Source organism: Paramormyrops kingsleyae, chromosome 21 (genome assembly GCF_048594095.1).
Source record: "Paramormyrops kingsleyae isolate MSU_618 chromosome 21, PKINGS_0.4, whole genome shotgun sequence".
In the NCBI taxonomy this organism is placed as follows: domain Eukaryota; kingdom Metazoa; phylum Chordata; class Actinopteri; order Osteoglossiformes; family Mormyridae; genus Paramormyrops; species Paramormyrops kingsleyae.
Window position 1 is genome coordinate 638,692 of NC_132817.1, and position 72,089 is coordinate 710,780.

The 72,089-nt window shown below is 43.4% G+C and overlaps 1 protein-coding gene across 5 annotated transcripts; it reads left to right on the forward strand.

Moving 5' to 3' along the window:
* Positions 1-18,295: 18,295 nt before the first annotated feature.
* klhl20 (kelch-like family member 20) lies at positions 18,296-38,817 on the forward strand. Of its 5 annotated transcripts, XR_002837138.2 has the most exons (14): positions 18,298-18,579; positions 21,070-21,134; positions 26,627-27,200; positions 29,901-30,059; positions 31,711-31,805; positions 32,672-32,787; positions 32,925-33,108; positions 33,735-33,878; positions 34,085-34,218; positions 34,799-36,900; positions 37,089-37,181; positions 37,326-37,375; positions 38,080-38,186; positions 38,415-38,433. XR_002837138.2 is itself a non-coding variant. In XM_023803711.2 (12 exons), the coding sequence occupies exons 2-12, from the start codon at positions 21,112-21,114 to the stop codon at positions 38,497-38,499; spliced, it is 1,830 nt and encodes a 609-aa protein (XP_023659479.1). In that variant the 5' UTR covers positions 18,300-18,579; positions 21,070-21,111; the 3' UTR covers positions 38,500-38,817. The 5 variants fall into 5 exon arrangements, 2 of the variants coding, with proteins under 2 accessions (XP_023659480.1, XP_023659479.1); XR_002837139.2 differs by lacking the exons at positions 37,326-37,375; positions 38,080-38,186; positions 38,415-38,433 and having other exon boundaries at positions 34,799-36,510; positions 36,838-36,900; positions 37,089-37,279; XM_023803711.2 differs by lacking the exons at positions 37,089-37,181; positions 37,326-37,375 and having other exon boundaries at positions 18,300-18,579; positions 34,799-35,007; positions 38,415-38,817.
* Positions 38,818-72,089: the final 33,272 nt, after the last annotated feature.

A 72,089-nucleotide genomic window follows, 5' to 3' on the forward strand; every position in this document is an offset into this window, starting at 1 on the left:
TAAAGATACTGAGCTGCTTTGACTCAAGTGATGTGTGGCTTCCACTGACTGGTTAAATTATGGTGTTACCCTTTAGTTCGGTCTAGAGGTGGGCGATAAATTGATTTTATCAATTAATCGAATTTACAGTTCAGGACTATTTGTTTTTATGAAAATCGATTTCATTACTTATTTTACACGCGAGCGCCAAAAGCGAAACTAATGCGACGCACCGTTCTTCACGGGTAAATTAGCACGGCGCACCCAAACAGCAGATTAACAAACAACATGGCAATGTTTCGGTTTTGCGCCGTCGAACACAGACTTTGCAACGAGGACTTTTTTGGTCTGTGTAAAAGCTGTTGCAACCAAAGGAAGCAGCACGACAAATTTATTCCAGCACCTAAAGCAGAGGCACACAGCGGAGTGGGAGAAGTATAGCTCCCAGTGAAATGAAAATACCCGCAGCACCAGCACAACATCCAAAGCAAGCAACCGTCCCTGACACGTTTTCGAACTGTCAGAATGTTTGATTTTGAGTAGGGCTGCACGATTTATCGATTTCAAGTAGCAAGTCGCAAAAATCGCGATTTAGGATATACATTATACAGCACGTCGGACCCAGGGTTTAAAACTGCTGTGAGAATAGTTTTACAAATTCATGCCGTTCTCCCTGTGTGACAGTCATTCTCACCAATCACAAGCGCTGTGCTTCTCGTGTGCCAGTCATGCTCACCAATCAGAAGTAGCCCAAGAAGGCGTAAAGGCCCACAAACAGCAAACACGTGAAACCCAAGGAAAATGTTACATTCGCGGTGCGGAAAAATACTGATTCTGCTACTGAGCTGTAAGTGAATTGCCTTCCTATTTCATGGTCCGTGATTGTTTCAGGAAGGTCCTATCATCAATAGAACCGGCGAGCTCCTTTTAAACACCAGCTACAATATACTTCAGCGTATCATACCTTTGGTTTTTGTTAACAGGCAATAGCATTAGTATACCGCTAACCCATCAAAACAACAATGAGACAAGTCAGTAATTTGGAGTCGGTGACCTCCAAAAAAGCCGTAAAACCAACAATACATTCGTGTTTATGTCATATGTTTTTGTGCTTAAAGTGTTTCCGAAGATTAATCCCACAACAGTAATAAAATAAAAGTCTTGCTTTAACATAAATACTAAAAGAATAGATCGCTTTAATCGCTATTACAGTTGGGTATGGGCACGCGGTCTTATTTAGAAAACATACAAAAAGAGACACGTGTAATGTTTAATCATTCATTTTGTATTTGTCCGAGTAACAAAGCAAAGGAATGATAAGCTGCTTCAGTCGAAAACTGCATTTTACTTCTCATTTAAAATAAAATGCAGGGTTGGCAGCTTTGTATGTAAATTTTATTACCTTGTAAATAGTCTGTAGGGTTTGCAAATTGCCGTAACGTTTTTGATGCAGCTAATTTTAAGTTCAGAATGGAATATAGATTTGCTGTAAGATTTCTTGTTTGAGAGTCTGAAAGAGTTTGCAACCATGAACACATACATTTTTTGTTTCACCTGAATTGATTTGTATAGAAAATAACCGTATACAGTTGTTAAAAAGCGGAAACTTCGACCGACATGAAATCACCAATAAACGACTTCTATTTATTCAACATTTTATAAAATGCATACTACTTTTAAAAATTTCCAGCTTTACGGTTTCAGGACAGAACAGCCACTCTGCTATGAACATTATGGTTTTTTGAGTGTTATTAGTGTTAATAACAGCAGCTAACCGCACAATAGCACAAACAAAAGGGCTGCATACACCGAAGTAGTTCTTGCTTGTTCATTGGCGTGGGAAAAGGCGGTTCTAGTGTTATTAGGACGGTAATAAGCGTTACCTGCAAGATCGCTATTTTTCTTTTTGCTGCAGTTGTTTTCATTATTACTTTATTTAACTTGACACATCACATCTTTAAATTCTCATCCTTGCATTAGAATATAGACCAGTTAATACTGATGGTATCTCATGCTGCGTCATATGTTTTAAAATTACTACACACTGAATATTAAACTGAAGCTTGACATAAAAAAATTAAATTGCAAATCAAATCGTAATCGCAATTTCTGTCAGAAAAATCGCGATTCGATATTTTCCCCAAATCGTGCAGCCCTAATTTTGAGTAGGGGAGGGGAAAATCGATTAAAATCAAAAATCGGATTTATTGTGAAAAAATCTTTTTTTCTTAGGCCATATCGCCCAGCTCTAGTTTGGTCTAATTATATATGGAATTTATAACTGTATTAGATGCTTGACTGTAAGCATGCTTGACTGTAAGGGTACATTCTGAATGTGATATGATTTGTTTTCCTCTGCTCCCCTAAAACATTTCACAAACCTTTGCATGGTTTTTTGCTACTTGCCATTGAAAATGAGTTTGAGGTAAACTTTTGAGGGTGAGTTGTTATGTAGTGAATGTATCATACTTTCACTGAAATTTTAAATGATGAAATCAAGGGAGCTAACAATATTGTTAAAATTGAAATTGCAAAGGTAGCTAATAATAGAACTATTGTCCCCTCACTGACGAGCTTCTACACTCACCTAAAGGATTATTAGGAACACCATACTAATACGGTGTTTGACCCCCTTTCACCTTCAGAACTGCCTTAATTCTACGTGGCATTGATTCAACAAGGTGCTGAAAGCATTCTTTAGAAATGTTGGCCCATATTGATAGGATAGCATCTTGCAGTTGATGGAGATTTGTGGGATGCACATCCAGGGCACGAAGCTCCCGTTCCACCACATCCCAAAGATGCTCTATTGGGTTGAGATCTGGTGACTGTGGGGGCCATTTTAGTACAGTGAACTCATTGTCATGTTCAAGAAACCAATTTGAAATGATTCGAGCTTTGTGACATGGTGCATTATCCTGCTGGAAGTAGCCATCAGAGGATGGGTACATGGTGGTCATAAAGGGATGGACATGGTCAGAAACAATGCTCTGGTAGGCCGTGGCATTTAAATGATGCCCAATTGGCACTAAGGGGCCTAAAGTGTGCCAAGAAAACATCCCCCACACCATTACACCACCACCACCAGCCTGCACAGTGGTAACAAGGCATGATGGATCCATGTTCTCATTCTGTTTACGCCAAATTCTGACTCTACCATTTGAATGTCTCAATAGAAATCGAGACTCATCAGACAAGGCAACATTTTTCCAGTCTTCAACTGTCCAATTTTGGTGAGCTTGTGCAAATTGTAGCCTCTTTTTCCTATTTGTAGTGGAGATGAGTGGTACCCGGTGAGGTCTTCTGCTGTTGTAGCCCATCCGCCTCAAGGTTGTGCATGTTGTGGCTTCACAAATGCTTTGCTGCATACCTCGGTTGTAACGAGTGGTTATTTCAGTCAAAGTTGCTCTTCTATCAGCTTGAATCAGTCGGCCCATTCTCCTCTGACCTCTAGCATCAACAAGGCATTTTCGCCCACAGGACTGCCGCATACTGGATGTTTTTCCCTTTGCACACCATTCTTTGTAAACCCTAGAAATGGTTGTGCGTGAAAATCCCAGTAACTGAGCAGCTTGTGAAATACTCAGACTGGCCCGTCTGGCACCAACAACCATGCCACGCTCAAAATTTCTTAAATCACCTTTCTTTCCCATTCTGACATTCAGTTTGGAGTTCAGGAGATTGTCTTGACCAGGACCACACCCCTAAATGCATTGAAGCAACTGCCATGTGATTGGTTGATTAGATAATTGCATTAATGAGAAATTGAACAGGTGTTCCTAATAATCCTTTAGGTGAGTGTATATAGTGATCCCCCGCCTATTGCGGAAGTTATGTTCCAGACCCATCAGCGATAGGTGAAAATCCACAATATAGAAAGACCATATAAATAAACTTTTGTAGTTTGAGCCTTAAAATACCCCTCCCACATGCTTTAAACACATGTAAACTTATTAAAACGCACTTTGTAAACACATATGATATGTGGATGTTTGACTAAGGATATGAGTGACATAAAATATGAGAATTTCTGGTATAATTCGAATGTTTCTAGTAATGCATCGTGTTGGTCTTAAATTTTACTCATAATGGTCTTAAAAGGTCTTAAATTTTACTTACTGAAACCTGCAAGAACCCTGGTAAAAGGGATAAATGTTTTTTAGATAGGTGAAATATTTTAAAATGTCAAGGCATGTCAGACTACCCCTAAGGTGGCTGGGAGGCCTCAGACTCCGGAGGGTTAATGAGGATGGATATTATGAACTACCTTTGCCATTTAAAGAAGATAGGCCAAGCCTTCCAGACAATAAGAGACGTGGTGTTCACTGCCTCAAGTGTTTGTAAAGGAAACTCAGTAAGGATAAGAAATATTGCAAGAATTACATAGGCTTTATGAGTGACGTGATAGCTCGTGAAGAAGCCGAAAAAGTACCAGAACAGGATATCGATAAGTATTTTGCTTGGTACATACCTCATCACGGTGTGTATCACCCAAAGAAACCGGAGAAGATACGGGCTGTGTTTGATTGTTCATCCAAGTCTCAAAATGTTTCACTGAATGATCTCTTGTTGACCAGACCAGAGTTGACAAATGCCTTGGCAGAGAATTGAAATAACGTTTTCTCACAAACCCTAGTTAACAGTAACATTAATACAAAAAAGAATACAAGTAAGAAAAATATGAATAAATAAATACAATATATAAGGGCACGTGGCAGAGAGTGCAGATCAGACATAAAGTGCAATAGAGCTCGTAAGAGGTCATAAGTAATAACGAGCAGCCTTGGACAGACAGTCATTTATGAGGTAGGCTGAGCAGCAGACTAATGCTACACAAAGTGACTGGTGCAGGTGAGTGAGTGTGTGTGTGTGGGTGTTAGTGTGTGTATAACAGAGATTCAGAAAGTTTCAGAAAGTCCGTGGGGCAGAAGGGGGGAGTGAGGGGAGTGGGGGCAGAGCCGGGAGAGACCTGAGCTTCCTGACAGCCTGATGGATGAAGCTGTCCTTCAGTCCGCTGGTCTGAGGTGGCGGAGTATGAGGCGCTCAAAGGACTTCATAACTACAGGCGTCAAAGCAATGGGTCTGTAGTCATTTAGTCCTGTTATCTTAGGTTTTTTTGGCACAGGGATGATGGTAGAGGTCTTAAAGCATGCTGGCACATGGCATGACTCCAGTGAGGTGTTGAAGATTTCTGTGAACACAGGAGTCAGCTGGTCAGCACAGTGTTTTAAGGTGAACGGGGAGATTGAGTCTGGACCTGCAGCTTTGCAGGGGTTCAGCTTCTTGAAGACCTTGTTAACGTCCCCCTCTTGAATATGAAGAGGTGGGGTGTGGGGCTTCAAAGATGCCACACCAGCAGTAGGTGTGGGGGAGGTGGTCAGTGGTCGGTGTGAGGAGCTGCGGGGGATGGTGAAGTGTGAACTGTCCAGTTGTCTTTCAAAGCAGCAGTAGAAGTCATTCAGTTGATTTGCAAGGCACAGGTCATTGACAGAGTGGGGGGCTGTGGGTTTGTAGTTAGTAATCTGTCTGAGCCCCTTCCATACAGACGCGGGGTCGTTGGCTGAGAACTGGTGTTGGAGTTTCTCAGAGTACAGTTGTTTAGCATTTCTCACCGCCTTGCTAAACCTGTTCCTCAACTTCTTGAACTTGTTATTGTTCCCACTTGTGAATGTGTCTTCCTTCTGCAACCTTAGCTGTCTGAGCTTAGCTGTGAACCAGGGCTTGTCATTGTTATAACTCACCCTGGTGTGTGTTGGTACACAGCAGTCCTCACAGAAGCTGATGTGGGATGTTACAGCCTCTGTGTACTCATCCAGGCTATTGGTAGCAGTCCTGAACACATCGCAGTCAGTACAGTCCAAGCACGTCTGAAGGCTCTCTGCAGTCATGTTGTTCCACACCTTTGTAGTCCTTGCTGCAGGTTTCTTCAGCTTAAGTTTCTGCCAGTATGAGGGGATAAGGTGCACCATGGCATGGTCGGATTGGCCCAAAGCAGCACGGGGTATGGCGTGATAAACATTGGGGACTGTGGTGTAGCAGTGATCCAAGGTATTTTCCTCTCTGGTTGGGCATTTAATAAACTGTTGTTGGAGTCTGAGCTCCGCCGGGTCCGTTGATGAGAAGAGATTCACTGCACAGTCAAGGAGTAGTTGCAAGTCACCAGTTTATTCTCTGACAGATTGCAATCTGGGAGCAACCATCTGACATACATTCAGCATGTACAGGAAGAAGCTCAATCCATAAGTATCGGGTCTGTCCCTTTATAGGCCTTCTGGGGTGTCGCCCCCCCGTCTCGGTAATTTTCCCTTCGCCTGACTACAACACATCTTGACATTTGCTCTAGTTAGCCAGTGAGTACATGTTCCTAATTAATCAGTAAGTACGTGTTTCCTTCTTTTGTTAAGCATAAGTAAAAAATAAGTATCCGTTCTATGGTGGGTTCCTGTTTTCCTCGTGTCTCGGGCCAGGTCGTCCTGACCTGCTGGCGCACCGTCAGTTCCCAATTTCTCCAAACTGGGTGGGGTGAGATCACCCCGTCCTACCGGGCTAGTATCAGTTCCCAAATCTGATGTCTACATTATGTTAGACATATTATTAGAATTAGTAAGTAAATTATGATATGATTAACCCCTCACTGTTTACATTTTAGAAGTTTGTTGCTGACGTTTCCTTTGTTAAAGTCACTGAGGACAATAACTAGAGAATCCGGGTTGGTCCGCTCCACACTCTGTATCTGGTCAGCCAGCATGCGCTGCGTGTTTTTTACGTCCGCTTGTGGTGGAATGTAAACTCCGACTAGAATGAATGACGCGAATTCGCGAGGGGAGTTGAAGGGTTTGCAATTTATGAAAAATGATTCCAGGTCGGAGGAGCAGTGCTGAAGAATCACAGACACATCAGTACACCAACCGTTGTTTATAAAAAAGCATATTCCACCGCCCTTTGATTTGCTGTTGAGTTCCACGTCGTGGTCTGTGCGTAGAAGTTGGAAGCCCGCGTGCTGCAGTGCGAAGTCCGGTATGAGTCCACACAGCCACATCTCAGTGAAGCACAGGATGGAAGATGCGGAAAAGTCACGGTTTCTCACTACCAGTAGCTGCAGTTTGTCCAGTTTGTTGCACAGTGATCGTACATTGGAGAGGAATATCGCGGGGAGCGGTGTGCGGAGCCCCCGTCGGCGAAGGCGCACGAGCGCACCGGCGCGTTTGCCTCTCCTCCGGCGTCTCGCTGCGTGTGATAAGGTAAGAGCACCTTTAACCAGAATGTCCAAGATTTCAACTGGAGATACCAGAAAAGTTGGTAATAAATCCTCTGAGGTAGTTTTTCTGATGTTCAAGAGCTCTTCTCTTGTGAAAGTGCAGCAGGAGACTGAATTAACAAACAAAATAAAGCAAAACAGTGTGCACCAACACACCGAGGCAACCATCTGCGGCGCCATCTTGAAGTAGAGAGTTGGCCTTCTTCATGCTCTTCCAGAATATCTGGAGCCACTAACACTGAATCAATAAAAACTCTCATTCTCCTGAATGTCCCGTAACGTCCGGATACGTCCCTCTAACACTTCAATCTTCTCCGTCAGCCTAGGGACTAACTGACACTTCACACATGCAAACGTACCGCTAATGACTGGAGAAGAATAACTAAACATATTGCACTCAGAACACGGAACATGAGACATGGCGTTGTACTTATGTGAAACGGGAAGACAGATTACCCACGATGCTTTGCGAAGATGACACACCAACACTGAGAATTCCAACTCAGATGTTTAGATCCCTCCCCTTCCTTTGCTCCCAGGGAGCCATTATAGTGTATTTGATTATTTCAGTCCGAGTTGGAACTCGGATGAAAATGTCATGAAACGCCAAGAAAAATGTAACTTCCTATCGGAAACAGGCCTCTTTTATGACGTTCATGTCGGACAAAATTTTCTTGTCCGAGTTTCCCCTGTGACGTAATTTCAATATGGCGGATTACACACTCAACAGTAATTGTATTTTATAAATCTTTAAAAACGTTTATTTTGTTAAATGTATTAATAGTTATAAATGTAATTGCACGTGTTTGATTTAGAGAATGACCGTAAACAGTAACCTAGCATGCAGTATCAGATTTTTACCAGACTTGCTAGTGTCTTTGGTTTGTTTGTAGTTTGTTTGCCTTTCGAAAAAAGAATATCGCTATCAATGTACTAAAATATTTTATAAAGCTTTTAATGTGGTTCAACTAGTTTGTGTTTCTTGTTTGTTTGTCTCTTGGAAAAAATAATCTCACTCCAAATCTGCTAAAATATAAAGCAACAACACACAGCAGCGTGTTCATGGAGGCAGCCATGTTTGTTCCGAGATGTGGGAGCTCGAAAGGGAGATTGTCAGACATGATGTCACTCATCTTTGAATTTCCGAGTTCCAAGAGAAAAACAAATGCACCATTATACAGTGGTACCTCAGAACTCGAAATTAATCTGTTCAGAACTCCAGACCGAATCCTAAAAAGTTCGAGTTCTGATCGAGTTTTCCCCATAAGAAATAATGGAAAACCAATTAATTGGTTCCCGGCCCCAAAAAATTACACTGAAAAATGTTTGTTTTTTTTAGCATTTAAACGCAGAATGAACCGGACAAAACAAGAAAAGCATATACTGTACTAAACACATCTAAGCACATTTATCAAAACAGTAATTTATAAAGTAAGAAAATAAATGTATCCAAACAATGGGTAAGGTAAAAAAAAAAACAATGTGTCATGCCCTGATTGTCCGCTCCTTCCGTGTGCCACACCCCCTCGTTAACCCCGTGTGATCAACTGTTTCTGGTTGTTGTCATTAGTCCTTTGTATTTCGTCCGTTTTCAGTTTGTTTCCCCAGTCCGGTAAATTTATTGTCCATCTGATTTTTGCCTGCCTTACCTGTAATTAAACCCCGTATTCCCCGATACCCTGACGTCTGCGCCTTTGTCTCCATTCTGTCCCCGCTGGGCACAACAATATTATTATAATTAAATGTATTAATGGTTTATTATTAATATTAAAATAACAAGAAATCTATTTTTAAATGTATTTTATTATATAATAATTACTGTTACTATGGGAGGTATTTTCTGCATAAAATGAAAATGATAAAAAGAAAATACAATCTCCACTTTTACTTCCCAAAGTCTGTGCGTAAAAATCCTGCACAAATTAAAATTAAAATGAAATAGCACTATTTGCATTTAAATTTTCCACTCATGTATGAGTCAGATGTGAAAAATTGAAAAATAAAATTAAAAACCCTTTTTGTCTTTTCATTGTCCAATTTGACTTTTCATTTCCTACTTTGGCTTTTCATTTTCAAGTTCACTACATGCAAATATATGTTAATCGGAGCGGGGCGGTGGGCGGAGCTACTGATCACTGCTGAGCTTCTCAGTGCGTTTGCCGATTCCTTTCTCCTTGTGTTTCTTTCCCATGTGGCCCGTGTCGCCCAAACTAATGGCAAAGTCACACGCGGCTTAAAGGGACGGCGCATACGCGCTCAGCACCCCTCCTGCCTGCTCCGGACCTGTCCGATCCGGACCTGCCTGCCACGCCGCCTGCTGCTGTCGCCGATCTGCCCGCGGCACCGCCTGCTGCAGCCGCCGCCTCTCTGCCCGTCCAGCCCTGCTCGTCGGTCCTGCCTGTTCTCCCTGCTGCAGCTACCGCCGCTCTGCCCGCGGCATCGCCTGCTGCAGCTTCCGCCGCTTTGCCAGCGGCACCGCCTGTCCCGCCTGAACTGCCTGTCTCGCCTGTCCTGCCGGCGCCTGAACTGCCTGTCTCGCCTGTCCTGCCGGCGCCTGCACTGCCTGTCTGGCCTGTCCTGCAGGCGCCTGAGCTGCCTGAGGTGGCCGCGGTAGTTCATAATATCCATCCTCATTAACCCTCCGGAGTCTGAGGCCTCTCAGCCACCTTAGGGGTAGTCTGACATGCCTTGACATTTTAAAATATTTCACTACTTCATCTAAAAAACATTTATCCCAAAGTGCTTTTACATGTGATTTTATTCTGCACAAACTCAGCACCAATAATCTGAGACCACTTAGAATGTTATAATTCTATTTCTTGTTAAAATTTTATGTGGTTTGATTGCTAAAGTGTTAGAAAAAAAGAGTGACACTCCTTTTCTCAAAGTCAGTGGCCTGCACAATGAATGTTGATGAGATAGGTGTCCCCACACCTGTAGTAGTTTGCATACTGTCAATGGCCCATCAGTCTGGAATGTCACTGCACCCCACACCCATCACTTTGGAAAGGCAGTTTGAAACGCAAGAAAAGTTTATTGTTAGATGGATTAAAAAATTAACACTCTGGGGACGAGAGCATCGTCGACCGCGTATCTTTTGTCACGCCCCGCTCCGTCCGCTCCTGATGTGTGCCACGCCCACCTCATTACCTCGTGTTCAGCCCTAATTGTGATTGCCTGTGTCCTGTTAAGTCTAGCTTGTCTTGTGTATTTAGTCCTCGTCTGAGTCAGTCTTCCCCAGACTTGTCATTGTATTGTCCTTCGATGTCCGTACCTGTCCGTCTGCCTCCAAATAAACCCCGTTTCCCTGACGACCTGGCTGCTCTCGCCTGCTTCCCTTCTCGCCTCCCCGACGATCGTGACAGAATGACAAGTCTCCCGAACAACGCAACGCAGCAGGGCGAGGACCTCTGGCTCGTCCTGCTGCATGAAGTCGCGTTTTGGGGTGAGCAGCCGGAGATCAAGGAAGACCCCACGCTTTTCGGCTTGGTCCAACGAAGCCAGGAGCTCCTCCAGGGAGTAAACCCTAGGACAGAGGAGCGCAACATGGCGGAAGTACGCTCCCTCCTGAAGCAGCTCGTCCGCCGGGTTAGGGAGAAGCGGCTCCAGCCGCTTGTTAGCACAGAGGTAACTCCGCCCCCACCTACCGGTCCCGGAAGGAAGAAGAAGAAGAGGCGCAGGGGAAAAGGGGAAGAAGCCGCCCCAACTCTCTTCTTGGGGGCTTGCTCGCTGCACCCCGCCTGGGAGGACACCGCTGCTATCCGCCTGGCGAGCTTCCACGTGGAGAAACCACCTCCGCTGGAGGCTTATTTTTATCGGCCGGAGCGCCTGGGTCTAGGCGGGATACGTGCTGTGCGGGATGGCATTCCACGGGTCCCGAGAGCCCTTAAAGGGGCAGCGCTTAGTCGCTCGGCGCCCCTCCTGCCGCCCGTGCCGGACCCGCCTGCTGCTGCTGCCGCCGCTCTGCCCGCGACACCGCCTGTTGCTGCTGCTGCCGCCGCTCTGCCCGCGGCACCGCCTGTTGCTGCGGATGCCGCCGCTCTGCCCGCGGCACCGCCTGCTGCTGCTGCTGCCACGCTGCCAGCAGCTCTGCTTGACCCGCCTGTCCTGCCTGCTGCAGCTGCCGCCGCTCTGCCCGCGGCACCGCCTGCTGCAGCTTCCGCCGCTTTGCCAGCGGACCCGCCTGTCCTGCCTGTCCTGCCTGCAGTCCCTGCAGCTGCCACCACTCTGGCTGCAGCACCCGCCGCGGCGCCCCCTGCTGGCCGCGTGATGGCGGCGCCCCCTGCTGGCCGCGTGATGGCGGCGCCCCCTGCTGGCCGCGTGATGGCGGCGCCCCCTGCTGGCCGCGTGATGGCGGCGCCCCCTGCTGGCCACGTGATGGTGGCGCCTGCTGCGACGCCCCCTGCTGGCCGCGTGCTGGCGGCGCCCGCTGCTGGCCAAGTGACTGCGGCGCCCGCCGAGGTGCCCCCTGCTGGCCGCACACCCAAGCTGCCCTTCGAGGTGCCCCTTGCTGGCCATGTGACGGCGGCGCCTGTCCTGCCGGCACCTGACCTGCCCGTCTCGCCTGTCCTGCCGGCTCCTGAACTGCCTGTTTTGCCTGTCCTGCCGGCACCTGAACTGCCTGTTTTGCCGGTCCTGCCTGCACCTGAACTGCCTGTCCTGCCCACGGCCCTGCTTGAGGCCGCCTCTCCGGTCCTGCCCGCGGCCCTGGCTGCCCCGCCTGCGGCCACGCCCGCGGCCCTGGCTGCCCCGCCTGCGGCCACGCCCGCGGCCCTGGCTGCCCCGCCTGCGGCCACGCCCGCGGCCCTGGCTGCCCCGCCTGCGGCCACGCCCGCGGCCCTGGCTGCCCCGCCTGCGGCCACGCCCGCGGCTCTGGCTGCCCCGCCCGCGGCTCCAGCTGCATCACCTACGGCCACGCCCCCTGCTCTGCCCGAGTCTACACCCTCGGGCACCTCCTTCCTGACTCCCTCGCCCTTGCCCCGACAAGGCCAACACCACCCAGGACCCCGCCTTTCAGTGTCCCGTAAGGGCAGAGGACACAGGCGTCGGGTCCGGGTCCCGCCCTCCCTGCCCCCTGGCTCGCCCGTTCGGCCCCTGGCTGTAGCTCGGTGGCTGCCTGCGGGTCCTCCGGCTCGGCGTCGGCGGTCGCCGCCGGGTCCCCCCCTGGATCCTCGGTGCCGGTCCTCGGTCCCTCCTCCGGCTCCATGTCGGTCGCCTCCGGGCCCCCCTGCTCCGGCTGGGCGTCGGACGGCGCCTTCGCCGGCTCCGGCTGCGCCTCCGCCTGCCGCAGCTTCCCCCTCCTGCCTGCCTTCACTGGTGTTCCCTCCTGCTCCCTCCGTGTCCCCTCCGTCACTCCCTCGTCCCGTTCCCTTGGCCCCTGGGTGGTCCCCTCCTGCTCCCTCCTCCCTCTCCCCTGCGGCCCCTCCGGCCGCTGCCCGTCGCCCGCCTGGGTTCCCTCGTGCTCCCCTTGCTCCTCCTCCCTTTCCCTTTCTGCCTCCTGTCTCTGCTCCTCTGCCCTCTGTGTCTCCTCTGTTCACTCCTGGCCCCTCCGTGTCGCCTGTGGGTGTTCCCTCCGTGTCGCCCTTTTCTGTCTGTCTGTCCGCTTTTCCTGTTCTTTGTCGGGTTCTGTCCTTCGTCTCGTCCCTGTTCCTGTTTTGTGTCTCTGTCTTGTTCCCTGTTTTTGGTTGATGTTTTGCTTTGTCTGCAAAGGTCCTGTTCCCCGGTTCCGTCTCGTCCGTCGCCTCCTCTCGGGCGCGCCCGGTGTGCGCGCCTTTGGGGGGGGGGTTATGTCACGCCCCGCTCCGTTCGCTCCCGATGTGTGCCACGCCCACCTCGTTACCTCGTGTTCAGCCCTAATTGTGATTGCCTGTGTCCTGTTAAGTCTAGCTTGTCTTGTGTATTTAGTCCTCGTCTGAGTCAGTCTTCCCCAGACTTGTCATTGTATTGTCCTTCGATGTCCGTACCTGTCCGTCTGCCTCCAAATAAACCCCGTTTCCCTGACGACCTGGCTGCTCTCGCCTGCTTCCCTTCTCGCCTCCCCGACGATCGTGACATCTTTCTCATGTATTTCAGTTTATATCTTGCTGAAATCATTATGTAGAATCATGAAAAAAACACTGACTAAATCCCTAATCTGTCTTCTTTTCAAAACTTCCATTGTCGGAAGTATTAAAGTTTTTAGAATTAGGTTAATTAGGCAAAGAAGTAAACCATCTCACCTTTCTTTGTTTTACCTGCATCAGGAGCGTATAGTACTGCTCTCAGCTGAAGATCACTATTCACATTGTAAACAGGCTGGGTTTGACCAGGTGCACTTGTGATTACAGGTACACAGGCCTAACCCCCTGAGCCATGAACACAGGTATGAGATTCGTATCAGCAGATACTCACAACTGTGATATTGGTATCGAGATCAGACCAGACCAGAAAAAAATTATGTTGTGCCATCCCAAGCTATAGAACTGCTCCACCCGATATTGTTTATATACATATGGACAATATGTTTGATATCTTTCTTGTTCAGGGGGGTATTCCATGAAAGTAGCTAAAAAAAGGCAGACTTTCCCAATAAAGTCAGACTCAACCTACCTCCATCTCTAAACATAGCCTCACGTCGTTCCACGAATGCAGTTCAGTTTTAATCAAGGTTCATTCAAGACAGACTTGCATAGTCTCACTTAGTGCGCACACCCGCGATATTTAAGAAACCCAAATAAATGGATGAACGATAGATCGACCAAATGAGTCGGAAAGCCTGTGAAACGAGAGCGGTGTTTCTTTCCACCGCAGAATGAACGCTGCTGATGGAGCTGTATGAAAAATACAATGATGTAATAGTTTAAAAAAGCTAATACTGTGGCCATAAACACAAACAGGGAGCTGGTTTGGTAATGAACTGCAGACAGAATAAATGCATAAGTTACGTAAATGTTACAAGTGCTTGGTAGAGTATCATGGTGGCACAGTAGTTTATGCTGTCGCCTTATAATGCGAAAGTCCCTGGTTCGATCCCCATAGCCAACAGGAACCTGGGTTGATTTCTCACCTGTCATTATTACTGTATAATATTATTTGATCTCCGTAAAATACTTTAAATCACATCCGTGTGAAATGTTCTGCACAAATAACTGTATGTCTTTGCTATTTTAGTAGTAAACTTTCAAAGTAGACAGTGACTAAAATATAAATATATCTTCCTGTTCATATTATTTTAACGGATTTTTTTTACAATTACAGTAATTGCTTTTCATGTTTCACCTTTGTAATATGTGTACGCTTTTATTTTACAGTAAAATACCGTTATAACGGACTTCAAGGGACCTGGCAAAACAGTCCGTTACATCCAGAGTTGCTGTATGCCCTGAACACAACTACAGGATACCATTTACTCATGCCACACCTCAGCAGACACACTTGTGGTATAGATTGTTATATTGTACATGTAGTAATCCAACTTTACCTGACCAGATGCGTGACTATTAATAATCCCGATTACATATTTGCGCTGGATATCACCAGCACGCCACGCGCCTTGTAGGCGGAACTGCTTGTCCGTTACAGCCGAACAGAACTACAGCTAAAAGCGGCCCTGGGGACCAAATTATTTGTCCATTATAAGCGAAATTACGTATATGCGAGTCCGTTATATCCGATGCTTTTTCTGCATGTTCTTAAAGGCGCACGGCCGGGACCAGCTGACCTCGTCCGTTATAGACGATATTCCGCTATAAGCGAGTCCACTTTAATGGGATTTTACAGTAATTATTTTGGAATTAATTGGAATGCTAAGACGTGATTTTATATGCTTTATTATATTGATTATGTAGCAATCTCAGCTCTGTTCTCCATATTATGGAAGTATCACGCAGAGCTTTACTTCAGAAAAGATGGTTTTTATTCTCTGCTTTCTCGTCTTGCTTTCACTCACAGCACTGACTACACAGGGTTCCATTTTTTATATACGTATATACAAGACTCATTCTCCCGCTAAAATCATGTCATTTTGGTACACTTTACAGATTAACAAAAAAATTCAATCAGATAATGTAAAATATAATGTCAGATGAGGACATATAATTCAACAGATTACATGACATGAATAGTAAGATCGCGGAATTTCGTCCGACGGAACGATCTATTGGGAATCTGTTCCCACACGTCGGACGTTCTTTGAGACAACGCTAAACTAAGCGAGACAGTTAGCCTGGTCCGGACCAGGCTTGTTTGCAGGCCTAAATTACCATGGTATTTCAGCGGGGATTCATTTAAGACACGTTGATGGAACGGAACTCTCACTTAAGTAAGACTGACTTGTCGAAATGTCAGACTTTCCCTTAAGCCTGCTTCATGGAATACCCCCCAGGAGGCAAAACATTTGGGTTGGCCTGAGGAACACATTTATTCACAGTTGAGGGAACCAGATATTGTCATGGTTTGGACATTGTAATGAATGTTATTGTGTATAGTAAATACAACTCTAACTCAACTGAGCAAAGAATGAAAAAGTTGCTCATTATTATTTTAGCAGATATGTTTGTCCAAAACAATGTACCAGTGACGATTAGAGAGCAGAGTCAGAGAGTGTCCCTTGAGCAATACTAAAGCCCTTGCTCAAGGGCCCAAAGGGCTCTACTGATCACAGGACTTGAAATGGTGACCTTCCAGGAACAGGCACAGAGTTCTAACCCACAGAACTGCACATCACTTCCCAGTCCACTTTAGACCAATAAATATGTAATTACACTTCAACCAAGATTGCAAAAGGCTATATCATGGTGTTTTTGTAACTTTCATAAGTATATAAGTTTTCATATGTAGCATGAACATCAAGTTAATCTGTTGTGAAATTCATAAACCAAAGAACATTGCTCTACTCATTCGACATTCTGGTAATGTTAGGAGGGGGTGCCTTCACTGAAAAAACTGAAGAACAGAATTCATGTTAAAGAACATAGCCATATAGGATTTCTGCAAGTCCTTCACATGTAGTAAGTGATGTAGTAAAGATGCTGATTCGATATTTTGGGAATTCTGCAACAGGAAAATACATGCCCGTGTAACTTGTCATCCATGTCACTACATTTTCTTGTGGATGGATTATGTTGTAATTAGAAAATGATGTTTTCATTTCTTCACTGTCACACCCAGCTCCGTCCGATCCTCGTGTGTGCCACGCCCACCTCGTTACCTCCTGTTTCTGCCTGATTGTTCTCACCTGTTGCTCGTTACCCTCAGCTTGTCTTGTGTATTTAGTCCACGTCTCGGTTAGTTTCCCCCAGATTTGTCATTGACGTTTGTAGATGTGCTTCCCCCGGTCCTGTCTTCGGAATAAAACCCTGTTTTGTTGACTTCCTGGCTTGGCTTGCCTCCTTCCCCGCTCGCTTGCAGTGCTTTATGTGACATTCAATTAATCTAAATGTTTTAATATGTGTATTATCATGCAAAATGGCTTAAGTGATTATATTTATTAAATTCCTGCTTAAGAATTCATTGAATCAAATGAATTTATATAAATGTATGTAAAATTGCAGCCATCTGGGATAATGTTTTAAAAATCTATTTTATTATTATTACTGTTTTGTTTTAAAGTATTGATGACTTAAGTTATAGGACATAGCCCTGCTTGAGGTTTTTAGGAGAATAATGACTAGAGGCAGGGTCTGCTGGGCTTAAAGGGGACAGCATCTACTTGTTACCGATGTTATTGTTTTTTCTAAGAGGATATATTCCCCCTTGCTCTCAGATTCCCATATTGTTTACTAGTATCACATCACATTACTTTAGTTTTCCTGTTATTTAGTCATAAAATAAAGAAATAAAGCTGGTAGCGTGATAACCAAGATAACCCTGATTACATCAGTACCGCTGATAATTGTGTTGTTACTTAACATCATGACTCAAGATTGTTATGGAAAAAAATAGCTTGTAAAAATATCACAGAATGCTGCTGTGGTTGCATAAGAACATAAGAAATTTACAAACGAGAGGAGGCCATTCGGCCCATCAAGCTCGTTTGGGGAGAACTTAGCTAATAGCTCAGAGTTGTTAAAATCTTATCTAGCTCTGATTTAAAGGAACCCATGGTTTTAGCTTCCGCTACAATAGCAGGAAGACTATTCCATACTCTGACTACACGCTGTGTAAAGAAGTGCTTCCTCAAATTTGTTTTAAAATGTTCTCCCGCTAATTTCCACTTTTGGCCACGAGTTCTAGTATTTAGACTAATATTGAAATAGTCATTTGGCTGAACAGCATCCAGACCCGTTAGAATCTTATAGACCTGAATCATATCCCCCCTTAGTCTCCTTTGCTCAAGGCTGAACAGATTCAGTTCCGTTAACCTCTCCTCGTAAGACATTCCTCTAAGACCAGGAATCATTCTCGTAGCTCTTCGTTGCACCTTTTCTAAGGCAGCAATGTCCTTCTTGAGGTATGGTGACCAAACCTGCACACAGTATTCTAGGTGGGGTCTTACCAAGGAATTATATAAGTGTAACATCACCTCCCTTGATTTAAACTCCACACATCTAGAGATATAACCCAACATTCTGTTCGCCTTTTTTATTGCTTCCCCACATTGGCGAGAGTGGGACATGGAAGCATCAACATACATACCGAGATCTTTCTCGTAATCAGCTACCTTTATTTCAGTGGAACCCATAAAATATCTGTACTGTATATTTCTGCTCCCTGCATGGATTACCTTACATTTATCTGTGTTAAATTCAAAAGAGATTCTAATCCAGAATAAAATTTCGTCCTGCACGGGAATTGTATCCAACTGTTCTTTAAAAAAAATAAAAAATCTCGCTTTGTACCAAGAGCTAATACAGGAATTTATCGTCCTTTTATATTCTATGGGAATTCAGTCGTATTTTATACCAAATTCCAAAAAGTTTCAGTTCAAATCGTTTGCACGTTCAACCCATTTACTTAGGAGTCATGCGTTTCCTGACAGAAAAGTTTCAGTACGGACTGAGGGTAAGGTAACACGCTATTGTCACGTGATACATTTTAGACCACAGTTTATTAACTTTCGTTACGTTTACGTAACGAAAGAATCGTTTACGTCAGCTGAGAATAAGTATATATAGATAAAATAATTTTATTCTTATTAATCACAAATTTCTTTTTATTATCCATTTGCATTTGTAGGGCGTATTAGTGGAACCATGTGCTTTCGATGTATCGATTGCTAGGGGACCGTATATTGTGTGCACATTTCCCGTTTGTGGGAGTTAGTGGATTAAGGTTTTTTAGAATTCCATTTTGCTGAATATTTTGTCGTGTAACTGGGTATTGTATAGTCTGCTGGTTTGCAAATATTTAAATGAAAGTGTAAGGTAGGTTTCTAAATATTTATACGTTTTGACGACGTTTGGTCAAACATTTCTTTGCGGCAAGAGATTTTCAGTTGTTTTAAACGCAACAAGATAATTAGCAGCAAAATACTTATGATACAACTTAGCTAACTTATTTTGGCACAGTGATTTGTATTAATATTCTGTTGTCATTCTCTTTACACCAGAAGTTAGTCGCAGTTTAGGTGGTTTGGCTAATTGGTGCGTGCTAACACATTAAACGGATATGTGTCAGGAATTGCAGTTAATTTCTGAATTTAAGAACGCCCCTTTTAAAATGTCACTAAGTACTTAACAATGGTCCTTGTTATTCAAAGAAACGGAATTGTTAGTTACGTTGTATTTCAGTTTTCGGGTCATTTTCGCATACTACCATATTTGTTGAAACTTTATATATTACGTATCCTTTCCGTAGTTTTCGAAGCATTAGTCACACAACAATTATATATATATATATATATATATATATATATATATATATATATATATATATATATATATATATATATATATATATATATATTATTATTATTTCCTTTGTTTTGTCTTTAATCTCACGTTATTGATTAAGATGAAAATTTTATTAAGGAAAACACGGGGACGCTTTGATTTTCCTTTCAAGTGTCTCGGTATATGTAATGTTTCATGTAATTGATAATACAGACAACACTGCTAAAATACATCCCGTTACCCATTTTGCGAATTTGATCTTTTCCGGCGTCTTGGTCTAAATGTTTAGCTGCTTTCATCTGACCATTTCATTCCTCCTATGGCTAATTAGGCAGTACGCTTTCTTGTTAAGACCATAACTAAAAAAAAATATTTGATGGATCACTTTCAAACTTTGCAGAGGCTTTGTATCCGCGGCAAACTGGAACTAGCCCCAAAACAGATGCAGTACCGCATACTGATGACAAAAAAAGTCAGTTTTGACATTTGATTCTGCTAAAATCTGTACCCCAATTTTGAGACAAATCACACCAAAACTGTTGCAACAGTGTTTAATAACAGCAAAGGGAAGGATGAGATGAGTTTTATTATTGTGAACAGGACAATCCTATTTCTATATTATTCTATTTATTTATTTTTTTGATGGATTTCACTATCACTTACAAGATGGATGAAAATGTACTAGAGATGGACCGATTATATTGGCCAACTATTGGTATCGGCTGATACAGCAACAATTGGCCATCGGCCAATGGTTAAAAGTGAACCGATATTATTGCTGATTTCTTTTAAAATGGTGATCATTATTGCTTTGCATATCTGTGTACTAAAGTTAAAAAAATGTCTGCTGTGTGGAATTATTTTAATGTTAGCGAAAACAACATTAGAAATGCATTTTGCAAGCATTGCTCAGCTAAAATTTCATGAGAAGGATCTACTAAAAACATTTAAACAAATCAAATTTGATTGCTCACTTTAAAGTGAGACAGTGAAGAGTTTTAAGAGTTTCCGAAATACAAATCTGTTCCAATAACGAAGGCTGCAGTACTGCTGAAGAATGGTAGTCTGTCAGCAATGCAAGCATTTGATAGAAAAAGGAATTTCAATGCAGACAGTGCGAAATCAAAAGATATTGCTTGGAAAATTATAGAGTTCATCACACTTGATGATCAGCCCTTTGTTATAAATGTTATATAAGATGTTTGGAGTTTATATATAGAGTTCATATATATATAGTGGTCTATGCGTGTTGTTGTATGCCAGAGTTTTCTTCTTACCAAAAAATACATACTTTCATATTTGTGGAATGAAATTTATTAATTAATTTGGGTAGATTGTCCCTTTAAACTTATTTAAGCAGAACCTCCCAGACAATCATTATTGGTGTCGGTGGAATGTTTTCGAAATAATCAACTATCAGTGTCGGTTAGAAATTTCAATAAAATCTACATCTGAAAGTCTGACCAAAAATGAACCCAAAATTGGAACTGCATGGAGGCTGCTCCCACCATCTTGTAAATCATCTGCTATCTAACCTTATTCCATGGATCTTGTTCAAACTTCCCAGAAACATTATATAGCTCAGTGGTTCTCACACTGTGAGGCGTGAGGTAATATTCTGAATATTGTGTATTGAAGTTTATACTAATTTTTTTGGTGCTACCCTCCCCTTTCGGCAAATTTTATTGGTAGTAGTCCAGTAACCAGCTGGCAAAATGTGTTGTGGGGAACTCTGCAAAATATATTATGGAATTTTTAATTGTCACATTTTTTTGGAGAGGTGGGGAGTGTGTTTAAGGTAGGCTTGTAATAATATTATTTTCATTATACATCGGTATTTTCATTCGCAAAATCACTTTCAGTTGAAACCCAGGATGCATCCTACTGTTTTACCAAAAAAAACTGCTGTGTGATGAAATAAAGTTGCTTAGTAATTTTAATTATGCATTTTAGTTATGCAAGAATAAAATGTATTCCAGGAACGACAGTGTCCTCATGTTGTCTAACCTTTCGTCTTTGTAGGTAATTTGACGGGTTACACACCCAAGATTGTACTTTCTGTGCATGGACAGAAAGCCAATGCGCAGGTAAGACATCCTGTCAGATTTGCATTATGCTGATCCCTGTTCTGTCTCTTCTTAGTGTTGTTGAAATATCCAAGCTGTGTGGTGGCTGACTTTATGATCAAAACTGAATCTCCAAACACATACATGACTGATCATTGGTATTGGGCTTTTTGCCATTATATATTTCACCCATTCTGGTAGTAGCAAAACTTGATTCTGACTTGTACCGAATACCATCCCCCCAATATCCGATACAGCTGTTTTTTTTTTTTTTGCTGGTATCGGCCCAATTCTGATAGAAGGTATCAGATTGGTGCTATCTCTAATAGCAACCATTGCATACCCCATGGTTTTCTTCAGTCGACTTTTAATTATTTTAATGTTTGCATATGCACTTCACAATCAATAACTGTCGCTCACATACAGTCACTGGAAGTGAATGGACACTGCAATTTTTAAGATGAATAGAAATACGTAATCTGAAAATCAAGTGGTGTGCATTGTCCCCTATAGTCCATTGCTTAAACCACACGTTACTTAACATGTCCGTCTCATTTAGTTTCATTAGTAGTCCATTTATTCTACCATTTACCAACACAATGACTTATGAATCTTAGGGCGCTTTTCCACTGCACCAGGTACAGTACTTTTGGTACTCTCAGTACTAGGGTTGCAAAATTCTAGGAATATTCTTGTTAATTCCCATACTTTCCCGTTAATTCCCATGGAAAGTTTCTAATGTGGAATATTTCCAAAATTCCCCAGCTTAACTTCCCATGGAACGGAAAGTTTCAGGAAAATTTCCAAAAATTTTCCAGCCCTTTGCAACCCTACTCAGTACTTCCATAAAGTACGAAAAGTATGGTATTTCTTTTATGTCAGTTTTCCTCTGCCGTAAAAACTGGTACTGGCGCCAAATGACATCATCACAAAGCGTGGCGTGGTATTTCTTTTGCTGAATTCAAACATGTTATTATGATCCTTCACTTTCCTGTAGTCCTGCTTAAGTTTTTCGATTTTCAACCGGCATTGTTCGGTGATTCGCTTGTGCCCCATTTCTTCCAAGCAGCTTGCTATCACCACAAATACTTTTTTATTTCGAGTCGTGCCATCCAAATCCAGCTGGATATGTTCATCCGACCATATGGCGATTAAAGCCTGTATTTCCTTGTTTGTCCATCCTTCCATTTTCCTTTTTTATATTTTTGTTTGTACTGCTTTTTATTTCGTTTCTTGCTGTTCACTGTGTGTTTCAAAAGATGGTGGTTGTATTTTGTGTTTCAGCAGCAGGCTATTTGCATAACCATTCGACAGCGAATACGTTTGCAAGTCCCACCCCAAAGTACCGAAGTACCAAAGAAGTACCCCAGCTGGTTTGGCACTTTCGGTACTGGAACTTTCGGTACTGGTACTCGTCCGGAAGTCAATGGAAAAGCGAAAGTACCGTACCGAAAGTACCGTACTTTGTGCGGTGGAAAAGCACCCTTAGGTAGAGCTGGGTACCAAACTTTGGTACTTTTGTGGTACTGACCGAAATACTTCAATCCTGTTGAGGATTGAAAAATTAATTTCCTTTTGGTGCTTAATTCTGATACCCGAACAGTAAATCTCAGCTTCTATGAACTAATAAGCAGGCAGCATACTTGTGCAAAAACCTAAAGTTGCTGGTGATTGACTGTCTAACATAACATTACACAGCCACAACACAGAGGCCGGAAGGAAAAAAAATGTATGCCCAGAGGGAAGCATGTGGCTCGTGTGTGTGTTGTTTTTGTCGTGTAGTGTAAAAAAGTGTAGCAGTTTCCAGACTGCAACCATTCAGACTGCGACTAAATTTAATAATTGCAAATATGCCCCTCATTTTTGCCTAAATATGCCCCCATATAATGGCTGACCACATCATCGTATATCACGTGAAACACCCAGAGAGAGCAAAAATTGCTGTGTGCATGCATGTGTGTGAGCAAGATTATTAAAACTTGGTCCAATTCAGTTCCTCAGAGGCACTGAATACGCTTACAGTGATAACTTGCTGATTGCTTGACCACAGCCACCAGCGCTAACATGGAAGTTATGTAGAAGTGCAGAAAAAGAGACAGAGCTGATGAAATCATTTTTGGACCTCAAAAAGATTGAATACCTTTTTGCTTTTGTCTCCATATATTTCCGACGTCGGTGATGAAACATGCCAGTGCTTATTAGCAGGATAACAATACATTGTTTTTTATTCTGTGAAAAATGAAGGTTCGATCTGCTGGCCAGGTCGTATAAGGAAAATCAGGGCTCTTAAGTCTCACGCATTGACCATGAGACATGCATTTAATCCAGTTCACATGCTTACACCTTCTGTTTCTCGGGCTAAGGAAGGGATAATGCCTTATTCATTAATTCATTATATTGAATTAATGGACAAGGTGCAGGACGAAAATAATTACGATTGTCTCGGAGAACACATGCAGCGCTCATGCAAAAGCAGCCGAGGTAAACGGATTTTTCAACATGCAAGAATCTATAAAATAATAATTACTTAAAATTGCAAAGCTTGCTAAGTTTTTTTTTTTTCTTCTATGAGAGTAAAAATATTTCAGCGAAACACCCACGCTAAAAGGTCCGTACAGAATTGAAAGTAAGAAAAAGCCTTATTTTGATATAGCTGATTAGCGATGTAAGAATTGCATGTGTATAACATGCTATGTATTGCACATCGTCCTGCCCTATAATATACTACAGCCATTTCACAAATTCAGTATAAAATACAAACCACAACAAACAAATTTATTTTTGTATAGCGCATTATCACAACATTACATAGTCTCAAAGCGCTTTACAGCATCCCCACCCAAAGCCCCCAGTGAGTAAGCCATAGGCGACAGTGGCAAGGAAAAACTCCCGAGAAGGAAGAAACCTTGGGAGGGACCAGACTCAAAGGGGGGGAGCCCATCCTCCAGGGGCCGGCAGGGAGAGTCAAATACAGTAAAATTTCAGACACAAACGGTGAGCAGGGGGGAGATGACAGCCGGTGCCAACACTCCCTCCAATCGCCAGGCAACCAGAAGGCAGGCAGCGGGTCATACATGGAAGATGACACAGGCAGAACGGCGAGCTGGATGCACGGACGTCATTGGTAGTGGCGACGTCACATGTTGCAGGGTGTGCTGGACATCTTGATAGTTTGAGGTCTCCAGGCAGCACCCCCCAGGAGGAGTAGGGGAAATAAAATATGCAATTAGTCAAAGTAGGGGAGACTATAGGCAGTGCTAAAAGTTAGATGAGTGCAATATGGAGTGCAATGTGCAAGCTCCGGTAGATATGGCTATGGCAGCATAAGTAGGAGAGAGAGGCAAGTGGGAATGCAGGCATGGGGAGTCCCTGAAATGTCAGCACTCCAATCCCACAAGCGATTGTGAAGCTAGAGTGACAGCACTGTCAATTCAGTTTATCCAAAGCCAATGGCACCTATCCCCACCCAGCTCTACACCTCACACTATTGGTCTAACTGGGAGTGAGGAATTAGCTAGAGCTAGAACTAGTGTCCCTATAAGCTAAACTAAACAGGTGTGTTTTTAGTCTAGACTTGAATATTGAGAGTGAGCCTGAAACCCGCACTACCGGTGGAAGACCATTCCACAGCTGAGGAGCTCTATAGGAGAAAGCTCTGCAGCCTGCCGTAGCTCTTTCTACCCTAGGTACTAACAGACATCCCGCGCCTTGAGAACGAAGCAAGCGCAGGGGGTTGTATGATGTCAGCAGATCACTAAGGTATTCTGGTGCAAGGCCATTCAGTGCTTTATAGGTTAATAGCAGTATTTTATAGTCAATCCAAGACTTAACTGGTAACCAATGAAGGGAGGATAAGACTGGTGTAATGTGATCAAATTGTTTTGTGTTTGTGAGAACTCTGGCTGCTGCGTTCTGTACCAGCTGAAGTTTATGTAAGGATCCAGATGGGCAACCAGACAGGAGGGCATTACAGTAGTCCAGTCTGGAAGTTACAAAGGCATGTATTAATTTTTCTGCATCATGAAGTGAGAGCATCTTACGAAGCTTGCCTATGTTCCGTAGATGATAAAACGTTGTTCTAGTAATACTTCTAATGTGAGCATCAAAACATAGATCTGAATCAACTAGAAGACCAAGATTTCTAACCACCGTGTTAGGTTGTGTCGGAAGGCCACTAATGCTGAGGTGGTGAAACTTATTTCTTGCAGCCTTGGGACCAATTACCAGTACTTCTTTTTTTTCTTTGTTTAACATTAGGAAATTTTTTGCCATCCAGCACCGGATATCTAACAGACAATCTTCTAACCGAGATAGGAATGGTGTATCATCAGGGTTAACAGATATATATAACTGTGTATCATCTGCATAACAATGAAACCCAACATCATGATTTCTAATAATGTTACCAAGAGGTAGCATGTGTAGGGTAAACAGTGGTGGGCCCAGTACTGATCCCTGTGGGACACCATATGTGACTTTGGTGGCCTTGGATGATTCATTGTTCACATGGGCATACTGATAGCGATCAGTTAAATATGAGCGGAACCAAGGGAGTGCTGTCCCCATAATGCCAACTACACCTTCTAACCGGTCCAAGAGGATATTATGGTCCACAGTATCGAATGCTGCTGTTAAATCTAGTAATACCAACAGTGATATACAGTACAGCCACGGTCAGAAGCCATAAGTAAATCATTCATTACTTTGACTAGAGCAGTTTCTGTGCTACAGTTTGGTCTAAAGCCAGACTGATATAATTCATTAGTATTATTTTTTTGTAGGAAAGAAGACAACTGACGAACTACAACCTTTTCCATGATCTTTGAAATGAAAAGAAGATTTGAGATATGTCTATAATTTCCTAAAACACTAGGTTCAATACCCCTCCTCGAGTTGTAATATCATTCGTGTGGGTACCAGTTTTTACGCAAGTGGAAAAACGGACACCTTGAAATACCATACTTTCAGTACTTTCTCGTAGTACCAAAAGTTTGATACCAATAGCCGATGGCTAGGATGCCTCATGTACAGCTCCCTAGGGAGGTGTTTTGGGCATGTGCAACTGGGAGCAAACCATGGGGCAGACCCAACACATGCTGGAGAGTTTATATCTCTCAGCTGGTCTGGGAATGCCTTGATATTCCCCTGGTGGAGGTGGCTGGTGAGAGGGAGGTCTGGGAATCCCTGCTTAGACTGCTGCACTCGCGAACCAACCCCAGATATGTGGTGGATGATGGATGGATGGACTGTAAACAGAGAGTATTGTTTTTATTCTACTGTTTCTGTGCTTTTACCACCATCTAATCTAAATATGCCTGTTTTTTAAATGAATTAGCAGAATTCCATTCCATAAAAAATCAGTAGTTTTTTTTTTTCTTTGAATTAACTTCCTTTCTTGTTTCTCTGGACTGGAAATTCTCTTCATTAATAAATGAAGATTTTAAGACTTTCTTAAATATTTAACCTTGTTTTGTACACTAATGTTGAGTGACTTTTTATTCCACACTCCCAAGAGGTACCAGTACACGCCCAGACACCACCGGGATGGACATCACCAGCCGCTGCACTCTGGGAGATCCAAACAAGCTCCCTGAAGGAGTCCCACAGCCAGCTCGGATGCCTTATGTGTCGGACAAGCACCCACGTCAGACACTGGAGGTCATTAACCTCCTTCGTAAACACAGAGAGCTGTGCGACGTGGTGCTGGTGGTAGGCACGAAGAAGATCTACGCCCATAGGGTCATCCTGTCTGCCTGCAGCCCCTATTTCCGAGCCATGTTCACAGGCGAATTAGCTGAGAGCCGCCAGACAGAGGTGGTGATCAGGGACATCGATGAGCGTGCCATGGAGCTGCTTATTGACTTTGCATACACATCACAGGTCACAGTGGAGGAGGGTAATGTACAGACACTTTTGCCAGCTGCCTGCCTGTTGCAGCTGGCTGAGATCCAGGAGGCTTGTTGCGAGTTCCTCAAACGCCAGCTCGACCCCTCCAACTGTCTGGGAATCCGTGCCTTCGCGGACACTCATTCCTGCCGAGAACTGCTGCGCATAGCTGACAAGTTTACCCAGCACAACTTCCAAGAAGTAAGACCTGGTAGCTTGTGTTTATAGCCTCTGTGACAGAACTGTGCCTCTTAAGTTCAAGAGAAGTTTGAATGCCTGATTTTTGGAGAGATTTTCCTCTGTTGCTATCATGCATTTTATATTTCTTAACTTTGCGTCTCATAATACTGCTGAAATATTTAGTGTAGATTATCATAAATGTTGAATGAACCTACTTCCTTTTCAGATGCCATAAAATGCGTTTTTCAGGATTTTAAATTGTGCTTTGGTATCTACGTAGGAGTTATGTGCTCAGAAGCATCGCATGCTGCATAATAACGTTTTGGTGAGCCATGGACCGCATTTAGTACGGTAGTCCCATAAGATTATAACAGAGCTGAAAATTTGCTATCGCCCAGTGATGTCATAGCGCAGTGCATTACTCACAGGTTTGTGGTGATGCTCATGTATACAGATGTACTGTGCAAGTCATGTAAAAGTATAGTATATGCAGTTATGTATAGTGCATAATACTTGATAGAGAAACTGTTACAGGTTTATTTACTGTACTTTTCATTTTTTTACTTTCTTTGCCACGCATAATTATTATTCTCCACTTCAGACTAGGCACAAGTCATAACATTGTTTTTAGCATTGTAATAATAACATGGTAATTTTTTTTTGCATCTGAGTCAAGTAATTTTACGATGCTAACTTTGTCATGCAGTTTTTAACAAGAACTGAGTTTCTAACAAGCTGAGCAGCTCGTGGTGTTTAATGAATTTTGAATTCTACTTTAATTTTTTTTCCTTTAAACTTAAGTATCGATTAGGTATTTGTTTAGCTACAAAAATAGGCTACAGGCAGTACGGGAGCCTCTTGTAGGTGTCAGTATCACAGACTTAGTTATTTGCTACCCCCCTGCTAATCTGAATAGGACTTACCTTCTTAGCCTACTAGTAATAAATAACCTTACATCAATGGCTTTCAGTATATATCTTTTTTTCTTTTCCAGGTGTACTTGTGGAATCTTAGCATGCATACCCTTGATAGAGAAAGTATATGTTGCAGGTTGTGCAGGGCATTTGGGCTTGAAATTGGGCCTGTGTATGTTAAGTTTGGGGACATAGTTAAGACTGTTATGTAACATTCTGTGATTTTTGGAAAAAGCCTGCTTTGCCACCTTCTTTTACATATGCAGGATTTATGCAACTATGCTCAGGTAGTCAGATTTTCATTTGTGGACCTTTGGTGGTAGATTTCTTTGCATGCATTTTGCTCCTAGAACCAAAAGTAGGATGTGAGGAAGTACACTCAGTGACAAAAACAAGCACCCAGACGGAGTGGTGAAAATGAATGTGCACATGATGAAAGGTCATGTGACTATTGCAATCGTTATAATATCAGATCAAACAGAGAGACTTGGCAGTATGGGCACATTGCTGGTCCCACATCAGTAGAGTGTGGCACCCCCTGGGCCTGGATACATGTGGTGATACCGTGCGGAAATGAGTCGTACAGCCATCGTATTCTCTCCTGCGGCAAATCGGCCCACAGCTGTTGCAACTGATCCTCAAGATCCTGATGATTGGCACTGGGTCTGAGTTGACGCCGGAGCTGATCTCACACATGTTCGATTTGGGAAAGATCAGGGGACCTGGCTGGCCACGGGAGGACCTGAACATGACGTAGGCAGTCCATAGACTGTGGACGGGCATTGTCTTGTTGAAAGACTAGCAGGGTACTGTCTCAGGAGGGGTAAGGCATGCTGATGCAGGATGTCACTGACATAGTGCTGTGCTGAACCCCCAAATCTCTACCACAGATGACCTGAATACGCACACATAACTGTCATCTGTCCAATGCAGATTCGTTACTGAACATGGTATGACACCACTTGTCATCAGTCCATGCCTCTCGTTTACGGCACCACTCCAAACGCAACCATCTCTGCGAAGGTGTTAACAGCAGCCTATGCATAGGACGGTGATCCCGTCTAGATGGTGTGAGATAACACAGGGTGTTGTAGAGAGTTCAGTACCTGTGTCCGGATGGCGGGCACAGATGTAATGGGGTTCTGTGATGCTTGCTGCACAATACAACGATCCTCCCTCACATGCCCATTGGTTCCAACATCGAGCGACTGTGACATCTGCATGCCCCACATGCTGGGCAATTCCACGATATGACCACCCGGCATCCTGCAACCCCACAATGTGACCCCTGTCAAACTCTGTGAAGTGCTGGTAATGCTGTCAAATGCGTCTCCAAGGCTTCCTCTGAAGTGGTGACTAGATTTGCCAACTCCTTGCAAATCTAATCATTTACATACCCATTGCTAGTCTGCACGTGTACCAATTGCTTCTGGGTGCTTAAGTTTTTTGTCACGGAGTATATATTAGATTGGTCTGAGCATATACCGATAGTGACCAAGTTGTATACTTGGTGATTTTGGGAAGTGATGCTATGAGAAGGAGTCCTGGTAATTCCATTGCACAGTTTTGTTGGGAAAGTTCTACACCGCCTTGGTGTGAGAAGCATAGAACCTGCTTGTTTGGTCTTGATCTTAATTACATCAAGTTGGTTGTTATGACAGCATCTAGTCTCAGTGTAACTGCAGTTAATTCTGCATCCATTGGGAGTAGATATACACTTATATTTCTGAAGTGCGTTACTTTTGGTAACTGAATGCTACATTGTTACCCATCCAGCTGAGTAATATACTACATCTGTTGTGCATAGGTAATGGAAAGTGAGGAGTTCATGCTCCTTCCAGCTAACCAACTGATCGATATCATCTCAAGCGATGAGCTGAATGTACGGAGCGAAGAGCAGGTGTTTAATGCTGTTATGGCCTGGGTTAAGTACAGTATCCAGGAACGCCGACCACAGTTGCCCCAGGTAAGATGCTTAGCCCACTGGCATACAAGCAGGCTCCTGGAAACTTCTATGTCAGGAAAATGAAGCGAACTAATAGGATGCTTGATTGAAATGAAGCAGTGAAATAGTTCATATAAAAACAGTATCATTGCAATATTCAGAGGTGAAGTGGAAGGACATTTTTTTTGGGGGGGGGTGGGTGGGTGGCTGGGAGTTTGAGTGTGTAGTGACCTATTTTGTTAGTTGAGTTGATTATTGTAGACCCTGGATGGAGAATACTTATGGTTTTGGGGCTAGTCCGCCACTGCCAGACACTTGCTAGCGTGATGACTGAAGTTCGCTTAGCATCAAAGTGAAGGGTGATTGCAGAAGACACCTGACCCTATGAATATTATCATTCAATGTATTAGATCTTATAACTATTTTATTTCAAAACAATTTGCGGCAAAATTAAAGCTGCAAGTGCTTGATGGCAGCAAAGGAAGGAACGGGCAGCTACAGAAGTCGCTTGTGAACACAGTAACCTAAAAGTGTTTTTTTAAATAGATCTTTTTCATACTTCATAGGTACATTGTATAGATCATGATCTGGGGCCTATTATGTTTTGAGACAAATCGCACTAAAATTTAAACCGTATCACTTAGTGGTGGCACCTCAAAGGACAGCCTCAGATGCAAATCTGGTCAACCTGATTACACTGAGACAAATGGCACAAAGTTGTGCTTTTAGTAAAGATGTACTGGAGAGGTGGGGGGGTCTAAATATTATTGAGCAGGGGTGTCTATACCAGTCACTGAAAGGGCCATATTAAAAATCCACTAATGACTTTGCGGGTCAGCTGATGCTTTTTTATTCAGTTAACAAACATTTAAGTTATTTGTTTAAAATACATGTAAATAAAATACATGTAAATAATATTTACAAATATGAACTACAGGCAGTATAGAAGCCTCTTGTCAGTGTCAATATCACAGACTTCGTAATGTTGTCTACCACTTCCCTGCTAACCTGAATAGGACCTACTAGTAATAAATAACCTTGCATCAATGGCTGTCAGTATGTGGTTTTTTCCTTGCCAGATGCAGCTGTGGAAACTGTGCATGCTTGCCCCTTGAGAGAGAGAATATGTCACATGTTGTGCAGATCCATTGAGCTTGAGAGTGGGCTGGTTTGGGGGCATAGTTAAGACTGTACATACACTTATCTCATCTGAGTTATCCATGTTAGATATGTTTCCAGCTACATATCCATGGTCAATATAACAGAACCGACAGCCAGTCCAGGTCTTATCAGCTACTCACTCTCCAATGTTGTGATTTTTTGGGAAAGTGAAATGTTCCCAAACTGCTGATTATGATTGACTGTAACCTGCATTAGCCCTAACCAACTTATAGCCACAAATAGCATAATAGAATAGTGATACTTTATTAATCCCCATGAGTAAATTCTCTTTACCCTTTCTTGCTCTCCAACAGACATGCATACAAGTGAGAGCAAGTTCCAGGGAATACATTTTTGTTGTTCAGGCAGCATCTATTTCTTGGGTGGTTCATCCATCTCTGTTCCTTTGACTTTCTAAGAGAAGCTCTAAATGCGCTCATTTTGAATCTCAATTTTAAAAATCATGTATGTAGTCAAAGAAGAGAATGAGTAACTCCCATGCCTTATCTAGGTTCTCCAGCATGTCCGGCTGCCATTGCTGAGCCCCAAGTTCCTAGTGGGGACTGTGGGGTCGGATCCCCTTATCAAAAGTGATGAGGAATGCCGGTGAGTCAAGCAGAGAAAATTAGGACTGAATTCTCTCAAGTATCATTCTGAAGACTTGTGTTGCATATGAAAAATGACAAAAATATGAAAATGGTAGCTTGGTCAAAAAAGTCCCCCCTTGTGTGGCCGGGATGGAAGCTACTTCACTACATGTCTGTTAAACACAAAGCAGTTATATTGCATGTTTAAAAGCACTTGGTAAATGATTTTAATGAGCTACTTTTATTGAAGTTCAGAACTACACAAATGCAGTTTCTGGCCTTTTTTTAAGGCAGTTTATGCTCAATTTACAGATACGATAAAGCACATAGTTTCCAAAAAGACTGTATAAGTAGGGAAGACCTACACTACCAGTCAAAAGTTTTTGCACACCGCAGTTTACCATTTTTCCCTTTTTTTCATAAACTGCAGATTTTTTGTTCTTGTTAAGCATTGGAAACAATTTTCCTTAATGGCATGGAAAAAGTATGTTAGTGCATATTTGACATCCTATTAACTGGTTGTGTGGTGATGGCATAGTCAAATTCTAGGTTATCCTTTAACTTTAAATGCCCTAGTCAACTGTTTCATGCCACAAAACAGACAGTACATTTTTAGTAAATATTAAATGAGTAACAAGTAAATGTAGAAAATCTCAGTGTGCGCAAAAACTTTTGACTTGTAGTGTACATGAAAGAGCCCCATCTCGGCATATGACCTAAATTGATTTTTATGTTTAACTCTTAAGCATCAAACCTATTGTTTCTTCAAGTAAATTTACCATATTTATCTTCTAAGGTCCAGAGGTCCAAATTTCTGATGGACAGCTAGATTAACTTCATGAACTGAACTGTATACTGTAATTGTCCTTTTTCCCCCAAATACAGAGACCTTGTTGATGAAGCAAAGAACTATCTGCTGTTACCTCAGGAGCGACCCTTAATGCAGGGCCCGCGAACACGGCCTCGGAAGCCGATTCGATGTGGGGAAGTCCTGTTTGCAGGTGGGAGGGAGGATGGTTAGAGCCACAGCCTAACCTTGTGTGTTAGATGAAAATCTGAGACATTTTCATGTGATGTGAAGCAACACACAGTCACAAGGAGTGTGTTGTGTGTGTGTGTGTGTGTCTGTGAGAGACAGTGGGGGGCTGGTGCAGCGGTGATGCCATCTCCAGTGTGGAGCGCTATGACCCCCAGACCAACGAGTGGCGCATGGTGGCCTCTATGAGCAAACGCCGGTGTGGAGTGGGTGTGAGCGTCCTGGATGATCTTCTCTATGCAGTTGGCGGTCATGATGGCTCCTCTTATCTAAACAGTGTGGAGAGGTAATTTAGTTTGGTTTTAAATGCTCATTGTTATAAAAAATTCCTTCTCATTTCTCTTTAGTTCTTAGCATAGCGTGGCTTATCAAAACATAGCTTGAAGTTCTACATTTTGTTGAGACTTTTTAAATGAGACATTTTTCACTTCCATCAGACCATCCACTATGTAACCTGGAAAAATATTCAATATTCTTTTGAGTATAATATTCCATTTTATTTGAATTCTTAAATTGGCATATTAAACAGTAAGAAGGGTAAGTTGTCATTTTAGTAAATAAGTTATAACACTAACATTAATTTCCTTCACATCTCTACATATTGAGTTCTTACATTCATTGAAAGTCATATAAGCATGTCTGTGTGCAGTATGATTTTGATTTCCCAGTTAAATTCCACTGTTGTAAAAATGCCTTTATGTAAATTCTGTTTGTTATAGTTATGTAGGATTTGCTGTTAATTCGAACACTACTTGAATTATTTTCAACAGTTAAAATCTTTTGACAGTTTCCAACCAAGATTCTGTAAAGATCTGCCATAATTTGCTGTTAGTTTAAACTAGTAATGAAGAACAGTTGTGGCGAATAAAAGAAAATATCGGGCTATGTTCTTTTGTGCTCTTATTTCATCAGATATGACCCCAAGACGAATCAGTGGAGCAGTGATGTGGCCCCTACAAGTACCTGTAGAACCAGTGTGGGGGTAGCTGTATTAGGGGGCTATTTGTATGCAGTTGGTGGCCAAGATGGAGTGTCCTGCCTCAACATCGTAGAAAGGTCATGAGACTTGCATTAATACTCAGTTGTGCTTGCTAACAGCTTGTTGAAGAGTTGTGTCCAGCAATTTCCAAATATGTAAATAGTCTAGATTCCAGTTTATTTTTTGTGTTCAATCCCCACAGGAACAACAATGCTGAAACTTAATCTTCTCTTTACCAACAATATCGAGGATATTCATTTTTATGTTCTGTACCATCTTCCAGATATGATCCAAAAGAGAACAAGTGGACACGAGTTGCTTCCATGAGCACCAGGAGGCTGGGTGTTGCTGTGGCAGTTCTGGGTGGGTTTCTCTATGCTGTGGGAGGGTCGGATGGAACATCCCCTCTCAACACAGGTACAGTGAATGTTTAACAATGGAAGTGATCAGTATTAAATATTAAATTAATTTGAGACCCTCTACTATTTATTTTTTAACTTTAAATATGATTTATTTGAAACTAGCACTGAAAATATTTATAATGTAAGCAGAAGTGCTGTTTTAAATCTAAATGCTTAGATGTTTAAAAGATTATATTTCCAAGTTACTGTACACCTGAGTACTCAAGCAGGCAGTATTTCTATGTTGCATTGTTTCTATATTTTTAGATTTTGTTGTTTTTGCAATCTACAAAACGTTGAAAAAGAGAACAATGAATTTTGAAACCCACGTCATCCAAACTAAGATCAACAAAGCATAATCACCGAAAAGAATAATCAGCATCTGCTGGTGTCAAAAACTCATACAGCTGCATTTTGTCTCATTGTCCTTTCCACTGGGCCTTCTTTTTGTCATGCAGTGATAGAAATGTAATGTTTTAAAACAGTTATGCTAGGAAATGGTGTGTGAAAGTTATTCAACAGTGAATCGGAATTAGGTTTACATTCATAAAAAATTTGTTTTTGTTTAACCTAGTATGTTTTTACGTTTCATTCAGTGGAGAGGTATAATCCACAAGAAAACCGATGGCACACAGTGGCTCCCATGGGGACGCGCAGAAAGCACCTAGGCTGTGCTGTCTACCAGGACATGATCTACTCTGTTGGGGGTCGAGATGACACCACTGAGCTTAGCAGCGCTGAACGCTACAACCCTAGGACAAACCAGTGGTCTCCTGTGGTTGCCATGACATCTCGGCGAAGTGGTGTAAGCTCTGCCTTTTTTCCCCCCCACTGATTTTTCTGTGGGGTTCAAATTGGAGTCCAAGATGGTGTGACTTAGACAATGTTTTAATACAAAATTTGCTGTAATGAAAAGCTGTGGGGGACAAAAAGGTCTTTGTGTCACGTTTGGCAAGCGGGCGAGCAGCGAAGCAGGCAAACAGAGCCATAAAGACGGGGTTTATTGTGGGTGGACTAGCAGACAAGGAACAAAACATAACAATACAATGACGAATCTGGGGAAGACTGACTGAGACTCGGACTAAATACACAAGACAAACTGAGTTTAACGAGCAACAGTGGAGAACAATCAGGCATAAACACGAGGTAACGAGGTGGGCGTGGCACACACAAGGATCATACGGAGCTGGGCGTGACACTTTGGTTGTGGGTTCCATTTCCACTCTTGGCTGCAATGTTTATGTGGAGCTGGCATGATCTCACCAGGGTAATTGCATTTTTTTCCTGAAATCCTGCTTGGGATCAATAGAACATCTTTAATCTCATCTATCTAAATTGACTGGGAACTGAGAAATTGTACGTAAATTATATTCAGGATTGAAATGTGCTGTTGCATGCAGACTATGCTTTATGCCTGAGATGGTAATTGACCATTATTTAACTGTCAATGCAGGCAGAGATGGCATGGCAAGTTCATTTAAAAAAATATGGCTACAATCCTCTGGGAAAATAAGTCCCTGTTTCAATATAATTTTGCTACTCCTACATGCCTACTTGTGTCAGGATATGATAGAAGTAGAATATGTTGTATCATGCCACTTGTCCTGGACAGAATCACAAGGTTTTGGAGCCTCTCCCGGACAGCAGAGCACAGTAGCACAGGAGCACCCTGAATGGGTTATTGCATGCATACATTCAACATTAATTAATCCCCTGGGGACGAGCACATTGTGAGAGATGTAGTTAAAGTTTCCAATCTATTTGTTTATAATTTACCAGATCTTTTCGTAGAATCACAAAAAAAAATAATCAGTTTTTTCAAAATGTCGATTGTCAGATATAGTAAAGTTTTTAAAATTATAATAATTTGTTCAGATGCAAAAATGTGAACCATGTCTCCTTCATTTTACCCTTATTGGGGGCATGAAGTACCACGCTTACCTTCAAGATCTCTGATCACATTGTAAACAACCACATTGCCATGTATTTACAATGTATTTTCAATAGTAAGTCTATGGTAATGCATGGTAATTACCCTTTTTTCTTTGGGGGTGACGCAATTCAGATTTATTTCCATGATCTCACCGCAATAAAAGGTGTTCTAGGTCGAAACAAAATTTATTGAAAACACCTTTCACTCTAATAAGATGGCAAGCCTCATGAATTGACAGGAAGCACCTCAGGTTTTTTGGAAAATGGTGGAGGAATGTGGCAATGAAGATAAATTTGCGGCGGAAGATTGCAACACTGATAAAGAATTGTTTCATTTTGAAAACTGGCTTGATCCAGTTGTTGATGACCTCTCCAAGTAAGTGCATTTTTATTACCATACTTGTTGATACATGCATAAATTTATAAAAACAAATTTAGTGTACATGTGCTTATCATAAGTTATATTTGGCTCTTTCTCGAGTTGGTTAGTCATTACTATTTTAGGTTCACTAATGTAGTCATAATTGATTGAAAATCTGAAACACTGAAATCATACAGGCACATAAAGTTTTGTTAGTTTTTGTGTTAGCCTTGTTGTGCAATGTATTGGCATAACTGTTTTGTATTCGTGTTAGCTAATGGCTGGAATGCAGTTTCGGTTTGTTGTTGTGCTGTTATCACATATTTTTTGCAACATTTACAGAGACGAAGACTGATCTGTAGGGCACCTTGGAACATTGGTCAGACAGGATCACGCTATTCCAAGGTGCGTAAAAGCAACTAATTCCAAAATGTTCAAAAATCAGTTTTTTGATTCACATTCATTTTTAGTGTGTTTAAAGGTATTTGTGGCTTTATGTGAGATGGTACTGTTGTGTTCACTTTTGGATACAAGAACCTCTACATTGTAACCATAGCATGTTTTTTATGCATATTTATTTCTGTTTATTATAGAGTTCACCTCTTCCAAAAATGCAAGTTCCCTGCTGGCTGATGAAAAAGTGAACAATATGTGCAAAACGCTCTTCCATGTATATAGCTTGTTTGGTGTGTATGTGCCATTACATTGACCATGTTTATATGTAGGTTTACTACATTGTAAACCAGTTTCTATTTTTTGCAATAAATGTTTCTAAACAAGAAAATTTCCACTTGCTTCTCTTACTGAATTCTTTTCTGTGTCTCTTGGAGGTGGGGAGAGCTGTGACTAGCTGGTGGGACACTTGGGCCACCTAGGCCAGGTGTGAATAGCTCTTAAGTGTTCCAAACTGCTTTTTGCAATGTGTATATTTTGACTTCAAATTACAAATTGATCATTAATCAGACATCAGTAATCAGTAATCCTCTCCTTACTGTCAAAACAAATATATAAGAAATTTACCATGGTGTAAGTTCATGAAATTGAAACAAATGTGTGATCATGCCCCAGTCAGTGAAAGTGTGTCCCTAGTCTCCAGAGGGTTAAGGCAATTTAGAGATACCAGTTAGGCTTCAGGCATGACCTTGGTCTATGGGAGGAAACCCACTCAGCCTGAAGAGATCTTGCAACCCCACACAGAGTAGAGTTGGAAAAAGAACCATCTCCGGAGGTGTTATAGATTGACTAAACATTTGTTCTCAGTTATTTTAAATCTGAATTGTGTTTAATGCCTGCAGACAGTAGTACACATGATGAGAATGGTCAAGATCATTCAATCACATATATTTTCATAAGTAATTTGTTGCAAAGTGTGATTTACTCATTTGAACATGCAGGGAAAAAACCTTTGACCTATTTTGTACCTTATGTCCAGATATCGGCTTGCTCTGCATATCTTAAATGGTGCATATCCTTTTTCTGCCTTCCACCCATAGGGATTATTTTTTCCTATTTACAAATATATAATGCCTAGCTGAGTTTTATAAATGCAACATGTTCATCATTTGCTTGATATCTTTTTTTCAGGTGGGTTTAGCAGTTGTAAATGGACAATTAATGGCTGTTGGAGGCTTTGATGGCACAACATATCTAAAAACAATAGAAGTCTATGATCCAGATGCTAATACATGGCGGTAAGTAGGCTGCTCAAAGGGACCAAACTATGAGGACAAACTGTCTGAGTTACTGTACAGAAGAATTATTGGGATCAGAAAGCTCACATTTTTACATGTTGTAGATAAATGGTGCTGTAATACATTCTTGTTAATTGCCCAGTTTTCATAAGCATTTGAATAAGAAGTAGACAGAAACTAATCCCTAAAACTAACCTTATTCCTTATTTCCTTCTTTTTTTGTTTCAGACTCTATGGAGGAATGAACTATCGGCGACTAGGTGGGGGGGTGGGCGTAATCAAGATGACACACTGTGAATCACATATATGGTGATTGCCCACCACCACAGCTTGTGCTCCCTCTAAAGACGCTAAATAAGTAACTTTGTATATACTGCAAAAAACATGCAGTTAGTAAACTGCAAGACTAATTTTATTCTCACAGCTGAAGCAATGCATCATACCTGAATGGGACTTAATTTGGAACATTGTCATACATCTTCAACAGCATTCCTCCTCAGTCATATTCTTCTGGTAATTATAAACTGAACTGTAATGCATTTTTACATATCATTTAGTATGCCAGAAAAGGACATGATACAAGTATTTTCCCCATGCTGAAATAGAATTAAACTTCACTTTGTTGTATTAATTGGGTGCACTTGGGGTTGTCTCAGATTTCCTTTTTTGTTTTGGCCACTCCTGCAAAGGACAGGATAAACCTTAGGAGTAACTGCCTTTTGTTGAGGTTGCACTCCTCTTTTGCAATTGAAAGGCCAAGCCAAAGTGGCGGCTAAAATATTTTTACCTATGGTTTATGGAAGGCACATAATTACAGTCCTTGAGGAAGGAGAAAAAGCTATTTACTTGTAATACATGTGAACTAAATGAGCTGAACACTTAAAATTAGGGCATAGTGTCCTTACAAAGTCCAGTATTTGACTTTTTAAGGGAAAAAAGATTAAATTTCTCGTCACGGACAGGCAAAAAAAAAGGCATCATTCTTTGAATATGGAGTCACCTTTCAGAAAGAATATTAATTGGAACAATGTGCACTGTCACTTGTAATTATGGGAACGATGTGTACAGAAGATTTTGCATAGAATTGTAACATGCAATACTTATGCAATATTCAGTCACAGCACCTGTTGTTAGATATGCTGTTTATCAGTTACTACAAAATATGTTTTGGTTTGCAGTTCAGTCACTTGTAAATTTATTGCTGGTAAAGCATTTTAAGTATTAAAACTTTGAACCAAACCGTGTGCCAAACATGAGTGTAAAGGAAGAGCCTAAGATGTATTTTGCCAACCTCTCAGTTCAATTTATTAAAATTTTTAGTAAAATAGGATAAGAAAGCAGAAACTTCTAAAATATTCAGTACAAGCAGACAGAGAAATTATTATAATTATTCTGCCAGTTGGTTATCACCCTGTTCTGAACGTTATGCATTTTACAGTACATTAAGAGAAATACTTTCCCACGGACTGTAGCTGTCATCCATGCAAAGTTTACCAAAAGTGGTTCAGATGCTTTAAATTGCATCTTTTAATTGTCTTAAGATAAATGACCTTCTGTAATAAGGGGTAAGTTAGGGGTAAATACACTCAAAAAAAACAAAAAAAAAAGTTAAGCACCCAGATGGAGTGGTGGAAATTAAATTAATCTGCACGTGGTGGTCATGTGACTATCGCAATGATTAAAATATCAGATCAGATGGATAAAAGTTGGCAGTATGGGCATACTGCTGGTCCCATGACAGTAGGGTGTGGCACCGCCCCCAGCCTAGATATATGCAGCCGTTGTATCCTCTCCTGCAGCAAGTCGGCCCACAGCTGTTGTAACTGGCCCTCGACATCCTGCAGATTGGGACTGGGTCTGAGTTAACATCCAAGCTGATCCCATACATGTTTGATTGGGGAAAGATCGGGGAACCTAGCTGGCCACAGGAGGACCTCAACATGCCGCGTGTGAATGGGCATTGTCTTGTTGAAAAACTGTACCAGGACGCTGTCTCAGGATGGGCAAAATATCAGAAGGTTATCACTCCATAATCAATTTAATTCTGCTGGCAATTTAGGTTTTAAAATTTTTACATAGACTTCTGGCAAAATCCCACAAAGTCTCTGGCAAAAAATAATTGCCCAGGTTTGTTCTATACAGAGGTAGTTATTCAGCGATGCATTATAGTTGTGGCTCTTATTATACCAGCTGAAATTCCTTCTGAGCCCTCTAGAGCAGTGTTTCCCAACCCAGTCCATGTTTTTGATTCCTCTCAGCTCACCACGCACCTGTACCATGTATTCAGTGTTCCTGGGAGCCACACTAGAGGACACTTGAGGATTACCTGTATAATAATGATCTCAGCATCCTGTCTGTCAGCCCAAGGACCACAGAGAACACCACCTTGTAGCTCGTCTCTGGTCCGCCTTTCAATTTGAGGTATTCTGGTTTTCTGCTTCTATGAAAGCTGCCTGGAGGATAAAACACTGGTGGTGTCTGAACTGATATAAGGATGCAGGATACAGAATAGTTTCCCTTTTTCCACTTCAATTCAGCTTCACTGTCAGTATATGGAGGTACACACAACAAAAAGGGTCCTGTGACTCCTACAGCCTGTGAGACAAGTATAAAATAGTACTAGATACAATTTGTCGGAACAATTGTATTTCAATTGTATTTCCTGGATATATCACTTGCTCCACCCATCTAACCCATACTTGTCCCACATTTGCCAACCTGCACCATTGTGTTCCTGAACAACCTCATATTCATTAAAATCATGTACTAAAATGCATATATCCAATGTGAAAAATAAGATTAGGGAAAGGCAACTCCAAACAAAAAGAATTTCATAATAAAAGCAGTGATACCAGTGGTATCTATAATGTAATTATGCATTTTAAATAAGATAACAATACATTAATAAATTGTACCACAAACATCTCCTATGGGTCTTATGAGTCTCATGAGAATTGCCTAGTAATGGCTTCAACCAAACGCGAACATGACAAATTTACTAACAGTAATAGTGAGCCACAGCCACTGTGGTGTGGGGCATACACGTCACAAATACAATGGATTACAGTATGCAGAGGGACATTGAAGGCAACATGGTATAGTCTACGAAAAGCAAATGTTGAATTAAAAAAGGTTGCCGTGTGTTTTTATATGATAATTTCTTAGATATTTAAAAAATGTAAGACTTAAACCCTTTGCACATCCACACATTGCACAGGTCAGATTCTTTTAGATTTGAAAACTGGTTTAACTGATTCACTGAAAAAAACTTCAAAAGAACTAGTTACAGTTCGGACATCACAATCATTTACTTGCACAGTTGTGTTTGCACACAAGTAGTGTTTCTTGCTAAGACCATATCGCGTTGTAGTTCGCATAGTGCTTTTCTGGCCAACTGAAAATCGTGCAAATACAAATATGATTCCACATTGTATTGGACTTGGGTGCTAATATCAATCGCATTACAACAGATGCTTGGTGTGATATCACGTGATGTAGCAGGGCTGACTGTACTGGATGAATCACAAGGAAATGTGAAATTTAATAAATGTGCTGTTAACTGAATGTTCTGAGCCCTGGTAATATGAAATTATGTAAGTATAGTTATTTATGGTAGTTATTCAGCGATGCATTATAGTTGTTATACCAGCTGAAATTCCTTCTGAGCCCTCTAGAGCAGTGTTTCCCAACCCAGTCCACGTTTTTGATTTGATACTTACATGACAGTAAAAAATGCTAAATCTTTCTATATTAGCTAGGTGGTTATTTGTATTGATTTGTGTATGTTTTAATGACCGTGTAGGAAAATGTCATTCATATTATTTATACAATTAAGTTTTTATATTTCACTTACTCCTCTTGCACTATTACAAACTTTTCCATGACATAACAGTAAGAACTGTAACAGATTCAATGATGTTTTATACGGAGCCCAGCAGGGACTGCAGACTTTTGTCCCTCCCCTTTCATGCACATGATGTACATTTAACTGACATCTAGGCCTAGATGCTTTTATCCAAAAAGTCATAGTAGAAGGAGGGGCTACAATTTGTATGTGCTCCCTTGAATTTGATCCTACAACCTCTGTGTTTTTAGAACATTGTGTTAGTCATTGAGATACAGGAGCACTGTTGACATTATATTAAATCATGCTTTAGTTTACCATGTCCACAAAATACTAACTGAAGCTCATGACTGCTCAGAAAATATGACACATCATGTCACCCATATTGGTTCAAAATATTGGTTTTTATTTCTCAAAATGGGACAATCGTGATATATACACTCACCTAAAGGAATATTAGGAACACCTGTTCAATTTCTCATTAATGCAATTATCTAATCAACCAATCACATGGCAGTTGCTTCAATGCATTTAGGGGTGTGGTCCTGGTCAAGACAATCTCCTGAACTCCAAACTGAATGTCAGAATGGGAAAGAAAGGTGATTTAAGCAATTTTGAGTGTGGCATGGTTGTTGGTGCCAGACGGGCCGGTCTGAGTATTTCACAATCTGCTCAGTTACTGGGATTTTCATGCACAACCATTTCTAGGGTTTACAAAGAATGGTGTGCAAAGGGAAAAACATCCAGTATGCCTTATCGTCCTGTGGGCGATAATGCCTTGTTGATGCTAGAGGTCAGAGGAGAATGGGCCGACTGATTCAAGCTGATAGAAGAGCAACTTTGACTGAAATAACCACTCGTTACAACCGAGGTATGCAGCAAAGCATTTGTGAAGCCACAACACGCACAACCTTGAGGCGGATGGGCTACAACAGCAGAAGACCCCACCGGGTACCACTCATCTCCACTACAAATAGGAAAAAGAGGCTACAATTTGCACGAGCTCACCAAAATTGGACAGTTGAAGGATTTCGACGAGAACCACGGCAGTATTGAACATGGCGGCGCGAAGCTGATTACAAACATTTCACTCAACGGTTCTTTCTTCGCCAGCTCATCTAGACAGCTTTAAAGGTAATAAAAACATAGTTCGGTTGTATCGATAAGAACTTTAGCACCCTGGAGCACAGTGAAGACCTGAACAATTTAGAAAAGTTTATTGACGAGTGTTTCGAGCGGATTACAATGGGGAAAACAGACAAGACATCGACTCCCTCCAGCAGTAAAAGCACCTTGTCCGTCAAGAGAAGTCGCCCCGAAGATTCCCCAGAAGCGGCTTCTCCAAGAACCAACGACATGACGGACATTTTGGAGTCGATAGATAAAAAACTATCTAGCTTAGACGCGCGTCTGTCGCTAATGGAAATTCTCCACAAAGAGTTTCAGGCTTTGCGCGAGTCAGTGGAGTTCAGCCAGCATCAGGTGGAAACACTCGCTGCGGAAAATGCGACTCTCAGGGAATCGGTTAAAACCCTCACAGATGGAATGACACATCTTGCAGAAGAAAATAAAAAAATAAAAGAAACTGTCATTGACCTCCAGGCCCGCAGTATGAGAGACAACTTGGTATTTTCAGGTATCCCGGAGAAAGCAGACGAAGACTCAGAAACAACGGTAAAAGAGTTCATTCAAACTCACCTAAAACTTCCGGAGGACACAGTGAAAACCATCAACTTCCATCGCGTACACCGTCTAGGTGGGAGGCGACCCGACGGTCGCAGACCCAGACCAATCGTGGCCAAATTCGAGCACTTTAAACAGAAAGAACTGGTAAAAAGCCGCGGTCGGGAATTGAAAGGAACGGACTTCAGCATCAACGATCAGTTTCCAAAGGAGATCTTGGAGAGAAGAAAGATCCTGTTCCCGATACGAAAAAAGTTCATCGAAGGAGGCTCCCGTGCTGTCATCGCGGTCGACAAGCTGTACGTCGGAGGACGGCTCTATCGCGACCAGAATTCCACTCCCTGGCTGTTCTGAATCTGCAACAGGTGATCTGTATCCACACCAACCTCTTTTCTTTATTCCTTCCTTTTTACTCACTTTCTCATCAGCACAATGGTATTACAGATATGTCTACATAGGATAATTTTTGCCGGTTTAATTAGCGAAAGGTATCGTCGTTATCTCTATGCTTTTTTATTATTTTTGTTTTTTTTTTCTCTTTTTTTTCTATGTTGATTGTTGTTATTCTGGAATGTTTCTTGGGGACCTGCACTGTTTTAGTTCACGTAAATCTCTTCCCATGTCTTTTCTCTTGTTTTTCTGTTATCTATCTATTATCTCAAATTTTGCCATTTGCTTAATACACAGCATTATTACTGACACAATGTTTACTCAGTACCAATACACACACACAAACATACAACCCAGATATATACATGTCCATCACAGACACATAGGACAGATACAACCATACAGGTCATGCACAATATACACACACACACACACGCACACACCTTTAGCGAATATCAAACAACTTAAGTTAATATAAACATGACCACACTGAAATTTGTCACATGGAATGTACGTGGAATTGGTTCCAGGGAAAAGAGGATAAAAATTGCAAATCGGTTAAGAGATCTGCAGGCAGACATTGTCCTCCTTCAGGAGACTCATATGGCCAAAACATCTGAACATATACATACCTTCCCACAGTACCCTCACATGTACTCAGCCTGCTACAATTCAAAACAAAGAGGCGTAACCCTATTGATTAAAAAAAGTATAAACTTCACTGTTAACAATACTATAACAGATACAGAAGGTAGATTTATTATACTTAATTTAACTATTCAAAATATGGATTTCTGCATTGCTAGTGTTTATGGACCAAATGTTGATGACCCCTCCTTTTTTCATACTTTCTTCACTTCACTTTCTGTTCATTCGGACTCCACACTTATATTAGGAGGAGACTTCAACTTGGTATTGAACCCAGAAATAGACAAGCTCAGCACGGCCATGAGTCAACGGAACTGGCAGTCTGCAGATACTCTTAGACAATACATGAATGATTTTGGTCTTTGCGATGCCTGGCGGTCACATCATCCCACTTCCAGGGATTACACCTTCTTCTCACCAGTACACCACTCACACTCTCGCTTAGATTACTTCCTAATTAGCAGCTCAATGATGAGGAACATCACAGAAACCCAGATACATTCCATCGTTATCAGTGATCACGCACCGGTGTCTCTCTTGCTAGCAAAGGAAAGAGTCACACCACCAAGTAGGAACTGGAGATTCAACACATCCTTACTTAAAGAACAAGATTTTATTAATTATTTCAAAAATGAGTGGGCAACATATTTGGATAACAATGACCTACCAGAAGTCTCACCATGTATTCTCTGGGAAGCAGGAAAGGCAGTAATGAGAGGAAAAATAATATCTTACTGTACACATAGAAAAAATAAAGAAAAAAGATATGTAGCAGAATTAGAACAGAAGATTAAATCGCTAGAAACAGCGTATGCTTCTTCGCCGCAAGAGCATATACTTACCAACCTGAGAAAACTAAAATTAGAATTGAATGATTTAAATGATAAGAAGACACAATTTCTGGTAAACAGATTGCGTTTGGAAAACTTTGAACAAGGCAATAAATCTGGGAAATTCCTTGCTAATCAGTTAAAACTCAATAAAGAAAAAACAACAATCTCTTCTATTAAAGACTCGACCGGGAATGTAACTCATGATCCCGAACAAATTAATAAATCATTTAAAGAATTTTATAAAGCTTTATACTCATCACAGAATAATCCATCTGATGATGACATCAACAATTTTCTTAGCAATATAAATCTGCCAAAACTAAATGATGAACAAATTAGGGTTCTAGACTCTACTCTATCAATATCTGAATTCAATGCAGCCATACAATTTCTGCCAAATAATAAAGCTCCAGGTCCAGATGGTTTCCCAGCAGAATTCTACAAGGTATTTTGGCCAGCGCTAGCACCTGTTTTTATCAGAATGGTTACTCAAATTCAGAACGATCGGTCGCTGTCTTCAAACATGAACTCTGCCAACATCAGCCTGCTTCTAAAGCCTGGTAAAGACCCAACACTAACATCCAGCTACCGTCCAATCTCACTGATAAACGTAGATCTTAAAATAATTTGCAAAGCTCTTGCCAAAAGATTAGAAAAAGTTACGCCATTCCTTATACATCCCGACCAAACAGGTTTTATCAAGGGTAGACACTCAGCCAATAATACACGTAGATTAATAAATGTTATAGACTACTGCTCCATTAACAAATTAGAAACCACAGTTATCTCTCTAGACGCGGAGAAAGCATTTGACAGAGTCAACTGGAAATTTCTATTTGCAGTTCTACACAAATTTGGATTTGGGTCATCCTTCATAAACTGGATTAAAACACTATACTGCTACCCAAATGCATGTGTTAGGACAAACGAATTCATTTCCCAAAGCTTCCGTTTGCAGAGGGGCACCAGGCAGGGCTGCCCACTCTCTCCCTCGCTTTTTGTTATCTTCATTGAGCCACTAGCAGCAGCAATTAGACAAAATGTAGATATTAAAGGAATTCAAACAGAAAAAACAGACCATAAGATAAGCCTTTATGCAGATGACGTTTTACTTTTTCTTAGGAATTCATCAACCTCTCTTCCGAAGACAATATCACTTATAGATCAGTTCTCATCTATATCAGACTACTCCGTCAACTGGAGCAAATCAACAGTTTTGCCTTTTAATTGCAGTTTCCAAAACACAACTACTACCCCTTTACAGTCAGGCAACCTTAGATACTTAGGCATAAATTTTTCCACCAGGCTTTCAGATCTAGTACAGATGAATCATATTCCTTTGCTAAAAAAGGTGGAAGAGGATCTTCTGCGGTGGAAATCTCTACCTATATCTCTTATTGGAAGAGTTGCCACCATTAAAATGATGGTCCTGCCTAAAATCAATTACTTGTTCTCAATGATCCCTAATAAACCCACTATGGCTTGGTTTAAATCACTAGACTCAAGCATCTCGTCATTTTTATGGAAGAACAAACCGTCACGAATAAGCTTAAAAACTCTGCAAAAAGCCAAAGGTAATGGTGGTCTAGAACTACCAAGTTTCTATCACTACTTCTTAGCCAACAGACTGCAGTATATATCAAATTGGATGAAATCAAGCCCGGTAGATAGTCCATGGCTGGACTTAGAACAAGCAATCTGTGGAGAAGTAAAATTGTCTGATTTGCCTTTTATAAGTCCTACCATTAAGCGTTGTAAATGTTTTAAGAGCCTTAGTATTAGCACCTCATTAATAGCCTGGTGGGAATTTTTAAAAATTACAAGGTCTCCACTTATCCCTTGTGAATTGACACCCATTTGGAACAATCCAGATATTTGCCGAAAAAAGATAACATTGAACTTTCCCTCATGGCATGATAAAGGGATTAGAAATCTTGAACATGTTATTCAAAACAGGAAATTTATTTCGTTTGACGAAGTAGTCTCAAAATACGGAATTAGCAACAGTAAATTTCTTGAGTACCAGCAACTGAAGTCCATTATTCAGGCTAGGTTCAATCTTAAAAAGTTTAACCGGGAAATACCTCCATGTGTGCTAGAATTTTTAAATCTTTCTAGCCCCAAATTACTGTCAAAAATGTATAAGTTATTGTCAAAAATGGATGACTCAATCTCCCTTCCAATCTCAAAATGGGAGCAAGATCTATCCATCGATTCAGATCAAAACTTTTGGAAAAAAATATGTTTAAACACCTTCAAAATGACTAAAAACCCGAACTTACAGCTTATACAATACAAAACTCTGCATAGAAGTCATTATACAGGACAAAGGATGTTCCAAATGGGCCTTATCCACTCCAACCTATGCACCCACTGCTCAGGTGACTTTGTGGAGAATTACATGCATGCCATATGGTACTGCGCCCCAGTTCAGAAGTTCTGGCAAAGGATTTGTGAGGATCTATCAATTTGGTTTAATTGCTATATCCCTAACTCACCTACATTGTGCATTTTAGGTGATGCAAGTATATTAGATATGGAAGAAAATAAAGCGCACATGATCCTTACTGCCTTAGGCATTGCAAAGAAAACTATCTTCATGAACTGGAAATCAAAAAATAATTTATGTATTACTCAGTATAGAAATTTAATTCTAGACCACATAAGTCTAGAGAGAATGTCTAATTCCCTCCAAAAAAATCAATTGGGCAGATTGGATCCTCTCTGGTCCATTCTGGCCAATTCCATTACGTAGGGGGGGTGGTCGGCTGTGGTCTCGTCCCCTCGGGGTTCTGGCGGGTGGCGGGGTTGGGCCCCTGGGCTATGGGCGACTGGTGGCCTCTTGGAGCTGGGGGGGCTGTGGCTGCCGTCCTGTGATGTCTGGGTGTCTGCCCTGGCTGGTGGTGGTGGGGTGGGCCTTGGGCGGGTGCTGCCTGGCGGTCATGGGGCGTGGGGTCTGGGGTGCCGGTGGTGGCGGGGGCTGGCCCTGGGATGGGTGGTTGGCCTCTTCGGTGCGGGCCTGGGTGGGGGTCTGGGGCTCTGGTGCCCGGGGCCTGGCCGTTTCCTCGGTGGGTGCCTTCCTGCGCGGGGGGGGCCTGTGCTCCCTCTGGGGCGCCGCCGGGGGGGGTGGGACGGTCCATGTCTGGGGGGCCGGCCTGCGCTGTTTGGGGGGTGGCATGTCTCGAGCCCGGGCTGGTCTGCCACTTTTTGTCGTCGAATGAGTGGGTGACTGAGTGCGGGCTGTCCTTCGGGGTGGGGGGGGATGGGGGTTAGCTCTTGGCGTCGGCGCTGCTCCGGGGGGTTGTCGCCGGGGGCCCCCCGTGCCCGCTCCATCCCGTGCCGCGGTGGGGAGCTGGGGTGCCTAATGAGCCAGCTTGGTTAGCTGGCTCTCTTCTGCCAGGGGGTAGTGATCTCCCCCCTGGTATCATGAATCCCAGCCCCTCTCCCCCCTCACTCACATAACATGCCACGCACACATGTAGGATCTTGGGGTGGGTATGTGCCGCGCACGCTGCAGTGAGGGGGGCCATTCACATGGCCTTACTCGCTGTGCTGCGCGGCCCTCTGCCTCCCCTTGTTTTAATTACACTTTAGTCGTCACATATCAGTATACACACAGGGCCTTGGGGGGTGGGGGCACTACCTAGAGGTTGGTGGGTGGGGCCGCTGAGGTGGTCTCACTCACCTCTTCACTGCTGCCCGCCCCTCAATTTTACTTACACCATATACATTGAGGGTCTTGGCGGGGGGGTGATGAGGAGGAGAGCTGTTTGCAAGCAGTGCTCCCCCGCGCTTCCCCCGTCAATTTTAAATCCATCTTAAGTTTCTCAACAGTCATACTCACTCACTCCTTACACCACATACATTCACCAACACATGCATCCAACACTCCACTTCTCACACAGGTGCGTGGGGGAGGAGAGTGGGCGGGTCTTCCTACACCCCCGCTCCCTGCCCGGGATGGTGGGGGGGCACTCGGGCGGGCGTCCGGCTGGCGGTGCCCTGGGGTTGTGGCTGGCGCTGGGGGGTGGCGTCCGTTCCCCCGCATGGCGGAGGGCGGTCCGGAGTGGATGGGCTTATGTCTTTTTGTCTCTGTGTATGTGTCTGTGTATGTTGTGTGAGTGGGTGTATGGTCTATGTGTATGGCTGAGAGGTGTGTCTGCGAAGTGTCTGCGTGGGCAGTGTGGGCCTGGGTCCGGGGCTAGCTGCTCCTTCCTGGGCGCGGCTGCCTCCTTGGCATGGTTGCTGTCCCTCCTCCCCGGGTGGTGGCCTGGGGGGGGCTCGGGCCTCTCCGGCGCGGTGGGGCTCTCTGCCGGGGGCCGGTCGGCTTCCGGTCGCCTGGGGTCCTGGGGCCCTGGCTCTGGCCCGTGCGGGAGCGGCCGTCCCCCTCGCGGGGTCGGCTGCCTGTTGCCTCTGGTTCTCTGGGGCTCGTGCCCTTTTGGCTGCGGGGGGCTGCGCCTGGGGTCTCCCCCCTCCTCCTCCTGCTGGGGTGGGGACGCGGTTGTCGTGGGAGCGTGGGGCCTTGGCTCCTCTGTGCTCTTGGGGGGCCGTGGACGCCTTGGGTCTCCTGGGCCTGTCTCCGCTGGCCTCTGGCTCTTGTGGGGTGGGGTTGCGGCCCCCCGCCCTTGCTATCAAGTACATTCCATGGAGAAATTCACACGCACCCAACACACGTATACGTGTTCACACACATCCCCCACACAGAAGAACACACATGCAAACCCACTTCCACACTCCCTTCCAAGCACATGCAACAATTTTGGATGTCTGTATATCTGTTTTATTTTCTTTAATTCTGGTTGTGTCTTTGTATTTGTCCATTTTTGGTTGTATTTCAAATGCTGTTTTATTTTTTTTTTCTCCTTGATATGTGCTTTTTACGTTACTGTTGTCTTTCTTAGCCTCTCTCCCACTGTTGTCTCCCCCTTTGTTCGTGTTTTTTTTTTTTTTCCTTCTTTTCTCCTCTCTCGCCTCCTCTATAATCTCTCTCCCTACCCCTTTTCTTTACTATCACTCCCTTCCGGACAGCTCGGCAACTGGAATATTTCACATGTGTTAAAAATAAAATACAATAAATATACAAATAAAAAGAAATCAACCAACATGAAGGGCCTATACAGAGTCTATAGAGCCCCTCATGGCAAAGCAAATATGTCTGACACAGCAGTGCATTCAGACCATTATTCTGCTTGCTAAAGCTGCCGGACAGGACACATTAAAAAAAAAAAAAAAAAAAAAAAAAAAAAAAAAAAAGAATGGTGTGCAAAGGGAAAAACATCCAGTATGCCTTATCGTCCTGTGGGCGATAATGCCTTGTTGATGCTAGAGGTCAGAGGAGAATGGGCCGACTGATTCAAGCTGATAGAAGAGCAACTTTGACTGAAATAACCACTCGTTACAACCGAGGTATGCAGCAAAGCATTTGTGAAGCCACAACACGCACAACCTTGAGGCGGATGGGCTACAACAGCAGAAGACCCCACCGGGTACCACTCATCTCCACTACAAATAGGAAAAAGAGGCTACAATTTGCACGAGCTCACCAAAATTGGACAGTTGAAGACTGGAAAAATGTTGCCTGGTCTGATGAGTCTCGATTTCTGTTGAGACATTCAAATGGTAGAGTCAGAATTTGGTGTAAACAGAATGAGAACATGGATCCATCATGCCTTGTTACCACTGTGCAGGCTGCTGGTGGTGGTGTAATGGTGTGGGGGATGTTTTCTTGGCACACTTTAGGCCCCTTAGTGCCAATTGGGCATCGTTTAAATGCCACAGCCTACCTGAGCATTGTTTCTGACCATGTCCATCCCTTTATGACCACCATGTACCCATCCTCTGATGGCTACTTCCAGCAGGATAATGCACCATGTCACAAAGCTCAAATCATTTCAAATTGGTTTCTTGAACATGACAATGAGTTCACTGTACTAAAATGGCCCCCACAGTCACCAGATCTCAACCCAATAGAGCATCTTTGGGATGTGGTGGAACGGAAGCTTCGTGCGCTGGATGTGCATCCCACAAATCTCCATCAACTGCAAGATGCTATCCTATCAATATGGGCCAACATTTCTAAAGAATGCTTTCAGCACCTTGTTGAATCAATGCCACGTAGAATTAAGGCAGTTCTGAAGGCGAAAGTGGGTCAAACACCGTATTAGTATGGTGTTCCTAATAATCCTTTAGGTGAGTGAATGTAATGGGTGCAAACTCTAATCCTCACATTTCCCAAAAGACTGTAATTGCACAACTACACTGACATGTTCCTTCTGCACAAAAAAAAACAGAAAAAAGGAGCTTATTTATCGTACGTACATGGGATTAGCGACAATCAACAAGAACAGTATTTACCCATTTTTAACTCTCGGCACTTTCACTTAGAGTATACCACTTTCTTGCCCCCAGATCAACAAGGAATATTGGAAAACTTAATTGCAATTTAAGTGCTTTTCCACTACATCAGGTATCAAACTTTTGGTGCTAAAAATGTGTATTTTCCTTTTTCCATTGATTTCCAGTCCAATACCAGAACAGAAGTACCAAACCACCTGGGGCACTCCTTTGGAACTTTGGAGTGGAACATGTAAATGTGTTAATTGTTGATTGATTACACTGCACAACAACGTGTTTGCTTCTTGAACAGTGTTGGGTGTTCCTTATACATTTTTGGCTGCTGATTATGAAAATCACACCCAAATTTGCCCATCAAGTACTGTTTCATCAAAGTTTTCAGTTTTGTCATGTTTTTTTCTTATATTTCTGTCCAAAAATTTTTGTTTTGCAAAAGACCTATCAAAAATGTTTTGTACAGTCTGGGAATGTCAAGGCACGTAATCAGGCCAGGTTGGAAACTTCTGTGGAAGTTCGTAGCCCAGGCATGCCTGGGTAGCCTGGAGCCACCTTGACACTGCCTCAGCAGGCTATAAAAGTGCTCATTGGGTTAATATAGACCTGATAGTATGTATGTATTGTTTCAGAATGTAGCATTGCCTGAGTAGCAATGCAACAAGTAAGCCAGATGTTATAGATGTTTGCAGGATGATTGGTGTTGGTCGATATGTCTCATCAATGTCAGAGAGGCTCAATGACTGCTCTTGTGAAGAAAGCATATCATCTGTACTTTGGCTGTAAAATTGGTGATTAAGACAAGGAATGGGCGCCTCACATTTGTTGTGCACCTGAAAGACAATGCCTTTTGCTGTCCTGATGATATGGCAAAAGACCATGTGATGGACTGTTACTTCTGTTTGACCAATGTGTCTGGTTTCTTTGCCAAAAACAAGAAGTCAATTGAATACCCTAATCTGCCTTCAGCAATGAGACCCGTACTACATGACGACAGTCTTCCAATTCCAAAACCACCAGAGGAATGGACCTTAGACGTACCAGAGGAAGCAACTGCAATGCAGGGAACTGGTAGTGAGAATGATCCGGATTTTGAACCGTGCTCATCAGAATGGTCATGGTTGGTGGCTCTGAGGCTAGGGTTTTGTGCCAGTAATCCAAAGGTTGCTGGTTCAAATCTTGTGAATGCCCAGAGTGATTCTACTCTGTTGGGCCCTTGAGCAAGGCCTTTATCCTGTAATTGTTTCACCCTGGGTATGTTGTTAACCTACATCCAGCTATAAGGAGGTCCTCCAACTTACAGGAAATAACTTGGGGGTTGGTGGCAGGATTGACAGTCCAGCCACTGGAAAAACCTCATACTGGTCCATTCAGACTAGTGTGGTGCTGAGGTACCACCTGCCACATGGCTGCACTCAGGATCTCATCCCTGAGGTGGTTTGTCATGTAGTGGATGTGACAACACACTAATCAGTGCATGCTCCTTACCTCCTCATCCCTCATCAGGTGATCCATGTCTCATAACACAGTCAGAATTAAACAATCTGGTCAGAGAATTGGGTCTGTCGAGAACAAAAGCTGAATTTCTGGGTTCAAGACTGCAGGAATGGTGTCTGCTGTCACCTGGTATGAAAATTTCTGCGGACTACTGTTGGACACTGCAATGTGATGCACCTGTTGTTGAATACAAATGAAAATCAAGAACAAAACACTTCTAATTATCTTGAACTTAATAGGGTATGAGAAGCATAAATGTGATTAAATACTTTATTGTCAGTAAACAGTTAACTGTCTATTTCTCACGAGTTCCTACGTGATGCAGCAAAACCAAATATATATTTGTGCATACCTGTCACAATCAGCAAAAACTTTTCAGGAAGCAAAACTTTTCAACAAAATTGTTGTGCAGTGTTATGTATAAAACTTGCTTCTGAAACACAAAATACAACCGCTCTCTTGAAAGAGCATACTTAAGAAATTAAGTTAAAAAACATAACCAATAATAATGGATGCTATGGACAAATGAGACCTAAGCTTTAATTGTAATCTGGTTGGAAGAATAGATTCAATGAGATCTGGACAGCATGACAAGAAATAAAGTATTAGCCATAATACAGGGCTGCATGATACTGGAAATTTTTCCAATATCACAATGCAATAAAGCAGACAAGGAGTTCAGAATAAATTGCTCACAGACATAGCACTAAGTGATTTAACCAGCAATGATGAAAATGACTATGGTTAGCTCAATTAACCATGCACGCACCTTGCATGAAGGCAGTGATGTGCATTGTGGCGCCGGGCGGACCGAGGCACCATGGGTATTGAGAAAGACACAAAGACTTGCTTGCTGAGGAAAACATGCTCTTTTAAAGGACTGCAACAGGCACCCGAAGAACACCGGACTTTACGCGACCCCGAAATACAAGGTTGTCAGATGCCGAACTGTTAGATTCACACCTAATGGGAGGTACCTTAGTGGTGACTTGCTGGTGGGGGATTCGAACCTGCAATCTTTCAATTACAAGTGCGCTACCCTAACCATCAAGCCACCACTGCCCTAATATGAGACGTAATATGAGTATAAATATAAATATGAGCGGAACCAAGAGAGTGCTGTCCCCGTAATGCCAACTACACCTTCTAACCGGTCCAAGAGGATATTATGGTCCACAGTATCGAATGCTGCTGTTAAATCTAGTAATACCAACAGCGATATACAGCCACGGTCAGAAGCCATAAGTAAATCATTCATTACTTTGACTAGAGCAGTTTCTGTGCTGGTCTAAAGCCAGACTGATATAATTCATTAGTATTATTATTTTGTAGGAAAGAAGACAACTGACAAACTACAACCTTTTCCATGATCTTTGAAATGAAAGGAAGATTTGAGATAGGTCTATAGTTTCCTAAAACACTAGGTTCAAGATTTGGTTTCTTTAGGACGGGTCTAATAACAGCCATTTTAAAAGGTTTTGGAACATATCCAAGCTTAAGAGACACATTTAACAGGGTATTGCTAATCTGTGGTGCAATTTCCTTGAAGAATTTTGTAGGAATTGGGTCTACGAGGCTTGTAGAGGATTTACAGGAGGAAATTAAGCTCAAGAGTTCTGTGTGTTTTATAGGAATGAAAGATTCAAAGGTCTCATTATTGATAGGCATAAGACTAGCAGGAGCCTGGCAACCGTATGTAGTTAAGGACGTGCACTGGATGGTCTGTCTAATCTTAGTTATTTTACCATTAAAAAATGTAATAAAGTCATCACTCTTAAGAGCTTGCGGGACTTGCAAGTTTAATGGAGAATTCTGTGTTAACCTAGCCACGGATTCAAATAGGAATTTTGGATTGGTTTTGTTCCCGTCTAATAATCTGGAGAGATACACAGACCTAGCAGTCACTAGTGCTTGTCTGTATTTAGACAGGCTCTCTTTCCGTGCAGATTTGAAAACTTCCAGTTTAGCTGAGCGCCATTTGCGCTATAGCTTGCGTGATGAGTGTTTGAGTTCACGTGTATGATCAGAGTACCAGGGGGCAGGTTTCTTATCTCTATGCTTTATCTTCTTAAGTGGAGCTACAAGATGGATTTTTCCATGTTTGCAGTTGCCTGTTCAAGTTAATTTATACACGATGCTTCAGATGTAAGGCTGAAGGACTGTGGAAGTTGTTTCATAAATGTTTTTGCAGTTAGTGAGGCAATGGAACGTCTGATTCTGTACTTCAAACTACAACCAAGGTGGTTTACTAAGGAAATTAAGAATAAAGTCAGGAGGAAAAGAGCTCTGTTCCTAATGATAACTAATGATTTCAAAATTAAGCAGGAGTATCTAAGTCTACAGGTTGATTTAAAAAAAATAACATTAGACTCTCCAAGAGGAATTTAGAAAGAAAAATTGCATTGGAGGCTAAGGATGACAATAAAAGTTTATTCCAATATTTTAACTCCAAAAGAGCTCTAAAAGCTGAAATCACTAATTTGCAGGATAGTAAGGGCCTTATAATTGAAAATGAAATTGATATAGTAAATGAGTTTAATGATTATTTTACACGGGTATTCACAGTAGAGAACATGAGTAACTTACCACCATTTAGTACGAATACAGCGTCGTCTATGACCAATATATGTATAACTGAGGCTGATGTGGTACTAAGCCTAGCTAAGCTCAAAATAAATAAATTGCAGGGCCCTAATGGCATCTTACCTATAGTTGTAAAAGAGATGAGGGATATTATTAGCCAACCTTTAACTTTAATATTCCAGAAATCGTTATCTGCGCGAGTGGTACCTTCAGATTGGAAGCATGCTAATATAACGCCCATATTCAAAAAAGGGGGTAGAAGTAATCCAGCAAACTACAGGCTAATCAGTTTAACTAGCATTACTGGAAAAATAATGGAAGCTATAATCCAAGTGAAAATGGTAGATTACCTGGATGCAAATAACATTCTGAGGGATAGCCAACATGGATTTAGGAGAGGTAGATCCTGTTTAACGAATTTACTTGAGTTCTTTGAGGAAGCTACAAGAGAAATTGATCACAAAAAGGCCTACGATGTGATCTACTTAATTTCCAGAAGGCTTTTGATGTTGTCCCCCACAAACGACTCTTGCTTAAGCTCAAAGCTGCTGGGATTTTAGGAACTGTAGCAGCTTGGATCGAAATCTGGCTAACTGACAGGAAGCAGCGAGTAGTTATTAGAGGCCCAATGTCACAGTGGGCCTGTGTTCATAGTGGGGTACCGCAGGGTTCAATTTTAGAACCACTATTGTTCCTAATTTACATTAATGATATTGACACCAATATATACAGTAAACTGGTTAAATTTGCAGACGACACCAAGGTGGGTGGTGTAGCAGATACTAATCTAGCAGCAGAGAGGGTACAACGGGATTTGGATTTAATTAGCGACTGGGCTCATACCTGGCAGATGAAATTTAACATAGATAAATGTAAGGTAATCCATGCAGGGAGCAGAAATATAAAGTCCAGATATTTTTATGGGTTCCACTGAAATAAAGGTAGCTGATTAAGAGAAAGATCTTGATGTGTATGTTGATGTTTCCATGTCCCACTCTCACCAGTGTGGGGAAACAATAAAAAAGGCCAATAGAATGTTAGGTTACATCTCTATGTGTGTGGAGTTTAAGTCAAGGGAGGTGATGCTACGATTATATAATTCCTTGGTAAGACCCCACCTAGAATATTGTGTGCAGGTTTGGTCACCATACCTTAAGAAGGACATTGCTGCCTTAGAAAAGGTGCAACGTGACCAAACCTGCACACAATATTCTAGGTGGGGTCTTACCAAGGAATTATTAGTTGGTGACCCCTGAATTAGAGTATGGAATAGTCTTCCTGCTAGTGTAGTTCAAGGTAAAACCCTGTGTCCCTTTAAATCAGAGCTAGATAAGATTTTAACAACTCTGAGCTATTAGTTAAGTTCTCCCCAAACGAGCTTGATGGGCCGAATGGCCTCCTCTCGTTTGTAAATTTCTTATGTTCTAATTTTTCCCCTACTGGCAACAGCCTCACTTACACTTTATTGTGATAGCAACCCCTCTTGTATCACAAGCTACAACGAGTGTGCAAAACAGCTCAAGCTAGCAATTTCAAAATCATCCACTGCTTTTTCATATTACTTGCTTTGTTTAATGGGATTTTCCACTCTACTTCTACTAGGGATGAGGATTAGCACCTCCAAGTCCGAGACAATGGTTCTCAGCCGGAAATGGGTGGTTTGCCCTCTTCAGGTCAGAGAAGACGTACTGCCTCAAGTGGAGGAGTTTAAGTATCTCGGGGTCTTGTTCACGAGTGAGGGTAGGCAAGATCGGGAGCTGGATAGACGAATCGGAGCGGCGTCTACAGTTTTGCAGGCGCTTAACCGGTCCGTCGTGGCTAAGAAAGAACTGAGCCGAAAAACAAAGCTCTCGATCTATTGGTCCATCTTCGTCCCTACCCTCACCTATGGTCATGAGCTATGGGTAATGACCGAAAGAATGAGATCGCGAATACAGGCGGCCGAAATGAGGTTTCTCCGCAGGGTGTCTGGGCTCTCCCTTAGGGATAGGGTGAGAAGTTCGGATATCCGGGAGGGCCTCAGAGTAGAACCGCTGCTTCTTCACGTCGAAAGGAGCCAGTTGAGGTGGTTTGGACATCTGGTGCGGATGCCTCCTGGGCGGCTACCCGGAGAGGTTTTCCGTACATGTCCTACAGGGAGGAGGCCCCGGGGCAGACCCAGGAGTCGCTGGAGGGATTATATCTCTCGGCTAGCCTGGGAACGCCTCGGTGTCCCCCCCGAGGAGTTGGTAGAGGTAGCTGGGGGGAGGGAGGTTTGGGTGTCTCTCCTGAAGCTGCTACCCCCACGACCCGGACCCCGGATAAGCGGCAGATAATGGATGGATGGATGTATGGATGGAATATTAACGTTTTGGAGTGGCCCAGCCAGATTCCCGACTTGAATCCAATTGAAAATCTGTGGAGGGAGCTAAAGATTAGGGTGATGGCAAAAAGGCCTTCCAACTTCAAAGACTTGAAGCTCATCGCAAAACATGAATAGTCAAAAATAATGGTAGAGACATGCAAAAAGTTTGTCAGTAATTATAAGAAGTGTTTGATTGCTGTAATAGACAATAAAGGCATTTCCATTGACTATTGAGAAGGGTATGAATAATTTTGGACATGCCATTTTCATTAAAATCTAAATAAAACATAAAAAATTACTTTTTGTCATCAATTATACCCTTTGTACATTGTCTTTTGGGATCAGAAAAAAAACTTATTGGTTGAGTAAAAATCACTTTAAATCTAAATCTCTCAGTGGTATGAATAATTTTGGGTTTAAATGTAGGTCAAAAATAAGCGAGGTCTACTCGCTTTTCCCAAAACCCTTTGTTATTTCAGAATTATTGGTTACTTTAAGTAACCAAAATAAAGACCAAAATAAATTAACCTATGTGTTTAAAATATAAAAATGGGCTAAAAATGTTGCTTCCTTGTAAACAAAATGCAATGGTGAGCAGCAATAGGAAAGGGAATACTTCTCAAAAAAAAGCCTTAAAACAACTTGAGGAGGTGGTCAAAATCCATTTTAGTAAATAATTACTGCAATATTTGCAGCATACTGCACATAACAAGAACAGCACACCAACATTCAGGGGGAAATCTTACAGCTCCCAAGATCTTATGTAGGCACCAGAATCACATTTTTCTACATGCCCAAAGCACCTTCTACAGCAGTGTGTATTCTTTCTTGTTCTTATGTTCTTATGTTCTTATGTTCTTATGTTCTTATGTTCTTTGGCATTTGGTGTTAGACCTCTCCTCAGCCATAGTTTGGGGATTCAACACTGGAATCAGCAGGTATTCGCTAAGAGGATACCTGCTGTCTCCCAATAACAAGCCACCAGCAGCACCATCCTTTGCCATCTGACACACTCCAAGGCTGGACCAGATGTGTAGTCCCAGGTCACTTGGTGACAATGTCTGTAAAATGTCCTTGATGGTTGAAAATCACCTGGGGCACGAAAATGTTGCGTACGTCCAGATGTATAAAAACTAAACTTGCCGTACCACTACGCACATTCTCACGGCAGCTCCAGACATGGCGTACGCACGTTTCTGCTCGGTTTTGTAAACGGACAGCACCCAGTGGCAAGTCATTGCTACTGTGGGTTCCCTTTTTAAAGTCACAATCATGACGCTGACTTTATCCAATACACCGACATTAATTGTATGTTGTTTACAAATGTACAGCACCTGATTTTTAATCGATTTGTGACAATAAAACGGTGCACAAAATGACCAAACTATTTGTTGTGACTTGAAATGAATAATTCACCACAACCTTGAAGTAAGTCCAACAACATTTACTTAACAACGACATAAAACAGAAAATCTTCTGGCACAGCCACTGGCTACCGGCTAAGCGTAAAAATCTCCCTCTCCATACGTCACTGCCGGCCCACTGTTTTTAACCCATACAGTGATAATGTGTGAGTGCCATCTACTGGACAACGTATTCCTTACTCTTAACCCCCAAAGCACACAAGAACTCCAGGCTACAGCTACAATATCACATCTCCCCCATCTTTAAGCAAACAACATGTTACTTAGTTAAACAAGATACAGATATCCCAAATACCAAAAACAGAAACTTCCTTAAACTAGGAAGGTATGTCCTTTCAGTGAGATCAGAGCACAGTGTTGCTCTGTTCCAGGAAAAGATCTCACTCTAAGTTACAAAGTCTTTTAGATGCACAGGTGAACGCCTCTCTCTCCCGGAGCGTCGCACCTCAGTAGCCACAGGAGAGCCTGGCAGGACCTGGACCTTTGAAACAGGCCGACAATCAAGCTCTTTTGAAGGATGTTCTTCTGTCGCCACAATCTCTGTAGGCACCGAATCCACAGCACCTCCACCCGTCTCTACCGACAGCCCTAATTCTCTCTCGGGCTCCTGGCTGGGTACTGTGTCAGACCGTCTAGCTCTTACTTGATCCACATGCCTCTTCATGATCTGACCACTTCCAATGATTACTGTGTAGGACACAGGACCTGATGCATCCTGAATGACGGCAGGGACCCATTTAGGACCGTAGGAGTAATTTCTGATATATACTTCATCTCCGGGTGTGAAAGTTCTCAGTCTCTTGTTTGTGTCATGGATTCGTTTCTGTTTCAGTTGTTTTTCTTGCACCTTTGCTTTCACATCTGGCAGTATCAAATCAAGAACAGATCTGAGTCTCCTTGACAGCATCAACTCTGCAGGAGACAAGCCTGTTGTTGCATGAGGCGTGATGCGATAACTGAACAGGAATCTTGACAGCCTGGTCTGCAGAGTATCACCTCTCATCTTTTTCATCCCCTCCTTAAAAGTTTGGACCGCCCTCTCCACTAGCCCATTAGAAGAAGGGTGGAAAGGTGCTGACCTCACATGACGAATGCCATTTTGCTTCATAAAAGATTCAAATTCAATGCTTGTAAAACACGTCCCATTGTCAGACACTAACATTTTAGGTAGTCCAAAAACACTGAAACTCTGCCGTAGCTTCTCTATGGTAGCCTGAGATGTGGCTGCCTTCACTGGGTAGATGTCTAGCCATTTACTGTGAGCGTCCACTATGAGTAAGAACATCTCCCCTTGGAAAGGACCAGCATAGTCCACATGAATTCTTGACCATGGCGAGTCTGGCCATTCCCATGGGTGTAATGGCGCAGTAGGTGGTGACTTTCGGTGTTTCTGACACTCCTCGCATGACTGCACTTCCCTCTCTACATCTTGGTCCATGTCTGGCCACCATACATATGACCTGGCCAAGCCTTTCATTCGGGACATGCCAGAGTGAGTTTGATGCAACAGCTTCAGTATCTTGTCTCTCCCTTTAGTGGGTACTATAAGCCTAGTACCCCAAAGCACGCATACATCTCTTGCACTCAATTCTAGCCGTCTCTGAAAATAAGGCTTCAGGTGAGAGCCTACCTGGGTAGGCCACCCTTTTAGGACATGATCATGCACTTGGGACAGTATCACATCTGTAACTGTCCAGCGCTTTATCTGACTCGTGTCCAGAAGTGCATCATCCAGAAGATCCATCATCAAGACCTGCTCGTGCGCTTCCTCACGCACAACTTCAGTGACAGGCAGTCTACTCAATGCATCAGCGTTTGCATGATGTTTTCCTGGTCTGTACACTATGTTGTAGTTGTAGGCACTCAAGTGAACAGCCCATCTTTGAACTCTGGGAGATCCCATTTGTGGTATAGGTTTTTTCTCATTGAAAAGTGAGGTCAGTGGCTTGTGATCTGTATAGATGGTAAATGCTCGCCCATACAGGTACTTATGAAATTTTTGAATTCCGAAAAAGACTGCCAACCCTTCCTTATCTAGCTGGGAGTACCTCTTTTCTGTAGGTGACAATGTGCGTGACATAAACCCCAACGGCCGCTCACTTCCATCTTCCATCAGGTGTGATAAAACAGCGCCCACGCCATATGGCGAAGCATCACACGATAGAATCAACTCGCGATCCGCTGAGTAGTGGACTAACACTTGTGCCGAATTCAGTAAGTCTTTAGACTTCTGGAAGGCCTCTTCCTGCTGTACATGCCATTTCCAGCACATATCTTGTCTTAAGAGTTCATGTAGGGGGGCTAACAGTGTTGCCAGGTTGGGTAGAAATTTGTTGCAATAATTCAACAGCCCTAGGTATGATTTGAGTTCTGAGACATTTTTGGGAGTGGGGGCTTCCATAATGCTTTTACTTTCTTTTTCACAGGATGCAGTCCCTTTGCATCCACCCTATGTCCCAAATACTCCACCTCCTCTTGTAGGAACATGCATTTGCTCCTCTTCAAACGCAATCCTGCCTCCTCCAACTTATTCAACACAGTGTCAAGATTTCTCAGGTGCTCTGCCTCATCCAACCCACTGAGAAGTGTGTCATCAAGATACACCGCAACTCGTGGAATTCCTCTTAAAAGTCCCTCAATGGTTCTCTGAAACAACGCTGGGGCTGACGCTACCCCAAAAAGGCAGTCGGTTGTATGTGAATAGTCCCCTGTGGGTATTGATCGTCAAATATTTTTTTGATTCTTTGTCCATGAGTATTTGCTGGTAAGCATGACTCATATCCAATTTAGAAAATTGCTTCCCTCCAGATAAAGCTGCAAAGAGATCTTCTACCTTGGGTATTGGATATTATTCCAATGAAGACACTGTGTTTACAGTAAGTTTGTAGTCTCCGCACAGCCTTACATGTCCATCTGGTTTCAAAATTGGAACAACTGGTGCTGCCCATTCCGACCATTTCACAGGTGTTATTATGTTTTCCTTTAACAGTCTGTCTATCTCTTCATCAACCTTTGCACGCATGGCGTATGGGACTGATCGGGGTCAGAAGAAACGGGGAACTGCATTGTCCTTAACATGAATGGTCGCCTTTGTGCCCTTGAGTGCACCCAATTCCTCTTTGAATACATTCTCATGCTTAATTAACACTTGCTGTAATGTCATGTTCTCTGTCTTGATGTGTTTCATTTTGTCGACTTTATGATTGCCTTTGATTTCTTTCCAATTTAGCTGAATTTGCTCCATCCAGCTACGCCCTAGTAAACGTATTCCTTACTCTTAACCCCCAAAGCACACAAGAACTCCAGGCTACAGCTACGATATCACACTATTACAACTACCATGGCAGCTCTTGCGTTATTGGAAGACATAGCTTATGGAAGAATTAGAAGAGAGCGCGTATTCAGGGATCATAGTGATTTATTGGCCTATGATGATGACTGACTTCTAAGTCAATTCAGATCTCCAAGAGCAATCCTTTTGGAGCTGTGTGCTGAACTGGAGCCAGCATTACAAAGGCAGACGATGAGGAATTGCCCTATACCTGTTCCTTTACAAGTTCTGTCCACTCGCGGGTTCTTATCCGATCGGGTATTTCTCAGTCAACACTGAGTCGCGCCATGCCAGCTGTATGGGACGGCATAATCCGCTTGTCACCCAGATGTATAAAATTTCCTTACACTGTGGTTGAACAGGCAAACATTAAAGCGCAATTTTCAGCGATGTCCGGTTTTCCCAATGTAAACGGAGCCATCGACTGCGCGCACATTGCTACAAAGGCACCTTCAGAGAACGAATTTACTTATGCTTATGTAAATAGAAAGCACTTTCACTCTATTAATGTACAAATTATGTGCAATTCGAACATGCGTCTCATTAATGCATGGGCATCGCTGCCATTAAATCTGAGGGGGCGTGTCTACCTCACATTTGATAATTATGTGTTTGGATCCCCCTACATTTAACATAAAACATTAATTTTATGCCAGTGTGTCCCCTCCCCCCCATTCAAAATGCTTCGGACGCCCCTGCATTAATGTTGTGGCTAGATGGCCTGCCTCAACCCATGATTCATTCATTCTCAGAAACGGTAGTGTTGGAAACAAACTTGAAAATGGGGTGGTACGTGATGGCTGGCTGCTTGGTAAGACTTTTCCCATTTTATAATTTGGCCCAATACTGTAAGCTTTGTTTGATTTAACCATGTGACAACTCTTTAGGCGACTTTGGATACCCACTGAAGTCGTGGCTTCTCACGCCGGTCGCAAACCCACAGAATGAACAGGAGCGGGGTTATAATGCCGACCCCCACCCCCCATTCTCGGGCTCGGGCGGTGGTAGAGTGCACTGTAAGGCAACTTTAAGCTGTTGGTCCTGCCTGGACAAGACCGGTGGGGTGCTGCTATACATGTAGTCCGCAAAAAGTGTGTCGCATTGTATGTGCATGTAGCGTGTTGCATAATCTGGCACAAAATCGTGGCTTGCCGGTACCTGAAGAGCTTAGGCGAGATGAATCTGACCCTGAGCCACCAAATTTTCCGCCAAATGGAACGGCATTACAACTTCAGTATCACACAGTGTATCATTTAGATGTTTTGATCCATTGGCAACATCTTACAGCATTCACGATTTCATTTTGTGAAACGGCCGGATGGTCGCCCCCCGGTTTCTGAGGCACGGGAATGTGTGCAGCCAGCGCCCAAAGATGTGCTCAGCCTTAAAAGTGACTATCCAGAGCATTACATTTTAAAAATTCTTTGCTAAGTTCTGAAACTGAACAACAAAGTGTTATCATTAATTAATTTTAATACAAAAAAAATTTAACGTGTGTGAGTACTTTACGACGCTCATGTAGTAGTTAGTGCTTCCGATGGTCATTTTTAAAACTGCTAATCAAATTGCAACTTTTGAAAATTTTGATTAGCAAAACTGCTAATCAAGTTGAAAATCTTATTTGGAACCCTGACATTATATGTAGTTGTGCGCACAGTGCAACAGAAATGTGATCAATGCACAGATGCAGGACACAGAAGTCTTGCTGAAGCCATGTGCACCTGTAGGTCTGCAGCAATCCACCAGAGGCATCAAAGCAAAGAGCTGTCGGAAACTGCAAAGTGCATTGAGGGGAAAATTCCAGTGTGTTCCTTTTTTCAATTTATCCTGCACCAGACCACGGAGGCTCATTATTTCACCACGGACCAGCCTGCATTTCTCTATGAATTGTTTATTACTGAGATGGTCCAAGGGGTTCATGAACACCTGCAAAAGCAATTTGGCTTCCTGGATGGCACTGTCTCAAATGCTGTCTTCTGTTGACTTGCACAATTCTCTGCCATTGCTGGTCGTGAGGGATGATTCACCTTTCCAATTCAAAAGATGTGAATGAACACATAGGAAGTTTGATTGGTTAGCTCATGACATTGCTTACCAGGGTTGCTTAGAATTTATGAATTGCATTTTGAATTGACTTAGCCACACCCTGTAAGATGTTCAGTTGGAATGACAGTAAGAAAAATTTAATTCATTTCAATTCCATCCAATTAACCGATTTACTTCCAACATGGTAGATGCAAATATTGACCATATTGTTATGTGCCGTAAGTGTTGCGTGCCATAAGGAAGGTATGTGCCGTAAGTGTTGCGTGCTGTAAGGAAGGTACATCAGATATATATAAAATATTTATATGATTATTGCTGCACCTGGCAGCAGAGTCCTGCACGCAGGGGCGCCGTAAGGGGGAGGAAAGCTAGGACGATTCCAAGGGCCCCTGAGTGAGAGGGGTTCTGTTCGATCCCGATGTGTGCCACGCCCACCTCATTAACTCGTGTGATTACCGATTGTTATCACCTGTTACCCGTTCTTTCCTGCTTGTCTTGTGTATTTAGTGCGCGTCTGTGTCAGTATCCCTAGATCCGTCATTAATGTTGGTAACCGTGTTGTCCTGCCTGTCCTGAATAAACCTGTCTTCGTGGATCTTCGCTTGCCTGCTTGATCATTTCCCCGCGTCCTGCCTGCTTGTCCAACAGCGATCACGACAGAATGACGGTTCTCCACAATGACTCGCCTCCACAAGCCGAGCGGCGGCGCATCGGCTTATTACAGGAGGTGGTGTTCTGGCTAAACCAGCCCGAGGTCCAAGAGGACCCTGTAGCGCTGCAGTTAGCCAGCTGGAGCGGGACGCTCCTTAGCGAGATGTCCCCGCACGGAGACGTGCCCGTTATGGAGGAGGTACACGAAAGCCTCCGGCAGCTTGTGCAGCGGGTGACAACGGTGAGGACTCCGCCCGTTATGCGGTCCAGAGCAGGGACTGAAGCCCCGTCGCCCATCGTCACGGAGACGGCTCAGCCACCGCCAACCCCAAGCCGGAGGAAGAAGAAGAGGCGTAAGGAGAGGGCATCATAGGAAGCCCTAACCATCTGCCTGGGAGCCGCTTCCCTCTCCTCAGCTCCGCTCCTTGTTAGTGATCAGGGGGAATCCCTGATCACCATGGACGTCACCACCACCGAGAAGGTACCTGCGCGGGCAGCTTCCCCCTTCCAGGGAACGCGGCTAGCCCTTAAACGGGCCAGGGCCGTCTGGGATACGATTCCCCGGATCCCCAAGGCCCTTAAAGAGCCAGCGCCTGCACACCCGGCGCCGATCCTGGCGCCTTTCTCGGACCTGCCTGCTCCGGACTTGCCAGCAGCACCTGCTGCTACTGCCGCCGCACTGCCCGCAGCAACGCCTGTCCAGCCTGACCCGCCTGTCCAGCCTGACCCACCTGTCCAGCCTGACCCGCTTGTCCTGCCTGCGGTACCTGCAGCTGCCAACGCTTGGCCCGCAGCAACCCCTGCTGCAGCTGCTGTCGCCGCTCTGCCCGAGGTGCCTGCTGCGGCGCCCCATGCTGGTCACATGAAGGCGGCGCCCCCTGCTGGCCGCACGCCCGAGGCGCCTGCCCAGGCGGCCCCTGCTGACCACGTGATGGCGGCGCCCGCCAAGGCGCCTCCTGCGGGCCACACGCTCGCGGCCCTACCTGAGGCCGCCGTTCCCGTCCTGCCCGCGGCCCTGCCCGAGGCCGCCTCTCCTGTCCTGCCCACGGCCCTGCCCATGGCCCTGCCCACGGTCCTGTCCGAGGCCGCCTCTCCTGTATGGGACGGCATAAGGTATGCGGGATGGCGGCGCCCCCTGCTGGCCGGGAACTGAGGGTGCCCGCTGCAGCTCCGCCCGAGGGCCTGACTTCGCCTCCGCCTGCAGCGGAGGAAGCTGCTCTGCCCGGGGCGCCCCCTACTGGCCGCACGGCCAAGGCACCTGCTGAGGCACCCCCTCCTGATCTGCCTGTCCTGCCGGCGCCTGATCTGCCTGTCTCGCCTGTCCTGCCGGCGCCTGATCTGCCTGGCTCTCCCTTCCAGCCAGTCCTGTCCCCGGCTCCGGCTGCACCGCCTGCAGCCACGCCCGCGGCTCCGGCCGCACCACCTGCGACCGTGCCTGCTGCCTCATCAGAGGCCCTGCCTCTATGTCCCCAAGCCCTAATGACTCCTTCGCCCTTGCCCCGACAAGGCCGACGCCCCCCGGGACCCCGCCTTTCAGTGTCCCGCAAGGGACGAGGACACAGGCGTCGGGCCCGGGTCCCGCCCACCCTGCCCCCTGGGTCGGCCATTCGGCCCCTGGCTGTGGCTCGGTGGCTGCCTGCGGGTCCTGCGGCGCCGGTTCGGCTCTCGCCTCCGGGTCCCCCTCCGGTGCCTCGTCGCCCTCCTACGGTCCCTCCGTCGGTGCCTCGTCGGCCGCCTCCGGGGCCCCCTGCTCTGGCTGGGTGTCGGATGGTGCCTTCCCTGGCTCCGGCGCCTTCCCTGGCTCCGGCTGCGTCTTCTCCTGCTACAGCTTCCCCCTTCTGCCTGCCTGCGCCGCTGTTCCCTCCTGCTCCCTCCTCGTTTCCTTTGTCGGTCCCTCCATCTGTCTCCTTGCCCCCTGTGTGGTCCCCTCTGGCTCCGGCCTCCCGTCCGCCTGCGGCCCCTGCGGCTGCCTTCCCTCACCCGCCTGGGTTCCCCTGGGCTCCCCTTTGTCCTCCGTCCGTTCATGTCTGGTCTCCCTTGTCTGCTCCTCCTCCCTTCGTTCCGCCTGTCTCTGCTCCTCGTCCTTCTGTTCCTCCTTTGTTCACTCCTGGCCCCTTCGTATCGCCTGTGGGTGTTCCCTCTGTGTCTCCCTTCTCTGTCTGCCTGTCTGCGTTTCCTGTTCTTTGTCAGGTCCTGTCTTTCTGTTGGTCCTTGTTCCTGTTCTGTGTCTCTGTCCTGTTCCTGGTCCCTCGTTGATGTTTTGCTCTTGTTTTCCAGGTCCTGTTTCCCCGGTCTTGTCTCGTCCGCCGCCTCCCCTGAGGGGGGTTCTGTCACGATCCGCTCCGTTCAATCCCGAAATTTGCAGATGACACCAAGGTGGGTGGTGTAGCAGATACTGAACTAGCGGCTCAGCAGCTACAGCGGGATCTTAATTTAATTAGTTACTGGGCTGACACCTGGCAGATGAAAATTAACATAGACAAATGTAAGGTACTCCATGTAGGGAGCAGAAATATAAAGTACAGGTATTTTATGGGACCTACTGAAATAAAGGTAGCTGATTATGAGAAAGACCTTGGTGTGTATGTTGATGCTTCCATGTCTCATTCTCGCCAGTGCGGGGAAGCAATAAAAAAGGCCAATAGGATGTTGGGGTATATCTCCAGGTGTGTGGAGTTTAAGTCAAGGGAGGTAATGCTAAGATTATACAATTCCTTGGTGAGACCTCATCTAGAATATTGTGTGCAGGTTTGGTCACCATATCTTAAAAAGGACATTGCGGCCTTAGAAAAGGTGCAGCGTAGGGCTACAAGAATGATTCCTGGTCTTAGAGGAATGTCATACGAGGAAAGGTTATTTGAGCTAAATCTGTTCAGCCTCAAGCAAAGGAGACTGAGGAGGGACATGATCCAGGTCTATGAGATTCTAACAGGTTTGGATGCTGTTCAACCGAATAGTTAAATACAAGAACTCGTGGCCATAGGTGGAAATTAGCGGGAGAACATTTCAAACTGGATTTAAGGAAGCACTTCTTTACACAGCGTGTAGTCAGAGTATGGAATAGTCTTCCTGATAACGTAGTGCAAGCTGAATCCTTGGGTTCCTTTAAATCAGAGCTAGATAAGATTTTAACATTAGTTAAGTTCTCCCCAAGTGAGCTCGATGGGCCGAATGGCCTCCTCTCGTTTGTATAGTTCTTATGTTCACAGTTGATGGCCTCAGCTGACTCCTTCGCTCCTGGATGACATTTCCGGCGCATGAGAAATCTCGCTCACTTGTTTCGCCAGGCAGACCTGCGAAAAAAAACAAGAACGAAGTTCCCAAGTACTGGAAAACAGCAGACAGAAACAGGAAAAAAAACGAGGAAAGGACGAGCCCCCAATTTCTGTTACGGTCTGCCTGGCAGGACCTTTATGGGAGAGATGGTCATACTAATATAGATGGAGTTATGACACTAGTGCAGGGGTAGAATTACTTTGTTCGGGGGGCACAGCAATGTTTGCCTTTTATCCCCTCAAATATAGGAGGGCACTAAGGCATTTTCCCGTAGGTTCGGAGGGCACCAAGGCAATCAAGAATTACTGGCCAGGGCACTGAGGCAAAAAGGTATATAGCCGGACGCATGAAATATTTAGCATTCTGACATTTTCAAGGGCAATAAATGCATTAGCACCCTGTGAAATAGTGTTAGACTAGCTATTGAAAAAAAGATGCTGTTGCCTTCATTCACCTACTCAGTAATGACGAAATGTTTTATGAAAAAAAACAGAACCAGCTATTGTCAGTGATAAAAACTTTAATTTAATGAACATTATTTTTACTGAGACATTGACACTAACATGACTAACAGAACTTCAAAATAATGCATGAGTGACCATATTCAAGCCAACTAACTAACATTCGCCAACTGTCCCGAGCCACTCAAACACTGTCCCGAGACACTCAAACACTGTCGCGAGCCACTCGCTAACTGTCCCGCCCAGTGCCGCGAGCCACTACGAACTGTCCCGCAACACTTCCGCGAGCCACTACGAACTGTCCCGCAACACTTCCGCGAGCCACTACGAACTGTCCCGTGACAGCAGCTGCAGGACAGTACAGTTTATGCTCTAACTCCTTCTCCGTTTTCACTAAAATTCAATGCACATCTGGTATCAATTATTTCAATCTTCTATGAATTATTACAGCCTATTATAAATTATTACAACGTCAAGTAATGACAGATAATTTCCTTAACAATAGATGCGGTATGATTGGGAAAGACATGCATAACCAGCGAAATTACCTAAAAAATTTGGTTATTTTCAGGGTCTTAGAAGCAGCGGCCGTCATTTCAGCCTGCTTTCTTTTTTTCACCTGATCTTTGGTAGGCTTTTTAATTGGAACTTTGTGGCCTTATAACAGGTCCTTAACATGTATTTGTCGATGTAAATCGATGATTGTTCACGTGCCAAAAATACCACCAATACAGCCTCACTTTCAAAAGAACTTCTAAACCTTCTCACCCTCCCTATTCTATGATCATGTTGCTATTAGTTTCAGAGGGAGGTAAGCATCGGCTAGAATAGCCGCTCTGAATAATTTAACCATGGAGGCGTGGCTAACGTAAAATTATGGGATGCGCTTATCAACCCAGATATCATGGACATGGAGACAGAGAAGTAAAAAACGGAAGAACTTGTTCTTGATTTCATAAGTATATTGACTTTATTATGATCTAAACATACACTATAGGGCACAAAGGCAACTGAGGAAGAGGGCACTGTAAGTATCTGCGGGCTAGAACTTGTAAATATTCAGGGTAGCACGGCAAATTGCTTAGGCACGGCGGCTTTTGCCGTCGATGCCGTCGATAAATTCGATCCCTGCTAGTGTAATTGTATTAGTTTCGTAGCTTTTGGTTCTTTGTCTTGTTTTCTGCTTACTTGCAATTTACAAAACCAATCTGTGTTTTTAATATAAGATAAAACCAGGGTTTTATACTTGAAATGTTTTCATATTTTTCTATAATTGCAGATTTGCACAATAAATATTCTACGTTCATGACTACTTTGAAATGTGTTAACAGTTTATGATCTAGCAGTCACTAGTGCTTGTCTATACTTAGACAGGTTCTCTTTCAAGGCAGATCTGAAAACTTCAAATTTAGTTGAGTGCCATTTGTGCTCTAGTTTGTACGAAGCTTATTTAAAGCTCACACATATGATCAGAGTACCATGGGGCAGGTTTCTTATCTCTATGCTTTATTTTCTTACATATTTTGGTATATAAATATATATGCTACGGTCCCCAGTCTAGGGTTGGAGATCATCACAAAGGAAAGGGTAAGGGTAAGGGGAGGACAAGATAACCAGGGAATGGGAAAAGGGAACACGAGACACAAAGGCATCTTTTTTTTTGTATTTTATTCAAAGACACTTCACAACAGTGGGAGTGACAGAGGCCAAAATAACAAACAAAAAACATACCTAACGAGCACAACCCAAACTAAGCTAAACCTAAGTGAAAAAAGTAAACAACAAAATGACAAGAACTAAACCTGACTCCTTAGCCAAACAGTTGCGCATAAACAATAGGGCAGTCACTCTGTACGCACCTGTTACGCCCCACTGTTGTTTGCTCCGCCTCCCCGTCTGGACCCCGCCCAAGTTTCCCCGCAAGCCGGCCGTCACTTCCGTCCGGCGGAAGTGAAAAGCCGGACAGCAAGACCCTTCGAGAGCTCTGCTCATATTTTGGATTGTGTTTTGGTTTACTATTTGATTGATTATTGTGTATGACGGTTTTGGTTTCTCGGATTACGATTTCTCGCTTTGCCCCTTCTCTGTACTTCTGCCCTGGTTTTGTTTGCTTTCTGGTTTTCAATCTTTCGCCCGGTTTTTGGTTTACGACTTCGCGCGCCCCTCGGACTTTACGCTTTGGCTTGTATGTGTGTTTGTGTATGTATCTGGTGCGTAGGGAGTGGTTGCCGTTTTGTTTTGTTATACTTTGTGTCCACTGATTTGGATAGGGAGTTAGGTATAGGTTTTGTTGTTTCTGTGTTCTTTGGTAGTTCAGTTAGATTTGGGTTTCGTTCGGTAGTTGGGGTTTTGTTTATTATTTTGGCCTTTATCACTCCTGAAGCTCTTGCACCAGGTTTGCTGTTCTGTGTCTGTCGTGTGTATCAAAAATATAAAAAACATAAAAAAATACCCCTTTGTCCACGTGTGTTCCCTTGTGCACCACACCCTGTGTTTCCCTTATTCCCCATTCCCCTCCTCTGTTACGCCCCAACCCTAGACTGG

Excerpts from the sequence above, each read along its gene's own strand:
- klhl20 (XM_023803711.2), top strand. The coding sequence starts at position 21,112 with ATGGACAGAAAGCCAATGCGCAG. Across the intron at positions 27,201-29,900 it reads CCCAGCACAACTTCCAAGAA|GTAATGGAAAGTGAGGAGTT; the intron begins GTAAGACCTGGT and ends TGTTGTGCATAG. Across the intron at positions 35,008-38,079 it reads TGACATCTCGGCGAAGTGGT|GTGGGTTTAGCAGTTGTAAA; the intron begins GTAAGCTCTGCC and ends TCTTTTTTTCAG.